Raw genomic sequence first — 72,089 nt, forward strand, 5'->3', positions numbered from 1 at the left:
CAAGACTGCATTTTTAAGGGAGCCAGCAGTTCAAACATCAACCAATGCCTTAGTATTTAAAATAAACCCCATACTTGAAATAAATTAACAAAATAGATCTAACTGCGCATGTTCTTTGTAAACTGAACTGTATATTTTTCACAAGTATACTTGTACTGCTTATTAAACATAAAAAAATATGACAAGAAAGAAAATTGGAAACAAAGTTGTCCATTAAAAGATTTAAACTGCACAAGTACTGTGTAAGAATGGAGAACAGGCTTGCAGAGGTTCAACTGCAAATACAAGTAATAGTGTAGATGTAATATACGAGTGTGCATTTACTTTAAAAAAAAAAACTTAATATGTTGCCCCATTATACATGTACTGCTGATTAAACATTATCTATCTATCTATCTATCTATCTATCTATCTATCTATATATATATATATATATATATATATATATATATTGTAGAAAGAGCGGCGTCGCCTTTAAGAAATGTAAAACTATACAACCCAGGAACCTTAGCTTTAATAGGGAAGGCGGGGTTTCTGGGTATAAAGGGAAGTGGAGCGGTACAGCAGGGGGTGATCATGGGGAGCACCGCCGGTGTGTACTGCTGAACAGGGCTCAGAGAATTGAAATTGCATTACGAGTTATTGAAAGGTAAAGCGAACGTTTGATTTCGTTTGAGTAAAGCTGGATATTGTTTTACTGTGGGCGTTTATCCTCTTTGTGAGGTAGTCCTTTGTTTTGTTAAAGTTTAATTGATTTTTATGAAATACCGGACAAGAGACGCTGTCTACCGGTGACGAATTTAAAACAATTCCGCAGTTTCCGTGACGGTTGGGGACCGTCACAACTGCCGTTTGTATATGGATGTATGTTTGTCTCGGGACTCAGAGGGAAGCGCGCATGAAGACGCAGCACAATTAGCGAACTGAAATAATAAGAACGGAGGCAACGGTCTGGAGTTTTGGACGTGGCTTTTATTGTACAGACAGGAACTACAGTTTCCACAGGTGGTGTAAACAAACAAGGATATTGTGTTTGAACTCTGGGACACCCCCGTGTTCCTGTGAAGCACTGGGACATTGGTTGCAGGGGTTCACCCCCACAACCAGGATACAATTCCATTTGCATTCTTGTGGATTATTACCAGTCTTGCAGCGATACTCCAGCTGTGGGTGTCCACGTTGTTCTTACCTATCACCTGTGTTCAAGGATACTCCAACAGGGGGAGGAGAATCTCTCTGTTCTTGTCTGTGTTTCAGCCAGTTCCAGCAGAGGGAGTCTGCGTTACCCTGACCTGTGTTACAGAGGCATTCCAGCAGAGGGTGTCTTTGTGTTCCTACCTGCGTTACGACAAGGCTCCAGCAGAGGGAGTCTGCGTTGACCTGACCTGTGTTACAGAGACATTCCGGCAGAGGGCGTTCCTTATTCTTACCTGTGTTGCAGCCAGACTCCAGCAGAGGGAGGCTGCATGATTCTTGCCTGTGTGGCCGAGAGACTCCAGCAGAGGGCACCGGTTCCATACTTACCTGTGTAGCAAGAATACTCCACAGGGAAAGGACTTGCAAAGGCCTCGGCCTGCTGGACTCGGTAGTTCTGAATCAGTTAGTGAGGGACGAAGAAGTGAGCCAGTTAGTGACCCGTACGGGGCTTTACTCAACACAGAGAAAGTGGTAACTTGTGTAAATATTGTAAATAAAGAATTACTTACCTGAACATTCCTTGTGTCTGTGCCAGTCGGTGGAAGCAAAAGGAGAGTCACACACGGGAGCACTCTCCTGGTTTGTTACACTTGGTGTCAGACGTGGGATTTTGACGACCGGAAAAATACTCCAGTCGGACCCACGAACAGCAACAAAATGGAAAGCACCGACGCACTGATGCGAGCACTACTGCATGCTACGGCAGTACAACAGGACAACAATACGAAGATGCAAGAACTACAACAGGCGGCTATCCAGGCCCAGCAGGAGACCAACCGGCTGCATGCACAACAGCTGGAGGTGACATGGCAGGAAATAGCCATGATAAAAGGGCGCTTGGACCAGTCCTCGACAACACCTTTTGTGTCTTCCATTCGACCCTCCCATGTCTTGCAGAAGATGACGCGGGAGGATGATGTGGAGGCCTTTTTGTTGGCGTTTGAACGTACGGGATGGCCAACTGAGAAATGGGCTGGAATTCTGGCCCCGTTTTTAGTAGGTGAAGCCCAGAAGGCATATCATGATCTGGGCCCACAGGAAGCTGAGAGTTACCCCCACTTAAAGGCTGAAATCCTGGCACGGGAAGGGGTGACCTCAGCTGTACGGGCACAGAAATATCATGCCTGGGGATATGCACCCGGGGTTCCACCCCGGTCGCAGATGTTGGACCTGATCCATTTAGCCACTAGATGGCTCAGACCGGAGGTAAATAATGCAGAGAAAGTTATAGAGGTTCTCGTGATGGATCGGTATCTACGGTCTTTACCGGCCCCACTAAGGAAGTGGGTCGGACAAGGAGACCCCAGTACCATAAATGCATTCTTCGACCTTGTGGAGCGGCAGTTAGCCGCGGAGGAGCTCTCTCGTCAGCCCCAGATCCTGGCAACAAGGAGCCCGAAACCACCAGCATGGGCATTAAGATCGGGTAAGCGACCGGCGATGCCGGAAAGGGGTGAAGAGCGGCCAGAGGTCGTGAAGGGACTGGGGACAATTGGGGGGTTGAGGCCCGAGGCGCCAGGGTATGGCTATCTCAAGTGTTTTAAGTGTAATCAGTTGGGCCACATTGCCAAGTATTGTAAAAATGAGGAAAAGATGGAGTGCAATGTGGTCAAGCATAGTGCAGCTGAAAGCCACTTTTGTGGAAATATTATTGTTCCACGTCACCCGGTGGGGACGTACCCTTATCTAGTGTGGGTCACAATTAATGGGAAAAAGGCGGAGGCTCTCGCCGATTCAGGTAGCGCAATTACTTTAGTCACGCTTGATTTGTTATCAGACCACGTGCTAGATTATGACTTTAAAACAGGGATTACTTGTATTCATGGGGATATTAAACACTACCCAACTGCTGTAGTCTCCATTGGAATAGGGACCCAGGTTGTAGACTTAAGGGTTGGAGTAGTTCCCCACCTTCCCCACCAAGTAATCCTTGGCAGAAACATACCAGGGTTTGACACCCTGGTGAAATTCAATAAGCCGAAGGTAACTATTGAGGACGGAAGTATGCCTCCTGAGAGCCCCCATGACATTTTCCCATTTACGGACCCAGATTTATTTGTTGAGAATTATTGTGTGAAAGAAGGAAAGTCCTGCTGACAACGGCGACAAGAACGAGATTTAAAAACACAAAGCCTGATGGGGTTATCGACAAAACGTAATAGCAAGGGGGTATACACTCAGTGCAGCGAGACAGACATTTTAGCAGAGACAGGGGAAGTGGTAATGGGAAATTCCAGGGAGGGGCCCTGGGAAGAGTGTCTTCAACTTCCCAGTGAAGACTTTGCTAGAGAACAGGAGCAGGACCCCACACTGGTGAATCTTCGGGAGAGGGTGGTATCCGTAAACGGTACTAGGGTAGAAAACGTTGTGATAAACCCACTTGAGCACTTTATCATAAAAAATGATCTACTGTATCGCTGCACACAACTTAATCAAGAGCCCTGTGGAAGGGTGAGGGTATTCACTGACACAGGAGACAGAAGATTTTATTTGGAAACACCGCACAGGTGCCCAGATTTATTTATTCTTCTTATTGCTTGTTTTGTTTACTTTAGCCCGCAGAGGGCGCTGTTGTCCGTGGTCTGGATACTGCCGACAGTAAACCAGGACCACGGGGTTACCAACACAGGTATCCCAGTCCGTGCACCTTCAAGTGCTCAAAAATAATAATGAAAACAGAAGGCGAAAGGAAAAGGGAAAATAAAACACAGTAATAAAACTACAAACAAAAGTGCTGCTTATGCAGTGCCCCCACTGCCGCTAAGCCGGTCAGCACGGGTCTCCGTCCTACACTGTGCTTATACACTGGGGTTGGCCAGGGTTCCCCGTATATCTATACACGTCCCCTCGGGTACGTAATTATTTCTTTTATTTTTTTTAAAATTATTTTTACAGAAGGCTGTCCCCTCAGTCGGGCTCGCCTGCTCCTTATTTCACGCTGGCCTCTTCCGCCAGCGACACTGTACTTTCCCCAACCCGGCCACCCGAGTGCATCACCAAACCAGTTCTTATGGGCCGAGCAGTCTCCCAAGGCCCGCCCCTCAGCCACTCAGAGAGAGGGAAAGCACACACACACTCTTCCCCACCTCTCCGTGTCATCGCCATGACCGACAGGCGGATCCCACGAGACTGCTGCCCTCTACCTGCAGTAATACGGATGTGCCAGACAGTCAGTCCAGATCTCCCCTGTTACAAGCCCATATAGCAGTTGCTGGTTCCACCTGCTTTTCAACCTCAGGTGTTGTATTTGGCACATTCACACTTGTTTGGGGGACATCTGGGGTCTGAAAAGACATTGCAACGGATATTAAGGAGGTTCTATTGGTTGGGTATTAGAAAGGCAGTGGACCGATATTGTAGGTCATGTCCAGAGTGTCAGCTGGCCAGCCCTAATCCAGGTTTACGAGCACCTTTGCAACCTCTACCTATTATCGAGGTGCCGTTTGAAAGGATAGCAATGGATTTAGTGGGGCCTTTAAATAAGTCAGCTCGAGGGCATGAATACATCTTGGTCATTTTAGACTATGCAACCAGGTATCCTGAAGCCATTCCTTTACGGAATACGGCGTCTAAAACAATTACAAAGGAATTAATACACTTGTTCTCTCGAGTAGGTATCCCGAAAGAAGTTTTGACGGACCAAGGCACCCCTTTTGTGAGTCAGTTGATGAAGGATTTCTGTACTACCTTGAAGGTTACCCCCATTAGAACGTCTGTGTACCATCCTCAAATGGATGGGCTTGCGGAGAGGTTTAATAAGACCCTGAAATCAATGCTAAAGAAAGTAGCTTCCAAGGACGGGAGGGACTGGGACCTCCTGTTACCTTATTTAATGTTTGCGGTTAGAGAGGTACCACAGTCCTCGACTGGGTTTTCACCCTTTGAATTATTGTATGGGAGACAGCCAAGGGGAATCTTGGATATAGCAAAGGAAACATGGGAAGCCCAAAGGTCCACAGGACGTAATGTGGTCGATTATATTTTACAGGTTCGTGAACGAATTGCAAAAATAACCCCCATAGTAAAAGCTCATATGGAGGAAGCGCAGGCATGAAAAGCGGGACAGTATAATAGAAGGGCGGTGCACTGTAAGTTTAGCCCAGGGGATAGGGTTATGGTGTTGGTGCCAACCCCAGAAAGTAAATTGTTTACTAAATGGCAGGGCCCATATGAGATAATAGCTCCAGTAGGAGAAGTTAATTATAAAGTAAGACAACCGGATAAGCGAAAGAAAGAACAAGTGTACCATATTAATCTCCTCAAACCATGGGTAGAACGGGAGGAGCTGGTAGCATTAGTGGCTTTGGGGAAAGATAGCGGGAATAGACTGGAAGGTAGGTCAGTTTACATAGGACCCTTACTTACACCCCAACAAATCCAGGAAGTGCAGCAATGCGTAGAGGCTAATCAGGATGTGTTCTCCCCAGTACCAGGACGGACGACAGTTCTCCAACATGAGGTCCACACACCTCCTGGGGTGTGTGTCCGGGTTAGGTCCTATAGGATCCCGGAGGCCCAACGGGACGAAGTCGTCCGAGAGGTCGAAGCAATGAGACGGATGGACGTGATCGAGGAGTCCTCGAGTCCGTGGAACAGCCCAATTGTGATGGTCGCCAAACCCAACGGAACTTGGCGTTTCTGTAATGATTTTCGTCAGCTCAACCAGGTATCGAAATTTGATTCTTATCCTATGCCTAGGGTGGATGAGCTAATTGAAAGACTGGGTACGGCGAAATACTTAACCACTTTAGACCTCACAAAGGGGTATTGGCAAATTCCCCTGAGCCCTAAGTCGAGGGAAAAGACAGCTTTTGCCACACCCCTGGGCTTGTTCCAATACAAAGTAATGCCGTTTGGATTGCATGGCGCACCCGCCACCTTCCAACGGCTTATGGATATTATATTAAGACCTCATGCGCAGTATGCCTCGGCTTACATTGATGACATAGTGATATTCACAGAGTCATGGGAGACACATCTAGAGAAAGTCAATGCGGTGTTACAATCCCTAAGAGAAGCGTCGCTGACTACAAACCCAGAGAAATGTTTTGTGGGTTTGCAGGAAGCTCAATACTTAGGGTTTGTAGTAGGGGGCGGTAAAGTCAAGCCCCAGATGAGTAAAGTAGAGGCCATCACTAAGTGGCCTATACCAAAGGATAAGAAACAAGTTAGAGCCTTCTTAGGTTTAGCCGGCTACTATCGGCGATTTGTGCTGGAATTCTCTTCTATTGCTTCACCCTTTACTGATTTAATAAAAAAATCAGCCCCGATTCGTGTTAAGTGGAACCCCGAGACAGATAAAGCCTTTAGGGCTATTAAGGAAATACTGTGTAACAGTCCAGTGTTAAAAGTACCCGATTTTTCCCAGCCCTTTGTGTTACAAACGGATGCATCCGAGGTAGGCTTAGGGGCAGTGTTGTCACAGGTCGTTGGTGGAGAGGAACATCCCATAGGATATCTTAGCCGAAAGCTGCTGCCGCGAGAAAGAAAGTATGCCGTGGTGAAGGAATGCTTGGCAGTGAAGTGGGCAGTGGAAGCTTTAAAATATTATCTATTAGGCAGGGAGTTTACCCTAGTTACAGATCACGCACCCCTAAAGTTTATGAAAGAAAACAAAGAGAAGAATGCTCGGGTAACTCGCTGGTTTTTAGCTTTACAGCCGTATAAGTTCAAAATTGAACACAGACGGGGGTCACAGAACGCGAATGCAGACGGGCTATCAAGAGTACATGGGGTTAGTTAGCTCGCTCAACCTTATAGGTTAGAGCTGGGGAAGAGGATATGTAGAAAGAGCGGCGTCGCCTTTAAGAAATGGCGACGCCATTTGAAAAACTATACAACCCAGAAACCTTAGCTTTAATAGGGAAGGCGGGGTTTCTGGGTATAAAGGGAAGTGGAGCGGTACAGCAGGGGGTGATCGTGGGGAGCACCGCCGGTGTGTACTGCTGAACAGGGCTCAGAGAATTGAAATTGCATTACGAGTTATTGGAAGGTAAAGCGAACGTTTGATTTCATTTGAGTAAAGCTGGATATTGTTTTACTGTGGGCGTTTATCCTCTTTGTGAGGTAGTCTTTTGTTTTGTTAAAGTTTAATTGATTTTTATGAAATACCGGACAAGAGACGCTGTCTACCGGTGACGAATTTAAAACAATTCTGCAGTTTCCGTGACGGTTGGGGACCGTCACAACTGCCGTTTGTATATGGATGTATGTTTGTCTCGGGACTCAGAGGGAAGCGCGCATGAAGACGCAGCACAATTAGCGAACTGAAATAATAAGAACGGAGGCAACGGTCTGGAGTTTTGGACGTGGCTTTTATTGTACAGACAGGAACTACAGTTTCCACAGGTGGTGTAAACAAACAAGGATATTGTATTTGAACTCTGGGACACCCCCGTGTTCCTGTGAAGCACTGGGACATTGGTTGCAGGGGTTCACCCCCACAACCAGGATACAATTCCATTTGCATTCTTGTGGATTATTACCAGTCTTGCAGCGATACTCCAGCTGTGGGTGTCCACGTTGTTCTTACCTATCACCTGTGTTCAAGGATACTCCAACAGGGGGAGGAGAATCTCTCTGTTCTTGTCTGTGTTTCAGCCAGTTCCAGCAGAGGGAGTCTGCGTTACCCTGACCTGTGTTACAGAGGCATTCCAGCAGAGGGTGTCTTTGTGTTCCTACCTGCGTTACGACAAGGCTCCAGCAGAGGGAGTCTGCGTTGTCCTGACCTGTGTTACAGAGACATTCCGGCAGAGGGCGTTCCTTCTTCTTACCTGTGTTGCAGCCAGACTCCAGCAGAGGGAGGCTGCATGATTCTTGCCTGTGTGGCCGAGAGACTCCAGCAGAGGGCACCAGTTCCATACTTACCTGTGTAGCAGGAATACTCCACAGGGAAAGGACTTGCAAAGGCCTCGGCCTGCTGGACTCGGTAGTTCTGAATCAGTTAGTGAGGGACGAAGAAGTGAGCCAGTTAGTGACCCGTACAGGGCTTTACTCAACACAGAGAAAGTGGTAACTTGTGTAAATATTGTAAATAAAGAATTACTTACCTGAACATTCCTTGTGTCTGTGCCAGTCGGTGGAAGCAAAAGGAGAGTCACACACGGGAGCACTCTCCTGGTTTGTTACAATATATATATATATATATATATATATATATATATATATATATATATATATATATATATATACACAGTACTGTGCAAAAGTTTTAGGCAGGTGTGAAAAAATGCTGTAAAGTAAGAATGCTTTCAAAAATAGACATGTTAATAGATTATATTTATCAATTAACTAAATGCAAAGTGAGTGAACAGAAGAAAAATCTAAATCAAATCCATATTTAGTGTGACCACCCTTTGCCTTCAAAACAGCATAAATTCTTCTAGGTACACTTGCACAAAGCCAGGGATTTTGTAGGCATATAGTCAGGTGTATGATTAAACAATTATACCAAACAGGTGCTAATGATCATCAATTCAATATGTAGGTTGAAACACAATCATTAACTGAAACAGAAACAGCTGTGTAGGAGGAATAAAACTGGGTGAGGAACAGCCAAACTCAGCTAACAAGGTGAGGTTGCTGAAGACAGTTTACTGTCAAAAGTCATACACCATGGCAAGACTGAGCACAGCAACAAGACACAAGGTAGTTATACTGCATCAGCAAGGTCTCTCCCAGGCAGAAATTTCAAGGCAGACAGGGGTTTCCAGATGTGCTGTCCAAGCTCTTTTGAAGAAGCACAAAGAAACGGGCAACGTTGAGGACCGGAGACGCAGTGGTTGGCCAAGGAAACTTACTGCAGCAGATAAAAGACACATCATGCTTACTTCCCTTCGCAATCGGAAGATGTCCAGCAGTGCCATCAGCTCAGAATTGGCAGAAAACAGTGGGATCCTGGTACACCCATCTACTGTCCGGAGAAGTCTGATCAGAAGTGGCCTTCATGGAAGACTTGCGGCCAAAAAGCCATACCTCCGACGTGGAAACAAGGCCAAGCGACTCAACTATGCACGAAAACACAGGAACTGGGGTGCAGAAAAATGGCAGCAGGTGCTCTGGACTGATGAGTCAAAATTTGAAATATTTGGCTGTAGCAGAAGGCAGTTTGTTCGGCGAAGGGCTGGAGAGCGGTACATGAATGAGTGTCTGCAGGCAACAGTGAAGCATGGTGGAGGTTCCTTGCAAGTTTTGGGCTGCATTTCTGCAAATGGAGTTGGGAATTTGGTCAGAATTAATGGTCTCCTCAATGCTGAGAAGTACAGGCAGATACTTATCCATCATGCAATACCATCAGGGAGGTATCTGATTGGCCCCAAATTTATTCTGCAGCATGACAACGGCCCCAAACATACAGCGAAAGTCATTAAGAACTATCTTCAGCGTAAAGAAGAACAAGGAGTCCTGGAAGTGATGGTATGGCCCCCACAGAGCCCTGATCTCAACATCATCGAGTCTGTCTGGGATTACATGAAGAGAGAGAAGCAACTGAGGCTGCCTAAATCCACAGAAGAACTGTGGTTAGTTCTCCAAGATGTTTGGGCCAACCTACTTGTCGAGTTCCTTCAAAAACTGTGTGCAAGTGTACCTAGAAGAATTGATGCTGTTTTGAAGACAAAGGGTGGTCACACCAAATATTGATTTGATGTAGATTTTTCTTCTGTTCACTCACTTTGCATTTTGTTAATTGATAAATATAAACTATTAACATGTCTATTTTTGAAAGCATTCTTACTTTACAGCATTTTTTCACACCTGCCTAAAACTTTTGCACAGTACTGTATATAACAAGAAAATGAAAGATTATTTAAAATATTGTATTCTTGTAAACAGTAACTGAAAAGAAAGCGCATTTAAATTATGGAAAAAAGTTGTCTATTGTATTTATTTTGTTGATGTTAAACTGTATGAAACTGTATTAAACTGCACAAGTGTTACGTAAGAAAGGGAAATAAAAGATTTGTAGTTCCTCTGTGGCAGCATTGTGTTTCACCTGCCAATTGTTATCTTTATTTCCTGTTGTATATAGTTATTTATAAAAGTTCTGTTCCCAACTTCCTTGTTTGTATTGTCGTTCTGTTGTCCTGCGTCCTCCCTGCTACATTCACCACTCGACACCCCAACACCATTCAATCTGAATTGAAGGCTGCAGTGCCAGTGTTCAGAAAGTGAAAAGACTGGAGCCCAGGACTCCTCCAGAGGAAGGTGAAAGGCATGAATGAGAGGCTGCTGAACTAGCCCGCTGTCTGTCCATTTGAAAGAGTCAGAGCAGCTTCCCTGCAGAGCTGTGGTGATACACTGTGCTCTGTGCCAGTCAGAAGGGTTTGTGAAACTATCTCAGCGATCCCCGCTGGTTAAATATTATCTACACCTGGTTACCCTCGTGCTGCAGACAGGCTGAAATATAAACAGATCATACTCTCGGTATCATACTCTGAACTTTACATTTAATACAGAGCTAACCAATGCCTTCCAAGCCACTTTGTTTTAGCTTTATTTAAAAATTACCAATTTTTGTTTTTCCTTGAATGCTTGTGAGACCGGAGTGATGTGGTATAAACTCTCTCTCATTGTAACTGCCATCAACATTGCTATGTTTTATATAATAATAAAGTGTGGATCTCTTTAAAGGACTCCTGCTTGTTTTATTGCAGTCCTTCCTCAATGTGTGAGTGTGTGGGTTGTTTCTCAATTATACCGGGTTCAAGCACTGTACAAGCAGCAAGACCACAATGTTATATCAATGGGACACCTTGTGATGTTTGTTTATCCAAACTGTGCTGTGTCCTGTTAGAATCGCAGGATAAGAGGATTTGGATCCCCTATTGAAAGTGAATGGCAGAGAGATTCCACTTGCAATACCTTTTAAACCCCTATCTGAGTCCTCTGTAGCTCACTCCTCATACAGCACAATAGCTACAGAGATGGTGTGAACAGGCTGGCTGGTGGTGACGTCAGACCTGGAAGAAGCTGCACACACAGACAGTACTGCAGGGTATGACTGCACGGCTTGCGTGTGTTTAATAAATAAAAAGGTTGAACAAAACACTCCACAGAAACAAATAGGCATGGCGGCCAAAACAAACACACACTAAACAAACACTGACCAAACCCTAAATAAAATAAGCTTGACACCAGCACGAGTAGCAATTGTTATTTTCGTTTCAGTTTCTCTTTTTCTCCCTGAACACACCAACCATGTTCAGCCAAAGCTGCGGGTTTGTATACATGTGACCATCTCCAAATTAGTAATAATTAATCAATCTGGAGAGTCACATTCTGCATGAGTTTAGCATGAATGGGGATGTTTAACCCCATCCATGCTGCAAAACAATTAACAATAAAAAACATGTTTTTTACATACAAAACAGTACATTTAAATAATAATAATACAACAAATACAAACCAACACAAAACATGAAATAAGCACAGGGGCGGGGAGTACCCAGTCACAGATGGGCAGCAGTAACACTGCATCACACAGACTGTGAAACCCCAGTTCCTCTAACCCCTGCCCAGCCCTGCAGAGTCTGTACTGTTACTATAACAGTCAGAACTTCCTCTCTAGCTCACTTCTCTACAGCACTAGTAATGGAGATGGACAGCATTTACACTGGGCTGCAGAAACCCTCGGAGGATGTCTACTCCACAGTAAACCAACCCCAGGGCAAGAGAGCAGGTGCACAACAAGGGGGTAAGTACCAGGGGTCACATTTAAACGTGTCCCACTTCACTTTACTATTGCTAAAAGTTTAGCCATTCACTGAAAGGTTTTTTTTTCAAGTAATAGAAGCTAAAGAAATACATATTGCTTCACATGTGCCTGACCCGACACACCACAAAGTACTGAACAGCAAGCAAGAACCACTCTGAATCATTGCAAAAATCACAACCACACGAGGGGCAGTAAAACACCAAAATTAGAACACGTGGAAATTCTTCCTCTACCTGTTGATTGAGTGTGTGTATCCTGAGCTGTGTTCTCTCTCCTCAGACCCCACCCTGCCTGTGAGTGCTGCTGGCAAAGCCTCTTCATACAGACAGCCTGCACTGGTTCTCCTCATCCTGTGCTGTCTCTTACTGGCTGCCATCATCTCCCTCGCTGTCTACCGTGAGTATTCAAACACTGCTGTGTTGTCTGTGTTGAACCCGGGTTTGGATGTGAGTGCTGTTGTAATATTTTGCCCTTTTAATTACCTCATCACATGGGAGTGGTACTGTGTAATTGCCTCTTCACATTGCAGTGGTACTGTGTAATTGCCTCTTCACATTGCAGTGGTACTGTGTAATTGCCTCTTCACATTGCAGTGGTACTGTGTAATTGCCTCTTCACACTGCAGTAGTACTGTGTAATTGCCTCACCACATTGCAGTGGTACTGTGTAATTGCCTCACCACATTGCAGTGGTACTGTGTAATTGCCTCTTCACACTGCAGTGGTACTGTGTAATTGCCTCATCACATTGCAGTGGTACTGTGTAATTGCCTCATCACATTGGAGTGGTACTGTGTAATTGCCTCTTCACATTGCAGTGGTACTGTGTAATTGCCTCTTCACATTGCAGTGGTACTGTGTAATTGCCTCTTCACATTGCAGTGGTACTGTGTAATTGCCTCACCACATTGCAGTGGTACTGTGTAATTGCCTCACCACATTGCAGTGGTACTGTGTAATTGCCTCACCACCTGCTCATGATAATCAGGCTACACAGAGGTATATCCCAATCGGTAATGGATAACATTTCTATTTCAGGGAACCAGGGTTATGATATATAAACTAACGTGCAGTACCATCCTAATAAGAACTGATAAAAAAAAAAAAAGCAGCATTTTTAATTCTGTGCATGCTACATTATATATATATATATATATATTATAGTCAAACCTGTATTTAGAGACCACTCAAGGGACAGTCTAATAGTGATCTCTTAACACAGTTGGTCTCTTAAAAGAGGGCCCATAACTTATTTTCTATTTGTCTCTGGCATGCTTTCCTGTATTTATGTGTGTCTTACATACACTGTAAAAGTCAGAAGATGTAATATGAACAAAATGAGGTATGTCATTGTGGCAAAGTGCCCCCCTGTGTATGTTATATGTTACGTGTTGTGTGTAAATGTTGGTGTATAAGCATTGGTACACGGGATAAAAGCGGGTCTGTGTTTCACGTGTGTGTAAATTGTGTATTTGTATTTAGGCACGGGGATGGCACATCACATCACGTGCAAGTAAAAAGTAATAATATGTGAGCACGGGGAATTGCACTTTAATTAATTCACGTGCAGTTGTACCGAGATTCCAATTGAATGATTGACTAGCAATCGAGTCTTGGTACAACTGCATAAAAGCTGCATGTTTTCACTCACTGGGGGTTGGTGTTCGGTGAGTGGAGAACGGGAGAGAGAGGAGAAAAGAAAGGAAAGGAAAGTAAAGTAATTGGTGTTTTCACTCACCGTGTTTGTCCGTTTGTCTGTTCACTGTATAGTCTGTTTTGTTTGTCTCTTTATTTTGGCGTATAGTGCCGTGTCCCGTGTTTTTGTGTTCAAACCTTTTATTTTCTGTTCTGTTCTGTTAATTATTAAATGCTGAGCGCGATCACGCGCTCAGCTTAACCAAAACTCCAAGTCTCTGTGTGTTAATTCCTGGTTCTGGTCTGACACCACCCACTCCGGCCGTCTTTGTGACAGTCATTTAATAACATTCATTTAGAACATGCATTTACAAAACAGATTATTTTGTGAAAGTAATGAATGATTGCCTGTCTGAGGTCACACAAAATATTTTAAATCCTTTGCAAATTTCAATGTCTGCCTTTCAGGCAGGTGTTGATTCATTGCGTCCTCAAACCAACGCCAGCATAAGCATAAGATCGTTGAGGCTGTGTGGTCCAGTGGTTAAAGAAAAGGGCTTGTAACCAAGAGGTCCCCAGTTCAAATCTCACCTCAGCCACTGCCTCATTGTGTGACCCTGAGCAAATCACTTAACCTCCTTGTGATCCGTCTTTCCGGTGAGACGTAATTGTAAGTGACTGCAGCTGATGGATAGTTAACACACTCTGTCTGTAAGTCACCTTGGATAAAGGCGTCTGCTAAATAAACTAATAATAATCGTTTTCGATTACCGCGCACATTGTTTTCATACTCTTATAAGTATGGCTTGAATTTTTCTGTGTTTATTTTCCTTTTAACGGGTTGCCTTTAAGTCTTAAGCCGCTACATCCTAATTATGAGAACATTCTGTTAAATTAGCGGGAAAGAACAACACAACACAAAACGGACACATTGGAAGCTACCTAGTTCCCAGGCAACTGCGAGAACGAAATGCAAGTTACAGTAGCATCTGGAAGTGATTAATGTCATTGCTTGCTCTTGTGTTCGAATATCATGATTGAAACAGAATCAGCAAGTCAATCAGGACGTCGAGGTAAAAAGAAGCGACTTTGTTTAGTAATTAACCGTTTAATTAACATATTGAATCGGCTCAAAACACGGTCACGTGAACAAAAATAAAACCCTGAATTTGTCAGCAGTTTTTCTGGCACTTACTGTCTTTACAAGTACCTTTTACGCCCCTCTTGTCCCGCCGGCGGAACACGGAACTGCACGTAAATATTATATTTCATAACTCATTTTTAATATTATTACAAAAGCAAAAGAGAAAAAAGCTGACTCGATATCAAAATCGTTGTTTTCCTACCGTCAAACAGCGAAGGAATTTTTCGAATCCGTCATTTCACCGCTGAGATATCCCATTCACAATGTGTCTAGTACCCCCATGCATTCAAAACAAAAGCAATCGACTAGCTTGCGTTTTGCTGCTGTGGTCTTACAACCTTCATGACGATGAAATCTCCCTGATCACGTTGTAGGGGAGGTCACAAGCGTTCCATTCATGCCTTTACTGTGTTTGTAACCCAATACATCACAGAGTAATTGATGTGCAAACAAACACGCCCACCTCTTGAATGAGAGAAGGGAAAAAAAAAAAAAAAGAAAAAAAAAAGAAAAACCTTTCAAAGGCAAATGCTTGTGGCAATGGCTAGCCTGTGAGGTGCCAGAAGATAACATCCCTTTTAGAACTTAGTATATCAATTGACATAAAGATTTACACAATGTTTATTTTTGGAGAGGTTTGGGGACCCTTGGGCTTAGCTTTGTAAAAACTCCTGTAGAATTTGATCCCTTTGTTCAAACAGTTCCAAATTTTTACCCAGTATATTAGACATGTTGGTGAAGCACTGGAAAAAAAATCTGGCTCTTTTCATATGCTACAAGTTGAAAAAATGACTATAGAACATAAAAAAATGAAAAGCGTTTGTTGTTTTTTTATGTATTTTTTCTGGATATCTCCTTCCAGTGTGGTACTGAGTAAGACTTTTATCACACCTGAGGTTTTAGTCTTGATGCCCAAGGGGTTACCTTGAATTCAAGCCCTGAACCATGCCTGTGCTGTCTATACTTTGGAAGATATTGTGATTTATTTAAGGGCACAGCCTCCCAGGAGGAAATTGTCTGTGAGGGGCTGGGGTTTTGAGAGGTTAATAACTTTAATTCTGTCATCTAGCGAGGACCTTTCGTTTCTCCACGTTCTCTCTTCCTTTACAAGAGAGCGCTGTTTTACTGATTACGGATAAAAGACCCTAAAATGGCTACCGTATTCCTTCGAATTTAGGATGTACCATTTAAAACCATCATTTTCTTAAACACTAGCCCTGTGTAAGGGTGCTTAATACAGGTTTGAGTCAGTTGCTGGGTAAGAGAATTGTGGTCGCGTAATACAGTTAAATAAAAGAACAGATATCACTGGGAGGAGTTTAAAGTGGTCACTTAGAGCAGGTGGTCGCTAAATAAAGGTGGTAGTATGAGCAGGTTTGTCTGTATAGAAGTACCCAAAAGTTATTTTTGGAACTTGAGTAACGGGTTAGCCAGTTAAAGAGTTCTTATTGGATTTACAAATATTCAGTATAAAGTTAATCTGGGTATCAATATTGTATTAGCAGTCATTCAACTAAACATCAAAAGTTATACAGGAGTGGAGAAATTTCTAAGTGCAACTAAATAGAAATAAAACCACACAAACACGCATAATAAATATGAAACTCAATGCAACTATGGTACACAAATCAAAATGAAATCAAACATAACAATCCAACACAGGGTCAAATCAAAATAACAACCTGCACACGAATCTCTATTGGAATACTCAAATCAAAAGTAAAATACAAATCAAACTCCAAACGTGCAATCTAACACGCTCGTTTCTCCTCAATCCTTTACAGGTAGCTAGTTTAGAGTATAGATCAGTGTTATATGTAATAACGTTGATTCTAAAATATATATTAAGCAAACCCAGTAGTTTAGAAATAACATTTATCTAGAAAACGTATTTAAGAGTTTAATATCTGTTATAAAGTCTGTTTAACAATACCCACAATAAATACACAGCGTCTGGTATATCACAGTTTAAAATACAAAGGGCAGTCGCACATAGTATACAAGGGGTGGTGTTTTATAGACTGTCTACTGTACAGACTAAAACCATTTAAAACCAAAGCATACAGTACAATTCAGTGCAACCCTGCAGCAGCTAGTAAGCGCTCCGCAGAGCGAGCAGTACTATAAAAAACAAACAAACTGACAGTAATACTCGTTTCGCAAGACAGGGCTACCGGTATCGGTAACCAAACAGCACTGGGGTGCGGTGCTGCGGCTCACAAGGCGATACTCCGCTGGATGCCGGCTTAGTTAGAGTAGCATTGTTTCAGCACGAACCAGAAAGGGATTGTGAAAGCCCCTAGCCCCTAGCCCCTAGCCCCTAGCCCCTAGCCCCTAGCCCCTAGCCCCTAGCCCCTAGCCCCTAGCCCCTAGCCCCTAGCCCCTAGCCCCTAGCCCCTAGCCCCTAGCCCCTAGCCCCTAGCCCCTAGCCCCTAGCCCCTAGCCCCTAGCCCCTAGCCCCTAGCCCCTAGCCCCTCTTTACTTTCTCCAGTTTTAAATGCATCGGGTCAAAGTTGATAGGCCGAGCTTCAGTAGGCTTCCTGCAGTTGAGCCAATAGCAGAGTAGTATTAGCGGTTGCCGAGGCAACAGGTACGCAGGTTAATAAAGCACAGGCACACAACACGGAAGCAGATTGCAAGGCTGGACCAGAGAAGGAGCAGCTTTGTAGAAATCTATGACGTCAGCACATTTAAAACGGCGATTCTACTGTAAAAAGCAAAATACATAGCCCCACCTAAACACACGCTACATCTTATATCTAAAAAAGCAAAGTATGCATGAACATGGAAACAACGTATTATTACTTTTTAAATATCAATTCATTATATTCAGTGCAGCAGAGTTATCAAAGAGGAAGTGAGAATTTGAGCACAGTTATTGATTTACATGACAGCAGCATTACCGCTTCTCAGACAGGTTTGTTTGGTACTTCTCGTTTACATAGATAACGTATCTACTTCATTGATAATCTATTGTGTCCAGATAATGATTTATAATACAGTTAGTTTTCCAGTTTATACAGCCTAGTACTTGTACCGCAGTTCAAAGGTCAAGTTCAAAGCTGGGTCATTTGACTCGGCACCTGACAATGGATTCTCACATCACCTGCCTGAAAAACAATGTTCTATCTATTGCACCATTGGATCTGAAATACAATGAAGAACACATATTGAAGGAGAGAAGGACAAGGTCCTTCAGTTTAGCAGCACACTTTTATGCTGTTTATATCTAATCAGATTTGAACTCCCTGCTTGAGAAATCGATTGCCATGTAAAAACATTTTTGCAATTTTTTATTTCAGATTTAAAATCTCCTAAAGAAGACCAAGAAAAATATATCGTCCAACTGAGGAATGTTTCTTTATTTTATGGTCAATTGGAGTCGAAGCACTACATCTTGACCAGTCAATACAGCAGACTCAATGAAACCCATTCAGAACTGCAGAGCAACTGCAGCAGACTCAATACATCACTATCTAAATGCAAACAAGAGAACGAGAAGCTGTCCCTGAAATCCTCAATCTTGGATAAATATTGTCCTCTCCCTTTGAATGGTGAGTTATTTTTATGTTTTTTTACATTTGTATTGAAACTTGGTTAAGACTTTCTTCAGCGATTGAGGGATTCATAATATGGGATATATGGAGTCTATCAGTCTGTATGTCCCATTAGATTTTTGCATTTCTCTAGAGCTGTGATCAAAAACCCAAATGTGACCACAATTTTACTTTTGTTAACTTTAATATATAGTATGACTAGATTTCCTTTTAGTTTCAGTATCTAGTGTTTTAAACAGTATATTCCAACTATTGGTTTAATTGTGTTAAACAATCACAGTCACCTCCCTCTAGCTGTAGCTCTGCTTCCCTCTACAGCAACACCTCCCTCTAGCTGTAGCTCTGCTTCCCTCTACAGCAACACCTCCCTCTAGCTGTAGCTCTGCTTCCCTCTGCAGCAACACCTCCCTCTAGCTGTAGCTCTGCTTCCCTCTGCAGCAACACCTCCCTCTAGCTGTAGCTCTGCTTCCCTCTGCAGCAACACCTCCCTCTAGCTGTAGCTCTGCTTCTCTCTGCAGCAACACCTCCCTCTAGCTGTAGCTCTGCTTCCCTCTGCAGCAACACCTCCCTCTAGCTGTAGCTCTGCTTCCCTCTGCAGCAACACCTCCCTCTAGCTGTAGCTCTGCTTCCCTCTGCAGCAACACCTCCCTCTAGCTGTAGCTCTGCTTCCCTCTGCAGCAACACCTCCCTCTAGCTGTAGCTCTGCTTCTCTCTGCAGCAACACCTCCCTCTAGCTGTAGCTCTGCTTCTCTCTGCAGCAACACCTCCCTCTAGCTGTAGCTCTGCTTCCCTCTGCAGCAACACCTCCCTCTAGCTGTAGCTCTGCTTCCCTCTGCAGCAACACCTCCCTCTAGCTGTAGCTCTGCTTCCCTCTGCAGCAACACCTCCCTCTAGCTGTAGCTCTGCTTCTCTCTGCAGCAACACCTCCCTCTAGCTGTAGCTCTGCTTTCCTCTGCAGCAACACCTCCCTCTAGCTGTAGCTCTGCTTCTCTCTGCAGCAACACCTCCCTCTAGCTGTAGCTCTGCTTCCCTCTGCAGCAACACCTCCCTCTAGCTGTGGCTCTGCTTCCCTCTGCAGCAACACCTCCCTCTAGCTGTGGCTCTGCTTCCCTCTGCAGCAACACCTCCCTCTAGCTGTAGCTCTGCTTCCCTCTGCAGCAACACCTCCCTCTAGCTGTAGCTCTGCTTCCCTCTGCAGCAACACCTCCCTCTAGCTGTAGCTCTGCTTCTCTCTGCAGCAACACCTCCCTCTAGTTGTAGCTCTGCTTCCCTCTGCAGCAACACCTCCCTCTAGCTGTAGCTCTGCTTCTCTCTGCAGCAACACCTCCCTCTAGCTGTAGCTCTGCTTCCCTCTACAGTGCAGGAAGCAGCAGTTTATCTGTAGTGTTGCATTTGAAATAATTGCATTACCTGATTTAACATTAGAAAAGAGGGGGGTGGGGAAATAATGTTAATAAAGCTACTAAGAGGTAAGAAAATGTAATATATTGATTAAGTCCAGTGCTGCTGTATTTCACAATTATTATACAATGAAACCTAACTAACATAGCACATTCTAATCTCTAGTACCTGTCTGTGTACAGTACTTTGGGGTAGGACTGTGCCTTATTTAACAATTTTGAAACTGGCGTACCCTGACCCTGGTGTTTCCTGTGTCTATCAACTAAACAGAAATTGAGAAAAAACAGTATAAATGGCTATGCTGTTTTGTGTAGTGAGCTGTAATGGAGCTTGAAGAGATCATTCATAATCCACTACTGCAGGAGATCAGCATGTCTGCCTACAGAGTGCCCCTCCACCTAGTGGCTAAACCTGCAATTACAGTGCAATTAGAGGTCTGCTTGGGCCTAAATTTAAAACCCGATCCGAGCCCGAACTAGAATATACAAACTACACATGACCCGAGCCCGAACTAGAATATACAAACAACACCTGACCCGACCTGAGCCCGATCTAGAATATACAAACTACACCTGACCCGACCCGAGCCCGAACTAGAATATACAAACTACACCTGATCCGACCCGAGCCTGAACTAGAATATACAAACTACAACTGGCCCGACCCGAGCCCGAACTAGAATATACAAACTACACCCAACCCGACCCGAGCCCGAACTAGAATATACAAACTACACCCGACCTGAACCCGAACTAGAATATACAAACTACACCCAACCCGCCAGATTTCCATTACACGAGAGTAGATGTTAAAACTTCATGCTGATTTGAACTCGGCTCTCGCCAAGATAAGCACCAACTAAGACGTAGCTTTACAGTAAACTAATGTGATCTATATGTGTCTCCATCCATTTACGTTTCCTTCCATATGATGATGTAGATATCCTTCTGTCTGGTGTTAATGGCTGAAGTGTAATGCTGGCTCCAGGGATCAGCTTATTTTGCCTCCCTGGCGCATCAACATACACAACGGCTGTGATGCTGGCTCCGGGGATCAACCACAGTGCGGCCTCCCCAGCGCATCAGCATGACAACCGTCTGGATTGAGCTAAGTAGGGTACATCTCTGGGGTCTTCAAGTGGGCACCTTCCATCCTCAGTGTTTCGTCGACCAGCCCACGACACCTCAAGAGGGCTCGACGGTGATTCTGGCGTCCCAGCATCACCCCCCTCCGTCCCCCACTCAACTCAGCCCAGCTTACTTACCTGTACATCAGCGTTTCTTTCTTTCTATTGTGCTTGAGATCCCCAGCCAGATTCTTTCCGTCTCAACCACAGCCAGTTGCTGCTCCTCTCTGCTGCTTCAGATAAGTTCTTCACTGTGCGACGCAACTCTTGGCCACTGAATCCGACGTCTCTGAGAAACCGGGTTGTAGAGTGTGCCACAAATCCTCGACAACCCACCTCAACTGGGTAAACCCTGACTCTCCATCCTTGCTGTTCCACTTCAGTGGCTAGTTGAGCATACCTCAGTTTCTTCCTCTCATACACCTCATCTACAACATCCTCCCATGGCACTGTTAACTCTACCAGGTGAACAAGGCATGCTGATCCAGACCACAAGACAATATCTGGTCGAAGGTTAGTGGTGGCAATCTCGGATGGAAAAATAAGCCGTTTACCAACATCTGCCAGCATTTAGCAGTCTCTAGCAGCTTCCAGTTGTCCTGGGCGAGGATTGGTTTTAACACCATTCTTGGTGGTTGCACTCCTGGGCGGAGGAATGTTGTCTTTTGTGTGTAATTTTTTGATGGAACAGGTGGCAACTTATTGGTCATGTTATGCTTGTCTTCCAATACTAAGGCCAAACATCGCAGCACCTGGTCATGGTGCCAAGTAAACCATCCTTGGCTAAGAGCCACCTTACATCCTGTCAAAATGTGCCTTAATGTTGCAGGTGATGAACACAAAGGACATGAGGGATCCTCTCCTACCCAGAGGTTTAGGTTCTGTGGTGATGGGAGAACATCATATGTTGACCTGATGAGGAAACTGATCCTGCTCTGTTCCATTGACCATAGGTCTTGCCAGCCAATCTTGCGTTGTTCCACACTCTCCCATCTCATACATTCTCCCTGCTTGGCCTGGGAAATGGCCTTTATACACCTCATCCTCTCCTCCTGCTTTTGCACCTCGTTGACTACCAGCTTCCTCCTTTGAGCTGGGGCTGCCTTGTGCCATGTAGGAGGAGCTGAACTGAGACCAAGACCCCCTCTTCCATGCTAAACTTGCCCCATGATATCACCAATTCGAAGGGCAGCCTTTGCATCTTCCACAGCTTTCTTTGCCACCCACTTTCTTCCAGTTTTCAACACAGGTGCTGCCTCCCTTATGCATTTGTCACGTGATTCTACTAATGTCATTTCCAGTCTGACCTTGGCGCACTTAAACTCCTCGGTTAGAGCGTAGACTGGTAGCTGCAGTATTCCCAACCATTTCCTGATGTATGAACTGATTAAAGCTTCCAGCTTCTCTACTGTTGTCAAAGAAACCTCGTACACAGTCAGTGGCCACAGCAACCTCGGCAGTAGACCAAACTGAAAGCACCAGTGTTTTAGTTTGCCTGGTAGAGCGCAGCTGTCTATGCTTTTCAACCCTTCCACTGCTTGTTGTCTAACTTCTCCCACACGAACTGTGTCCTTTAGATCCCCGTCGTACCATCTCCCAAGACTCTTCACTGGCTTCTCAGACACTGTTGGTATTGCCTCACCATAATGAAGAATGTTTTATCGACTACTTTGCCTTTAATTATAGAGATGCTCCTTGATTTAGAGGGCTTGAATTGCATTCGTGCCCATTCAATGTTATTGGTTAATTTGCCCAATAACCGATTAGTGCAGGCTACTGTTGTAGTCATGGTTCTCATGTCATCCAGGTATGCTCGAATTGGTGTGTGACAAGGAATGACCGAGGTTGAGACTCAGAGACAGTTTGAAGTTCAAAATAAAGCTTTTTAATAAACAAAAATACAAAATAAATAGGCACAAGGGCCAAACAAAAAGGTTTCAAAAACCCTGCTCTGCCACACACCTCCCTCCACGTACAAAGTACGGAGGCCGCAATCAGCCAAACTCCCCCCCCCCCCCTTTGAACCCAAGACCTCCCCCCAAGAGTCCCCTTATGTCCCTTGGGTGGGCTATTTCAGCGGGCGGTGGTGGGCGGGGTTGATGCCAGATCCCCCAAGCTTCCTTCAATAGCGGGGGCCCCGGACCTTCAAAGTACATGAATGCTGGTAGGGAACCTGGACCCTCCAGCAGGTGCAGCGATGGTGGCACCTCTAGTGGCGGAGGCAGGAACGGCGGCCCGTCTCCCTCTGGTGGCGGAGGCGGGAACGGCGGCACGTCTCCCTCTGGTGGCGGAGGCGGGAATGGCGGCCTGTCTCCCTCTGCTGGCGGAAGCGGGAACGGCAGCCCATCTCCCTCTGGTGGTGGAGGCGGGAACGGCGGCCCGTCTCCCTCTGGTGGCGGAGGCGGGAACGGCGGCCCATCTCCCTCTGGTGGCGGAGGCGGGAATGGCGGCCCGTCTCCCTCTGCTGGCGGAAGCGGGAACGGCGGCCCATCTCCCTCTGGTGGCGGAGGCGGGAATGGCGGCCCGTCTCCCTCTGCTGGCGGAAGCGGGAACGGCGGCCCATCTCCCTCTGGTGGCGGAGGCGGGAACGGCGGCCCGTCTCCCTCTGGTGGCGGAGGCGGGAACGGCGGCCCGTCTCCCTCTGGTGGCGGAGGCGGGAACAACAGCTTGTCTGTCTCTGCTGGCGGAGGCGGAAACAACAGCTCATCTCCCTCTGCTGGCGGAGGCGGAAACAACAGCTCATCTCCCTCTGCTGACGGAGGCGGGAACAGCAACTCTGGTCCTTCCGGCGGTGCTGGACCCTCTGGACCCCCTGGCGATGCGGGACCCCCTGGCCCCTCTGGCGACGCTGGACCCTCTGGACCCCCTGGCGGCGCAGACAGGCAGGCAACCCCAGGCGATGCGGACAGGCGGGCAACCCCAGGCGATGCGGACAGGCAGAAAACCCCAGGCGATGCGGACAGGCAGGCAACCCCAGGCGATGGAGGGAGAGACAGCTCCGGCTGTTCCCCCTCTGCTGGCGGTGGAGGGAGAGACAGTTCCGGCTGTTCCCCCTCTGCTGGCGGTGGAGGTGGGAACAGCCTGTATTCTTCCCCTGCGGGTCCCTTCAGCCCTGGGCCTATGGGCTTCCCCTTCTCGGGCCGTGGACGCACCGACTCCTCCCGCTCGGGCCGTGGACGCACCGACTCCTCCCACTCGGGCTCCTCCCCCTCGGGCTGTGGACGTTCGGGCTCCTCCCTCTCGGGCTGTGGACGTTCGGGCTCCTCCCTCTCGGGCTGTGGACGTTCGGGCTTCCCCTCTCTGGGCGACGGCAGCGGCTCCCCCTCTCTGGGCGACGGCAGCGGCCCCCATTCTGGCTCTCGGGACGGCGGCTCCTCCCCTTCTGGCTCTCGGGACGGCGGCTCCTCCCCATCTGGCTCTCGGGACGGCGGCTCCTCCCCTTCTGGCTCTCGGGACAGCGGCTCCTCCCCTTCTGGCTCTCGGGACGGCGGCTCCTCCCCTTCTGGCTCTCGGGACAGTGGCTCCTCCCCTTCTGGCTCTCGGGACAGTGGCTCCTCCCCTTCTGGCTCTCGGTACGACAGCTCACCCCTCTCTGGCTCTCGGGACGACAGCTCACCCCTCTCTGGCTCTCGGGAAGACAGCTCTACCTTCTTTGTTTGAATGACTGGGGCCTCTCCCATATCTACCGCCAGGTAGTTAACGACCATCAGGGCAAGCTCTGCGAAGGACGCCGGGTGATGCTGTTCCTCCCACTTTTACCACCTCCCCCCATCTCGACGCCACAGCGTATTGATAACTATGGGGAGGTCGTGGAAGAGGTCCGCCTCAGGGTGCATCAACCAGTCCCATATTTCCTGGGATGGTGGTGAAGGCGGTGATGTTGGAAGTGGTGGGGTGGCTGCCGAGGATGGGGTTTGCAGCTGCTCCTGGTCCGGATTGTGGGGGCATCCTGCCCAGTTGTGACCATCCGCCTCACAGCGCCCACACCAGTCAGCTGGTGGCCCATCTGGACAGGACCTCCACCGATGAGCACCAGGGAAAAAGGCTGGCTGGGTCCTCCAGCTTGGGTGGCTGTTGTTGCAGCAGCTTACATTTCTTCGGCTGCTGCATCTCCTGCCTTTGCCGCTGTCTGCTCTTCCTCCCCATTTTTTTTCAAAAAAAAACCTCACAAAATTCAAAAAACAAAACAAAAAAAAATACTGCCCTGAGCCTCCAGGTGGCGTTATCCCACTTCTTATACCAACTGTGACAAGGAATGACCGAGGTTGAGACTCAGAGACAGTTTGAAGTTCAAAATAAAGCTTTTTAATAAACAAAAATACAAAATAAATAGGCACAAGGGCCAAACAAAAAGGTTTCAAAAACACAAAACAATCAACACAAAACAAAACTTACAAAATAAAGCTTCCAGGCTGGGCATTGCCTTGACTGGTTTCAATAACACAGCACAAACAAAAACACTCTTCTTCTCCTTCCAGAACTCTCTCTCCAACTGGGAGGCTGAGGCCTCCTTTTATGCCAGGTGGCTAAGTCCATAATTGAATAATTAATTGACTGATTGCTCCCACCTGAAGCAATCAATCTGGGCAGGGAGGAGAATTTAACTCCTTCCAAATCCAGGAATGTCACATGGAGCTCCTTCCTCTCCTTTTTAGCTGATTGAATTTGTTGCCAGATCACATTGATGTGTTCTAAGCATCCTGGGAAACCTGGAATGCCCGCTTTTTGTATTGAAGTGTCAATGAAGCAGTTCTTTAATAGGTAAGTTGACAATCTCTGAGCAATAATGCTGAAGAAAATCTTGCCTTCTACGTTTAATAGGGAAATAGGACGAAACTGACTGATGCTTGTAGAATCTTTTTCTTTAGGTATAAAGACTCCACCTGCTCGGTGCCATGCTCTTGGTACAACCTGTTTTTCCCATGCCACTTTCATCAACTTCCACAGAATTCGTAGAACTCCTGAAGCACTCTTGTACACTCTGTACGGAACTCCATTAGGCCCTGGAGATGATGAAGCCCTTGCTTTTTTCACAGCTCGCTCTACTTCTTTCCACTTAGGTGCGCAGTCCTCCATTTGGTATTCTGGTGGATTGATAGGTGGGATGTCTGATGGAATTGACATAGGCTCCTGCCTTTTTGAATCTGTATGTGTTTCCTCCAAATATCTCACCAGCTCAACCTTAGATGCTTTTAGTGTGCCATTCTTCTCACTGGTGAATAACTTCTTTACAAATTTGAATGGGTCTTTATAAAAGTTAGTTCTCGCACGCTCCTTCTTTTTTGGAGCGTTTCCATAGGCGCTCAGCTCTGCGCAATGTTGCAAGCTTATCTTTTATGACCCTTTGTTAGAGATTGAGTCCCTCCTTCTGACTTTGTTCTGCTCTTCTCCATTGCTTCCTCAGCTGTCTCCTTTCTCTAACTAAGCATTCAATCTCCTGCTGCCGTCTAGACTTTCCAGGAATAGTTTGTACTTTTTCCTTCCTTTTTTCAACTCCAAACCTCTCACTTCCATATGCGTAGATGATGTCCCCAAATTTATCCAGCTTCTTTTCAACTGTTCCACTTAATCTTTCCAATGCAACGCAGAGATCTGTGTTTACTGTGTCCCATGCCGTTTTCTCACAAGCTCTTGGCCATTTAACTCCAGGCTTGTGCCCGTTCTTTTCTCTCTTATGCTGGTTTGTCTGACCGGGTTCACAAGGATCATTAGGTTCATCACTAACTGTGTCCATGCAAGTCCTCCTCACGTCTATGACAGGGGTGCTGATATCCTGCGAACTGTGGTTTGCATCCTGTCACTGGATTTCATTCGACTGACTTGACTGACTTCGTAAGAAGTAATGATCAATGCGAGGCCCTTGTCCCTTCTCCCTCAAGCATTTCATTCTCCCTTGATGAATCTTCAAACCCCTGACCGTTGTCGTCTTGCTCCAGCCGCAGACACAAACCTGGAGTTCCATGTCTTTACAAACTGCAGAATATACAAACTACACCCGACCCGACCCGAGCCCGAACTAGAATATACAAACTACACCCGACCCGACGTGAGCCCGAACCAGAATATACAAATTACACCTGATCCGATCCGAGCCCGAACTAGAATATACAAACTACACCGACCCGACCCCGACCTAGAATATGCAAACTACACACTGTCCCTTGAGACCTTTCCTCTCTCCAGTGCAGTGCTACTCAACTCTGACCCTCGACATCCATTCCAGTCCAGGTCTTTATTCCAAGCAGGTCCTCAGTTAGTGAACTACCTCTTCACAGGTTCAATCTGAGCAGATTCAACTGTTTTAGAACCTGCTTGGAGTAAAAACCAGGACTGGACTGGATCTCGTGAGCCAGAATTGAGTGCCACTGCTCTAGTGTAGCACAGGAATGTGTGAAACAAGCATTTGCATTTAGAGCACCGTGTGATTGGAGAGGTCTGCCAGAAAGCATAACTAATGAGCTCAGCAAAACAGACTTGAGATCATTAGAAACCTGTGCTGGTAATGTGTGTTGTAATTGTACATGATGATTCTGCAATAAGAAGGATTTGACACTTTTTAAAATGCAATTAGAAGTGCATTTGCAATGTGTAACATGAAGCTGTAACTGGATTATGTGTGAGGCTGCCAGCCCCCCTGAACCCCTACCCCCTGGGACCCCCTTGAGAATAAGATGCATCTCACAGGTTACATCCTGGAGAGCTAAAGGGATGAATACATTAATGCATGCATGTTCTTTCTCATTCTACAGACAACAACTGTAAGCTGTGTCCAGAGAAGTGGATGCAGTTCAATGGAAAGTGCTACTACTTCTCAACTGATAATATGAACTGGAACTCCAGCCGTGATAACTGCACATCAATGGGGGGGCACCTGGTGATTATAGAGAGCAAGGCAGAGCAGGTACAGAATAGCAATCAACTTCACAAAGATCCTAATGGAGCTGCACAGTCTGACATCACAGTGTGTAGGAACAATTCAGTAATTGATAATTCAGAGTTTATCTGGGTTGATTAGTTCTCTTATTAATAATATTTAATTGACGTGTTACAAAGAACGAGGATTTACTATGAACACACATTCACGCGCTAGACACAAGGAATGTTTAATAAATAGTAGTATTTTGTTAAGTACACAAATATTAAACAGAAATCAGAAAAGTCAGACTGTAAATCTCTTAGTCTCTAAGAACAAAACACAAGTCAAAAGCTTTCACTGCATTCATGCGGCTAGCAGGGCAATTGAAATATGACACCGCCTATCTCCTCACACACAGGGCAGCAACCTCATCAGCCCAAGCAAGCTGTGACATAGCTAGTAACTTGCTCACACACATACACGCCCACACACACACACACATAATGGAGTATAGATTAAAGATATGGCAAGTTTACTTTTAAAGAAATTCTTAATACAACAATATGAGGTAGATTACTTATAGTTACTTCATCAAGTTTCACTAAAAGTTATTATTATTATTATTATTATTATTATTATTATTTATTTTTTAGCAGACGCCCTTATCCAGGGCGACTTACAATTGTAAGCAAATACATTTCAAGTGTTACAATACAAGTAATACAATAAGAGCAAGAAATACAATAACTTTTGTTCAAGCAAAGTATAAGTGTGACAAACCACACTTCAATAATACAGCAGATAATAGTGATAGTTACATCAGGGTATGATTAAATAGTGATAGTTACATCAGGATATGATTAAGTACAAAGTACTACAGGTTAAACACTTGGCAGATTACAGTATTCTGAAGTACAGGATTAAATGCAGTAAAATAGGGGCAGATAAGAGCAAAATAAAGCACATTTACATGAAGGGTGATAGTGTCCCAGGATACAAACAGAGGAGTTCTACAGGTGCTCTTTGAAGAGGTGAGTCTTAAGGAGGCGCCGGAATGTGGTCAGGGACTGGGCAGTCCTGACATCTGTAGGAAGGTCATTCCACCACTGCGGAGCAAGGGTGGAGAAGGAGCGGGCTCTGGAGGCAGGGGAGTGTAGCGGAGGTAGAGCTAGTCTTCTAGTGCAGGCGGAGCGGAGAGGTCGAGTGGGGGTGTAGGGAGAGATGAGGGTCTGGAGGTAGCTGGGTGCAGTCTGGTCAAGGCATCTGTAGGCTAGTACAAGAGTCTTGAACTGGATGCGAGCGGTGATCGGGAGCCAGTGGAGCGAGCGGAGTAGTGGAGTAGCGTGGGCGAAGCGAGGCAGAGAGAACACCAGGCGGGCAGCAGAGTTCTGGATGAGCTGGAGCGGACGGGTGGCGGACGCAGGGAGGCCAGCCAGGAGGGAGTTGCAGTAGTCTAGGCGGGAGAGTACCAGGGCCTGGACCAGGAGCTGGGTAGCATAGTTGGTGAGGAAGGGTCGGATTCTTCGGATGTTGCTCAGGAAGAATCGGCAAGTGCGTGCCAGAGTGGAGATGTGCTGGGAATAAGAGAGGCAGGGGTCCAGGGTGACTCCAAGGTTCTTAGCTGAGGAAGAGGGTGAGAGTGTGGTAGATTCCAGAGGAACAGAGATAGAGAGATCAGAGGAGGGGGAGGAGGAGGGAAAGAAAAGGAGGTCAGATTTAGAGAGGTTGAATTTGAGGTGATGCGAGTGCATCCAGGAGGAAATAGCAGACAGACAGGTAGAGATACGGGAGGAGATGGTGGAGTCAGAGGTGGGGAAGGAGAGGAAAATCTGAGCATCATCAGCATAGAAATGGTATGAGAAACCATAGGGGGCCCAGGGAGCGGGTGTAGAGAGAGAACAGGAGAGGACCCTAGACTGACCCTTGGGGGACTCCAGTTAAGAGAGGGTGGGGTGTGGAGGTTGCTCCACGCCAGGTTACCTTGTAAGTGCGGTTGGAGAGGTAGGAGGAGAACCAGGCCAGAGCAGTGCCAGAGATCCCCAGGTCAGCAAGAGATGATAGTAGAATAGAGTGATCAACAGTGTCAAAGGCAGCAGAGAGGTCGAGGAGAATTAGGACAGAGGAGAGAGAGGCAGCTCGGGCACACTTAAGTGAGTTGGTGACAGACAGGAGGGCGGTTTCAGTGGAGTGGGCAGAGCGGAAGCCAGATTGGAGAGGGTCAAGCAGAGAGTGGTTGGACAGGAAAGCAGAGAGCTGGCGGTGTACAGTCCGCTCGAGGGTTATTTCACATGCAAAGTGTGCTTACTAAATTAATGACAGTTAATAACAGTTGGTTTGTCTGATAACAGATTTGTCTTTTGTCTGCTTCCTTTCGCCCAATGACTTGTTGTTGCAGTTGGGACTTGTTGACTTCTATATTTTATGTCTTCCTTGCACCAAACCGCTTGTGTTTGCAGTTTTATGGTTTCTTCACTGTCCTTGTCCAGGTGCCCCCCTCCTAACCCTGGTCATCTTCAGTTCAGTATTCCTGCCAGGAACCAAGGGGCCCTTTTCTTAAGACACAGCAGTTTGCTCTTTTTCTTAAGACACAGCAGTTTGCTGTTTTTCTTAAGACACAGCAGTTTCATTAATTAGTCCAGTTATATCATTAATACACATTCATGTATTGATATCATATTCAGGGAATCTGTCCCACAAGTGTTACAGGGATTGTTGCCAACTGGTCCAGCACAAATTACTGAAATTAATCTACCGTATTTATTTATATATGTGTAGTGCCACCTTATGGATATACCCGACCACGCCACCCCCTTTTAATATATAGGAGAGGGGGATTCCCAAAGTACAGTCTAATACGAATAATCCCCACACACAAGAACCGTTCAAATAAGAGAGGTCGGTACAGTTTAAAATCAAGATTTATTATAAAATGGGAAAAGCCCCAAATTTCATAGAGCACAGATAAAAAACAAAACAAAAGAACAATCTGTTATAATAGGTAATAAATCAACAAATCAATAATACTTAGTCATAAAAGTACAAACAAATAATATGCAATTATAAAGGTTCCAGCAGATAGTATGTAATTGTGGAGATCGGTGAAGGCAGCCCACCACCAAAAGACAGGAGGGCGATAGAGCCACCAAGTGAACAATCACAACAGATAAAAACAAAATCAGTGAAACAAACGCAAATGAAAAACAAAAAATAAACTGAAAACTACAAAATCATCAAAAGTGCAAAATTAAATCAAGAATAACACACAGTGCTCAACCAAATACCAAACAAATCACAAATAAAACACCTTGCAGTGACTCTATCGCTATCCTGAATCAAGAATAACACAACACACACACAGTGCTCAACCAAACAAATCAAAACTAAAACACCCTGCAGTGACTATCACTATCCTGAATCAAGAATAACACAACACACACACAGTGCTCAACCAAACACCAAACAAATCAAAACTAAAACACCCTGCAGTGACTCTATCGCTATCCCAGCAACAGGAAGTGCACCGCCTCCACAAAAATCCACAGACTATAAAGTATGCTATACGCAAATGGTGAATCAGCTGTGTGCAATATTATCTCAAATAACTATCAATTGGTTTGCAAGCGTTGCTAAAATTATATTTAAAAAAAATAACCCGTATTAACACTATCTAAGAAAAACAGTGGGGAGCGTTCTTTATCCTATGAAAAAAGAACAAAAGTTAGCATCTCCCCAAAGGCACGCTACTACCATTGTACAATAGAAATGCTTATAAAATCACAATACCTCAGGCGGGCTGTAACCTACACAGTACATAAACCCACCCTACACAAACCTTTAAACAATCAATCACATTACCTCAGGTAAGTCTGGATTCAAACATCTTTATCAAATACCGGAACTAAAATTAAAGACGTGATTAAAAATATTTCAAAATAACAACGAATCGCACAGGGTGACAGAGAGAGACACAGACACAGAGACAGAGACAGAGAGATAGAGAGACAGAGAGAAAGACACAGACACACAGACACAGACACAGACACAGACACAGACACACAGAGACACACAGAGACAGACACACAGACACACACACAGAGACACAGAGAGACACACACACACAGAGAGACGCGCACGCGCACACACACACACACACACACACACACACACACACACACACACACACACACACACACACACACACACACACACACAGAGAGAGAGAGAGAGAGAGAGAGAGAGAGAGAGAGAGAGAGAGAGAGAGAGAGAGAGAGAGAGACAGAGACAGGAAAGTGTGTGCTACTCTGAAATGACAAACGCTATGGCACTTTTAAAGGTAAGCTAATCATTTCTTAATCGCCCAATCAACAGCACCTGTTGATGGTGTTGATCAGCTACGCTAATTAAGCATCTAAATCAGGGTATTTTAGCAAATCAAGCCCTAATGTTCACTGAATATAATAAAATCAGCAGCACCCGCTACATATGGATAGGTGGAAGATCAACAAATTCCGTTGCTACTGTATGTATGTATATATAGAGGGAAAGAGATTTCAAAAACAGCAAACAGTTCTCTATCCAAGGAGAATCAGGATCTAACAGGGTACTCATCAATCACTAGAAATACTCCATGAAGAATATATACAGACAGGGTTAACACTGCTGAAGAGTCAAAGGTGTGTTTTGTGTTTAGGATTTCTTATCGAGCCAGACCGGCTGTAAGGAATACTGGATTGGACTGAATGATCAGGCTATAGAAGGACAGTGGCGATGGGTGGACAACACAACTCTAAATACTAATGAAACGTGAGTCATTCTCTTTCTGAAATCATTCAGGAAGGTCTACTGTAAAACAGTAAATGACCTACCTTGCAGATAGTATAGCCTAAAGTTTACATAAACTGTAAATAAACTAATTGCAGTCAGTATGCTATCTCTGAGGCTTAAAGTAGTGAAAATGTCTTGCTCACAAACATGTCATGTTTTACAGTATTTTAATGATGTACTCTGTATTAATCCTGCTGGGGCTTTCCCCTCAAAGCGATTTATAGGCTTGTTTATTAATACAGTGAAATGAGGTCCATATATGTTTTAGGTCCGCCACTGTTTAGCTCATTAAAATAGCCCCCTTCGGTTATTACACCCAAGGATGTGCTTCATATCATCTCATTATCTCATGCCACACTCAGCCTTTTAATGCACAAACTGCAATGCAAAGACCATACGCGACTTCAACTTTAAAAAGTGAAATGGTCAGTCCTCCTAAAGCGTGCCTGTCTCGTGAGGATTGTTCAGTGTAAACTGCTGGGGTTACATTCTGAACTCATTTGTTGTCCCTTATTGGGCTTGTAAAGCACTTAATCCTAGGAAAAGTGATGAAGAAAACGATACCTGGAACTGGAGTCCAATTCATGTGTGTTTCATGCAAAAGGATTTTAAACTTTACATTTTCATGCAATTAGTAACCGATATAACGATATTGCATTTTTAAAGCAAGCTTTAATCACACTTTGTGTTCATTTAATATTTCAGATACTGGGGCAAAAGGGAGGATGGTGTAGAACCCGACAATTATACTGGAGAAGATCCACTGGGGGAAGACTGTGTTCATTTTGCTAAGTATAAAAATTTCACACCCGGCTGGTACGATGCTTCCTGTACTCTGGGTTCATATCAAAGGATTTGTGAAACAGTGGCAGCGATTATAAAACCACGATATCTGTAATCCCTCCCTCCCTCAAAACAACTGTAACATCTAATGCTTTTAATCATTTTAATATTCTTATAATAATAATTGACTTGAACTGTTTCTTGCTGAGAACTGAACTTTTTGATGGATGTAATGTCTGAGCGCTTTCAAGAGAGGTAGCACCTGTTCTTGTAAAATAAAGGAGTTACTGACTGCTTGCCCAGTCCAGTTAATCCTGAACATATTCAAGGTAATGTTGATCTAATAGGCATCTTGGTTATCCTTTAGTTATTTTTTTTTATTTTCACGCAGTGTTTTTATATGTATTAAATTAGAATTGACTTTATGATTTTTATTTCTATAAACATCTGCTTGATTTATTATTGGTTTAAGTTTGATCTGATTTGATTGCACTCGCTGACGCTTGTGTTTCCTTTTTTTCGGTTGTTTCGGTTCTGCGTTTCCCCCTCCCCGAGTGCATTGATTGGCCAGCAAGAATGACTTCTGTCTCCAGCCCTAGTTGTCATAGCGAACCAAAGCCAAGTGATGTCATTGGCTGGTTTACAACCTGCTCCTCCAGTGGTCTGTCCTTTCTAATTTCACCACGGCGTTTAAATAATAATAATAATAATAATAATAATAATAATAATAATAATAATAATAATAATAATAATAATAATAATAAACTTTATTTTGTATAACGCCCTTAAAATCAATCATCTCAGAGCGCTTCACAATTAATAGTACAGCAATAAATAAACAGATTATACATAAAAAAGCACAAGGAAATAAAACAATCATAACAATCATAAAAACGCCTTTCTAAAAAAGGAAGTCTTTAAATTAGCTTTAAAACACTCAAAGAAGCCGAGTCCCTGATCTCTAGTGGAATAGAGTCCCATGATTTGGGGCATAGCAACAGAAGGCGCAGGCGAGCAGAAGGGATACACAACAGTGTGAGATCAGCAGAGCGGAGGTTGCGAGTGGGAGGGTAAAAAGATAAAAGATCTGACAGATAAGTCAGAGCTAGCCCATGAAGAGACTCATATGCCAGCATTAAAATTTTAAAATAAATTCTAAACCTGATAGGCAGCCAGTGCAAGGCCTCCAAGACAGGAGTGATGTGAGCTCTTGTCCTGTGATTGCTGTAAAGTGGAGTGGAAAGGGGCCCCCTTGACCCGAGGTAAACTACCAGACCGGACCAGACCAGACCAGAGCAGAGGTTTTAATAGCGTGACACTTTGGTGTTCTTAAGGAGAAGCACAGTTACTACCGACCGGAATAAGAGACCTGTTGGAAGGTGTTCAGAGGGTGTTTGGTGCGGTGAGTTTTTCGAGTGACACGTTTTGGACGTTATGTAAATTATATTTCATATTTGCTATTCGCTTTTAGCTATGTAAAGAAAATCTCTGCTTGTACTGGGTCGAGAGTTTACCTCTGTTACAGTTTTAGTGCATTGTAATTTGTGATTGGTGTGTATGCTGCTGCTTATTGTTTTACTGTATTGTATGTATTTGTATTAAGATATTTGGGTTTGTCTCTGATTTTTTTAAAGGGGAAACTGGGTTGCATAACTTGCTGTATTGTATTAAATTATTATTATTATTTTTTTATCCTCCCCGGATGTGCAGATACTGTAGTTGTGGGTAATTAGTATTGATTTTGCTTGTCTGTAGTGGTTATAGATTTGTTTATTTGCACAGAAGGTATTTGGAGTTTTCACTGCTGTTTGAAATTGTTTGTATATTTATGTTATTTCTATTTAATAATATGTTTCTTTTGCTTTATGACTGCGCTTTTGGGATTTGATATGACTGTAAATTGACTGCAATTTAAGATTTAAGGCAAAATCTAGCAATAGCCTGGTGAGAACCATTTGTGTTAATGTGCTCTCGTATGTATTTTATCCTTGTGTGTGTAATAAACTTGCTGAACGTGATACCTGCCTTGTTTCTCTTCATCTCTCATTACCTTCCACTGCCTCTCTCCTGAATCAAAGAACCTTGTTTTAATTGAAATTCGTTTTTATTGGTGGTGTTGTGCGCCCCTCCTTGATTAGCGAGCAGGGGGTTACAGCTAAGCCCTCTTACCACTCTTTTTGGCTGGTGAATCTCAAACTATTTCTGGGGGTGCAATTCCCTCAGTGGTGTAATCAGCTATAACAATATCTATGCTCTTTCTGTAGTACTAGCCTTATGATTTGAGGGGTGTTACATTCATATTAGAGAAATGTGAATCCAGAGAGATAATTGAAAGGAGCGCAACCTGCTGCTGCTGCTTCTCAGACAATTCATCACTTTCGTGAGATAGTGCCTGAGAAGGATGCAAATAAGAGAGAAAGTAAGGGAGATAAAAAGGTGGGTTAGCGAGCAAGACTGAGACTTGGAGGATAAAACACAGAGCCAGCTGATCTTCCCCGAAGCGACCTACTGTTGCAGGACAGACGCCTGTCGCCTGTGCTCCCTCTAGAATCTGGGTAATATCCATGTTCAGTGTTATAGTGGCTGCTTATATAATTGAATGCATTTCTATAGAGACTCATAATAAAGTGTTGTGATTCAGACGCACCTTCGTTGTTGTGCTTTCCTCCTTCTCCTACATCTTCAGCACCTATTCTGACATCATTAAAAGGTACAGGCACCCTTGCCGCCCCACAATCTTGCACAACTGAATGCAAAAGGCTGATTTTTCAAAACTAGTCTAACATTAAACAGTTTCTAAAGCAAGTCCAAGTCCTGTTTAAGTTAGACTTGGCAACCTTCAAGCCCTGGTCATTATAAGGTATGAGTCCTCATTATTAACTAAAGATAATTACTTTCAAAACCACAATGTAATTAATGGTATTGCTGATCAAACAAACCAGCAGCAGTGTCCAGTGACATCCTGACTTAATGAACAGTGTGGCTCTGAGTGAAAGGACGAAGGCCGATTCTCTCACACTTAGATCCGGAGTAATGTCTTGGCTTCGCCCTTGCACTCATGTCTGTATATTAAATCATTCATATATTTAATGATACATTTGTAGATTCACAATCTCAAAAAGACAAATCTGCTGCTATATGTAATGAATTAGGACCCCCTTTCTATTTCGTAACAAGGGCTGTGTATTGCAAAAAGACATCCCATCTAGTTCAACACTGCTTGCTGTTGCCTACATGTTGTTAATGTTACAGTATGTGTGTTTACTGCAATTGTAGTATAAATCTATAAAGTTTATGCATGTTTTATATGTGTGGTAAAAAAAACAGTAAATGCTACACAACTGTAGACAATCACAAAAAAATAATAAGTGTGTGATACTGTGTTTATTTAAAAAAAAAAAAATCTGAAAACCTGCTGACCACTAACCTTGCAAAATATAATTGAACAAACTTTGATGACTCCCCAGCTTTGAGAAATCAGCCTGTTTGCAGAGAGGGAGGCGTGTGGGCGCCAGTCTGTGAAACTGCAACACAGTGGATAACGTGAGGACTTAAGTTTTCAAAACATTTTTATCTTCCCTTTTTGCTATTTTATGTATTGTGTCAAGCATGTGGACTATGGGCTTGGTTTTTAGTAAATGTTCACTCTATTTCAAGAGTATAAATCTGCTTTGTAAATGTCTCTCTTTCCCCCGTGAATGTGTTTTTGCAGAGCTTTATTTACAGATAGTTCATCAAGAATGAGTTTCCAAGCTTTAAAATCAGTCCCAATGTTTGTATATATTTGAGTGTTAAGGACATTTAAATACTTCTTAAATATGAAAAAGATATCCTGCAAAGTAAACCATTGCATCAATGAGATCTGAAATAAATCACCCCTCCATGCCACTGTACAGAAGAGTGTTTCTCTCCTGTGTTTAGAAGGGAGTTTGTCTCAAATGACCCTGGCCAGTCTCCTGGTGCCTCTTAACCCTGTATCTGCTGCTGTCCCCCTGGGACACCTTTGGAAATGAGCTCCTGAAACTCAAGCAGCCTCAGGGTTTGGGTTCCCGGTTCGTTGTTGTTGTTTCCTGGTGAGACCGCTACTAGGCCAGGGGCTGGGAGATTATTATAGGCTGGACTTAATATTTTGCACTGTCAATATTTTAATTGTGTATTTAATAAAGTATATACCTTTTTACCAAGTACTGCATTGTGTGTGGTTGTGTATGGTGGGTCGGTGCTGGGTTACACTGGGATCCTTGGAGCAGTGGTCGGGTGGACATCCCGACGTTGTGGCCATGGGGCCACTGTTCTGAAGGTAGAAGAATCCGGGGCAGCTTACAGATACGATTTTGTCACGGAGGTCATGAATTTGAAATGGATATAAAACGCATTTGGTTTGGCATTTCCTTTAAAAAATGCAGTACGTCATGTAGTGGAAATACAAATATGCGAGTATGTGTTTGGTTGTGTATGCACACAGCATTTACGTGTAGCTATGTAGGTCAGCTAATGAGATTTGTATTTTGTAGCTGAGCGAGCATGTAAATAAACACAGATCGTATGTTACTGTAAATCCCGGTTGTGATCTTCACATACATACACTGCTTGTCTGCTTGACTCAGTCTCTTCTAGTTTCAATAACACTGATGAAGGCACTAGCCTTGCAACACTACATACTGTGATTGTGGAAAAATAAAATCAAAGCATCCCGGGTAGATTACTCTCAGGGGTTATTTTTTTTGTGCGACACCCACAATCAAACCTGACCTAGAGAATCACAGAACACAGCTGTGTAGCGAGTATGAAGGCAGAATCTCAAAGCGTTTTTAGCCATCTTAAGTCACAAGTCAAAGTGGCTGCACAGTTTCCACAACACTGGAAATATGAAGTTGCAGCTGCAATGGATTATGAGATATTAGCTGTAGTAGGTGCAGAGATGATGGGTTCACTAACTCATACTATAATTAGGGCTTCTGATTTTCGGTTTTAACCGATAGAAAAAAAAAAGAAACCGGTGGATAGCCAATAAACACCGGAAAAACTGTGCAAATGGTTAATCAATTCACGTTAACTTTACCCTTTTCCCATTAAAAAATAAAACCTATTACAAAAATAATAATAAATGCATTTCTCAGTGCTGCTGGGCAATGTCCCGCCTTCCTGACTTGTATCTATCATTGATTCGTTCTGAATACTTTAAACCCATCCCAACTACTGAGTGACAGCACATTCCTACATTTCTATTGGAGACTCAGCGTAAGAGATTTAAAACGAGATTACAATCAGGAGGGAGGCTTGTTAGCAGGATTTAAAGCTGTATTATAGTTAAGATACGGAGGATTTAAAACAGAATTGTGGCGAAATGTACAAAAATGCGTACACACAAAAACCCCTGAAGAATGTGCTCGTGACCAGAGGGATTTTGTTGTGGAAGACAGAAAAGGAAAGAAGGTACAACTTAAGTGTGCAAGTACTGTCGAGTCAATACTATACATATTTTGACAGAAAAAACAAAAAAACAAAATGCTCAAGCACTTTGGAAAGTAACCAAAAACACTAATTTCATACAATATAACAAAAAACAAAAGCCCCCCTCCAAAATAAAGATTTACATAAAAATTGAAAATAGCTAAAAATAAGCATAAAAAAATATGATTAATGAAACCCGAAGCCCTAGCTATAATACAGGCTCCCCTTACAGGGATGCTTCAAAAGATACTAAATCACAGAGGTGTACAGCTGATAGAAATGAAACTCAGCCCCAGGAAAAAAAACAACGTTGCAGTTGTTTTTTAAAAAAAAAAAGAAGTATCAGTGCTGAATTTGACAATTTTGCTGTTTTTTTGTAGCTTCCTCTTTACAGAAATAACTTCTGACACGGGTTGTTGATTTTGGGGAACTGTGTTCATTACCGTATAATTAAGAATACAGGAAGACTACATCGCCACTGAGATTCAAATAGCTGCTCTAGATCTTGTAGGTTCTTCCTGGGTTCACTTCATGCTGGTCTCCCTCCATTCTGCTACAATCTTACAACAATCTAACAAGATGTCCGGTGAAGTTCTCTACTCCAGTGTCAAGTTCACTCGGAAACCAGATGACCAAGCAGGTGCTAAACTGTGTGCAGGTGAGCATTGTCTCTGTAAACTTGGTGCTTTATTACATGAAGAATTGGCTCCCTTTAAAATTGTTGCGTACATTTTTCTGTGCTTTGCTGACACACTTGACTGGGTCTCAGACTCCGCTGTGTAACTCTCTTTGCCAGTTTGCAGTGGTAAAGAGCTGCTTTGCTGTAACCAGACTCGGGTTTCTAGTGTTAAATTTAGAAATACCAATAGAGCCGATACCTTTTATTGGACTAACTAAACAATAATTAATCACAAGCTTTCAAGACCTCAGCGTTGTCTTCTTCAGGTGTAAGTAGGATAGAGAGATTGATGTTTTTCCTAGTATCACATCTCCTTCTCTTTGTCCATCATCTCTAGACTAATAAGGCTAACATTTCATCTATCAATGAAATACCTAATGAAACTTCATTTTTTCAATGTTTTTCTGCTCAACAAAGTTAAACAGTTTGCTGGAATGAAGATACAAGTTTTCTGTTTCTGGTTTATGTATTGAACTGCACTGGGAGACATGGTCTCAGTTTAATTGATTTAATAAAAGATACGAGAAAATAATATGTATACTATAAAGAGTATGTGTGTGTGAATGTGTGCGTGTGTGAATGTGTGTGTGTGCGTGTTTCTGTGTGTGTTTCTGTGTGTGTGTGTGTATGTGTTTGTGTGCGTGTGCGTGTGTGTGTGAACTGCTGCTGTTAATGAGATGGCATCCTCTTAAGCCCCATTCACACTGGCATGCTCTACCCAGGTCAGAACCTACCCGGGTCAGGACCCGGTGTCATGCGGGTCGGCTACGCGATTTCACACGGCTTTTGATAAAGCAGGATCCACCTGGGTGACAGAAGCAAACACACAACGCATGTATCAATGCCCCGGGAGCAGCTTGTTACAGACATTTCCATCCAAGCTTCTCTGGATTGAACTGTGAGTGTTGATTAGAGCAAATGTTTCTACATCCCTGTTGCAATCTGGCTCATGGTGTGTCTCAATCAATAGAAATATGGCTCATCAGAATAAACAGAAATGTTCCTTGCAGTAGAAACCTTCATGCAGGCGTGGCTGTTTGTTATTTCGTTGGCTTACGAATGACCGTCATGCATTTTTATCTCGCTCGGGTCAAAGCGTGTCATCCCACATCCTGAGGTGGGTCGCTGGGACCCGGGTACAACCTAGGTACATGGTTTCACAGGATTGTGACCCGGGTAGCCAGAATCCGAGTAGGAGTGCCAGTGTGAAAGGGGCTTAAAAAAGAAACACCACACAGAACAATCCACTGTGAGCAGAGTGTTGCAGGATGATTACACTCTGGTGTACCATCTGGACTCTGTGATTCTGAGAGCTCTACTGAGGCCAGAGGGGTGCTTTATGTTACGACTGAAACATAAACTGGATCGATACAACAAGACCCTTTAGAGGGCCCCTTTAAAGCAAGTGCAGAGGCAATGGCAATTTTCCAGAGATGAATGCAGTTTCTGTAACTGTACAAAATGAGTCAGAAACTGAACTTCTCCTTCTACAGATTTCACAAGCAACCTCAAGTTGTTAGTTTCTCCTTGTGAACATTGTAATGATTACAGGCTGGATGAAAGGCATTTAGATGATGTGCATTATTGTAAGATGCCCCTCTTTTCTTTCTTTCTGCTTCGGTTTCTGTTTTGAAACTGCCTGCACACTCTAAAGCAGGACCAGCTATTGAGTAACAGCTTGGATTTTTGGGTTTCATTTTTAAATATGTATCTTTAAGGAACAGTTTTTTTGTGATTTTGTTTTTGCACACCAAGAATTTTGGTGAAAGAATTGTCTTAGTTTCTATCAGCATTTCACACACACACACACACACACACACACACAAGGGCAATGGGACATCCAGGGGAACGGGACAATGAGGCTCTATGAGATCAAATCACAAATAGCCCTCTTATTATAATCCACTCATTAGACATGTATCCTCTCTCGGTGGTGTTGTGTCAAGAGTACACACTGTCAAAAGATCTGCACTTCCACTGATAAATAACTCAACCTACACTTGGGAGTGGCACTTTCATTCTATTACAGGAAAATTAACATTATTATTAATGTATTTGTTTAACATGACACTTCTGTGCTGTGAGATACTGTACACTACGCCACTGTACTCTCTCACACTCCCTCAAGCTGGTACAGTGTGGTCTGCACTCAGAGAGAAGTGTGACAGTTTACTGTAAACGATGCACAAGGGCATTAGGGTGAAGAAAACCACACGCTGCACAGTAAAGGATGCAACAGCCTAAGTCCACAGTGCTGCAGAGAGAGAGAGAGAGAAAGAGAGAGAGAGAGAGCGAGAGCTCTGCAGGAAGTGCACTGGACTGTGCAGAGCTGTCATACACAGCATACGAATCACACAACTATTCTGGCTCTTCAGTTTTATTCATTACAAATTATAGGCTTGAAATATTTTCTTCCCCTTCATGTAAACTTTCTTCTCATTCTTCTGTAGATCAGCTAGTTTTACAGGCTTCTTTATTTTCACTTTCTCTAAGAGAATGGATTTTCAGTCCTTGGTTAGCTCTCCTTTAAAGGCTGGGCAGTAATAATTTAAAGCCAGTAAGCGGTAAGGGAATGGATTTGATAAAGCCTTGTTTAGCGCTGCTTTAAGGTGAACTTGATTTTAAAGCATTGTTAATAAGAGCCTACTATCTGATGCTATGCTAGTGAAATGGTCAGATCAGATGTTCACTTCTCCTGTGTTTTGTTTGTCTTCACTCCCAGGAAGGGAAGACGATATCACCTATGCTACAGTGAAGTTTGCAGAAGCTCCAAGCTCCCAGCAGCAGCAGCAGACAGACCCCAGCCGCACAGCGGGTGAGCCCATGAATAGCACTGCTGTCAGTGTCATCATGTTACATTACATTCTCCCTTACCTTTTCATGATGTCTGGAATCATTCAGAGTGCGTCTTATTGTCAGTACTCAGCCATGGTTTATTCCCTTTAGTCTGGGTGTTAAGGTGCTTTGACCTGAATTCAGGGCCAGCTCTTCAGTTCTAGCTGCCAGGTTCCCTTTACCCGCACAGACTGGATTAGCAGAGTGTCTGTATTGTCGAGAGTGCAATCTAGTGAACACATACTGTGAATCAAGTTTTCTTTTAAGCCAACAGCAGAACAGCCTTGCTGTATTTATCCACACACCCTGTTGAAACACCTGTTAACTAGCTCCTGAGTTGCAGCTTTGTGAACAGGGCTCGCAGTGCTGGACTGTTTTAAAGAGCTCCTCAAGTTTGACATTGAGCTTGACATTGACAGCAGCTCCTAGCCTCTAATTATTATTATTATAATTATTATTTATTCCTTAGCAGACGCTCTTATCCAGGACGACTTACAATTGTTACAAGATATCACATTATTTTTTTACATACAATTACCCATTTATACAGTTGGGTTTCTACTGGAGCAATCTAGGTAAAGTACCTTGCTTAAGGATGCAGGAGCAGTGTCCCCCACCTGGGATTGAACCCACAACCGGTCAAGAGTCCAGAGCCCTAACCGCTACTCCACATTGCTGCCCTATACTGAAGTGTATCCTTGACTGATTGTTTGAAGTTATAAATCTAGAAAGTTTCTTTAGTATACTGTGTACTGTATCCAGAGCTGTGTTCTCTCTCCTCAGACCCCACCCCTCCTGTGAGTGCTGCTGGCAAAGTCCTCCTCATCCTGTGCTGTCTCTTACTGGCTTCCATCATCTCCCTCACTGTCTATCGTGAGTATTCACACGCTGCTGTTTGTTAGCAGGGTTTCAAATCGCTATCAAACTTGTATTCACATAAATGGACTTGTGCAAAGAGAATTCAGATAACAGTTTCCCATGACCAGTATATGAAGCATGGACAGCGAATATCACTGCATTTCAGAGTCAGATTTACTGAACTGATTAATCAGCTTTAAACATGTACAGAACAAGCTGGTTGAGTGCATTCCACTGAACAAAACTGTAATTCACGTTTGTCTGTTTGCTTGTTTGTTTTTCTTAGATTTCAGAACTAAAGAAGACCCTGAGAAATACACCAGCCTGTCCTCAAATTATTCATCATTACAGAATCAGCTCCAGGACTTGAGCAGTGACTACAGCAACCTCAACAAGAATTATTCTGAGCTGCAGAGTAACTATAGCAAGCTCTCTGGATCTCACTCTAATCTGCAGAGTAACTATAGCAGGCTCAATGAAACTCATTATGAGCTGCAGAGTAACTATAGCAAGCTCTCTGGATCTCACTCTAATCTGCAGAGTAACTATAGCAGGCTCAATGAAACTCATTATGAGCTGCAGAGTAACTATAGCAAGCTCTCTGGATCTCACTCTAATCTGCAGAGTAACTATAGCAGGCTCAATGAAACTCATTCTGAGCTGCAGAGTAACTATAGCAGGCTCTTACAAAATCAGAGCCAGCTAGTAGATGAGAAAAACACACTCCAAAAAGAAAATTCAGAATTGAAAAAGAACAATACTGAGCTTTCTGTCAAATCATCAATCTTGGATAAATACTGTCCTCTCAAAGAAGGCTCTTCAAAGGGTGAGTTGTGAATTCTATACAATCCCATCATGAGAAAGAGAGAGAGAGAGAGAATGCTTTGCAGGAAGTGCATTGGACTGTGCAGAGTTGTCATACACAGTATACGAATCACACAACACAGAGATTGAATTTTGAAAATCAACACATTCTACACCATAAAACAGCAGCAATGATAAAACACAGACGGCAGCAACAGTGATAGAATTACATGATCTTTTTAAAAATTTAAAATTAAATTGCCATCTTCACCCACCCCACACACTCCCTCCTCAATGCACCCACATCTTGAACCATACTGTAATAAAATAAATCAGCTTTTATTCTGGTTGCAACCAGGACTCTAAAAACACACAAAGCATCTATACCAGTGCAGGACATTCTGTTCTTGTGGGATTTCAAAATGGTTAGCTTCGCTTGACCTTGAAGAAAGTTGACCAGGGCACACCGATAGCGGCATATGTAAGAATACGTAATACTAAAAATGAACAGCGCTTTAGTAAAAAGCACCCCGAGGTTCGTCAGCAGGCCGGAGTCGAGGGCAGTCTGTGAAACACTGTTTCCACGGCGGGGCAGAAGGGGCACCGCTCCCTCAACCCGGCTCAGCTAGCGGTTCGTGGCCATGATGCCATGCAGGACGTGCCACTGCAGGTCCCCGGAGTGCTTAGGCAAGGGCAGCTTGTACAGCACCCTCCAGGACAGCAGTGGCAAAGAAAGATGAGAAAGATGCAAAGGCTGCCCTTCAAATCGGTGATATCATGGGGCAAGTTCAGCATGGAAGAGTGGGCCTTGGTCTCAGTTCAGCTCCTCCTACATGGCACAATGCAGCCCCAGCTCAACGGAGGAATCTGGTAGTCAACAAGGTGCAAAAGCAGGAGGAGAGGATGAGGTGCGTAAAGGCCATTTCCCAGGCCAAGCAGGGAGAATGGATGAGATGGGAGAGTGTGGAACAATGCAAGATCGGCTGGCAAGACTTATGGACAATGGAACAGAGCAGGATCAGTTTCCTCATCAGATCAACATATGATGTTCTCCCATCACCACAGAACCTAAACCTCTGCGTGGGTGAGGATCCCTCATGTCATTTGTGTTCATCACCTGCAACATTAAGGCACATTTTGGCAGGATGTAAGGTGGGTCTTAGCCAAGGACGGTTTACTTGGCGCCATGACCAGGTGCTGCGATGTTTGCCCTTACAATTGGAAGACAAGCGTAACATGACCAATAAGTTGCAACCAGTTCCATCAAAGCATTACACAATATTGTGACAATATTCCTCCTTCCAGGAGAGCAACAGCCAAGAAAAGGTGTAAAAGCCAAGCCTCGCCCAGGACAACTGGAAGCTGCTAAATGCTGGCAGATGTTGGTAAATGGCTTATTTTTCCACCCGAGATTGCCACCACTAACCTTCAACCAGACATTGTCTTGTGGTCTGGATCAGCACGCCTTGTTCATCTGGTAGAGTTAACAGTGCCATGGGAGGATGCTGTGGATGAGGCGTATGAGAGGAAGAAACTGCGGTATGCTCAACTAGCCACTGAAGCAGAACAGCAAGGATGGAGAGTTTGGGTTTACCCAGCAGAGGTGGGTTGTCGAGGATTTGTGGCGCACTGTACAACCTGATTTCTCAGAGATGTCAGGTTCGGTGGCCAAGAGTTGTGTCGCACAGTGAAGAACTTATTTGAAGCAGCAGAAAGGAGCAGCAACTGACTGTGGTTGAGACGGAAAGATTCTAGCTGGGGATCTCAAGCGCAATAGAAAGAAAGCAACACTGATGTACGGCTAAGTAAGCTGGGCTGAGTTGAGTGGGGGACGGAGGGTGGTGATGCTGGGATGCCAGAATCACTGTCAAGCCCTCTTGAGGTGTCGTGGGCTAGTCGACGAAACACCGAGGACGGAAGGTGCCCACTTGAAGATCCCAGAGATGTACCCTACTTAGCTCAATCCAGACGGTTGTCATGCTGATGCGCTGGGGAGACCGCACTGTGGTTGCTGGGGAGGCAAAATAAGCTGATCCCTGGAGCCAGCATTACACATAAGCCATCAACACCAGGCAGAAAGATATCTGCATCATCATATGGAAAGAAACACAAATGGATGGAGATGCAGATGGATCACATTAGTTTACTGTAAAGCTACATCTTAGTTGGCGCTTATCTTTGCGAGAGCCGAGTTCAAATCAGCATGAAGTTTTAACATCTACTCTCATGTAATGTTAATCAGGCAGGGGCAGTTTGTACAGCACCTTCCAGGACGGCAACGCAGACTCACTCAATGGTAGGTGTCAGTCAGGTCTCTTAACTTGGGGTAATGGCATGCTTTGACAACTGTGCTGTACAGCTGCCTCTTCACTGCAGAATGGAATTGCAGGTCTGACTCTCTGTCCAGTGATAACAGCATCCCGGACTGCTCACCCCCCTCCTCCTCCTCCTCCTCCAGCACCGCAGGGGAGAGCAGCACCGAGGGTGAAACTGGTTCATGCTCCAGGGCCTGTCTCTCTGAGTGGCACTGCACCACGAACTTCGACACAGCAGGGCTTAAGGGAGGCTTTGCTCTCTCCCAGAACCCTCTCCATGAATCGTACTGAGAGCAGGCCCAGTGCTGCAGTCAGCTCAGCCCCGCTCTTCCATCGCCACTCAGTCCAGTCTATCAGGTGACGCAGGGTGGTGACTCTGGCCTCTAAAAACACTGAAAAAAGCTGTTTGTAATTAAAATAAACGCCACATTTAAAAATGTCATTAAAAAAGAGGCTCTTTGAAAACACAATTAGTGCATTCTGTCCTTAAAACCTTTACTAACCTCCAGGCATTCAATATCTTCTTATAAAATCTTTCCAACCCTGTCTAAACTGAGCTCTCCAGCCCACCTCAGGAGAGACAGAGCTAGGCCTTTCCAGTTCAGTTTGGGGGAGTACAGCAGACTCTGCAGTCTGAAAGCAGCTAACTGGGAGGAGATGTCTATCAGCCCATGCCCCCCTTCATCTCAGGGCAGGTACAGCACCACTGGCTTCAACCAATGGTTTCTATTCCAAAAGAAATTGACCAGTTTCTTCTGGACCTGCTCCAGCAGCCCTGGGGGAGGGTTCAGACACACCAGTCTGTGCCACAGGATGGATGCCACCAAGTTATTAATCACAAGGACCCTCCTCCTGAAGGGCAGGCGGTTCAGCAGCCATTACCAGCTCTGTAATCTCCCTACCACCTTCACCAACACCCTCTCCCAGTTCTGCTGCATGTAAGCCTCTGTACGCAAGTATGCCTTCAGCACTTTCAGTCCAGCTCTGTTCCAATCCAGAACCCGAGGCAGAAAGGGAGGGGCTCTTCCCAGCCAGCTCCCTGCCAGGAGGCCAAGCTAGCAGGACACTCCCTCAGCCGGTGTAGCAGCGGTTCAATAGATCTCGAATAGAGCATCCCCGACAGAGAGCAGCCCTGTCTGTTCCCTCTCTCCACTGGGAAAGGCTGGCTTAAACTGCTATTAATCTTAAAAGCTAAAAATATCTGGGCTCCCGAGTGGCGCATCCAGTAAAAGGGGCAGCAGTGTGGAGTAGTGGTTAGGGCTCTGGACTCTTGACCGGAGGGTTGTGGGTTCATCCCCAGTGGGGGACACTGCTGTTGTACCCTTGAGCAAGGTACTTTACCTAGATTGCTCCAGTAAAAAAAAAAAAACAACTGTATAAATGGGTAATTGTATGTAAAAATAATGTATAATGTGATATCTTGTAACAATTGTAAGTCGCCCTGGATAAGGGCTAAGAAATGAATAATAATAATAATAATAATAATAAAAGCACTCGCTAGAGTGCAGGATGCGCTCTATAGCCTGGACGTCGCCGGTTCAAGTCCAGGCTGTTCCACAGCCGACCGTGGACGGGAGCTCCCAGGGGGCGGCGCTCAATTGGCCGAGCGTCGCCCGGGGGGAGGGAGGGTTAGGTCGGCCAGGGTGTCCTCAGCTCACTGCGCAGCAGCGACCCCTGTAGTCTGGCCGGGCGCCTGCGGGCTTGCCTGTAAGCTGCCCAGAGCTGCGTTGTCCTCCGACGCGGTAGCTCTGAGGCGGCTGCACGGTGAGTTCGCAGTGTGTAAAGAAGCGGGCGGCTGACGGCACACGCTTCGGAAGACAGCGTGTGTTCATCTTCGCCCATCCCGAGTCAGCGCAGGGGTGGTAGTGGTGAGCTGAGCCTAAAAAATAATTGGGCATTTCAAATTGGGGAGAAAATAATAAAAACTAATTGGCAACGTTTAAATTAAAAAAAAAATATATATATATCAGAGTATACAATTTTGATGCAAGAGATAAAAACAGGACCAAAAGCAAACACCTCCAGTGTGTGGAATAAATGGCCATGGTCCACCCTGTCGAAAGCTTTCTCCTGATCAAGTGACACCAGCCTAAAATCTAGATTAAAAAAAATTAGAAACATTAAAAAGGTCTCTGATTTAAAACAAATGATCAAATATAGAGTGCCCCGGCACACGGTACATCTGGTCTCTGTGCACCATGGCGCTCAAGCATTCTCTAAGATGGCTGGCCAGGGTTTTGGAGAGGATTTTGTAATCACAGCACAACAGCGACACAGGGCACCAGTTCTTCAGCTCAGATAGACCTCCTTTTTTGGGTAACAAAAGTCAGTACTGCCCTGCGCAGCTCAGAGGTAGCTCTCCTTCTGCCACACACTCCTTCAGCACCTGTGCAGATCACTTCTAAGACATTTCCAAAAATGCTTATTAAACTCAGCCGGAAGTCCGTCCAGCCCAGGTGCTGTGCTGTTGGAGAGCTGTGTGACGGCGGTCGTGAGCCCCCCAAATAACAGGCGTGTCCAGGCCGCAGCGCTCCCCCACACTCAGGCTAGGGAGACCCTCCAATAGCCACTCCGTCTACTCCTGGTCGCACTTCTCAGCCTGATACAGCTCGGAGTAAAAGTCCACTGCGGCCCTACGAAGCTCCGCAGGGCTGGAGACCTCTCTCCCCCGGGCAGCCTCAGTAACAGCATCTGCTTGTGTTCAGATACCTTCTCCAAGCCAAAGAAGGCTGTGGGGGCGTCCATGTCTCTTAGTTCAATGAATCTTGCTCTCACCAGCGACCCCTTGATCAGGAGAGGTTTCTTCTCTTTAAGGCTGCAATATATTCCCTCCGTGCTTTGGCCACTCAGCGCTCTATCAATCTCTAAAATCTCAATCTCTAACTGGCTGACTGCTGCATTCATTTGTCCAGTGACGTTCTGGGAGTATTGCTGGAAGAAAATCTTAATTTGAGTTTTCCCCACGGATTGGGGATTGGGTTCATCATGATTTCTGTCTAAATAAAAATCTAAAGTACAATTAAAATGTTCTGGATCACACTTTCCTAAAATCTGATTAATACTTTTAAAAAATACAATCTGTTCTCTGCCCAAATTAGGAGCATAAATACTACAAAGATCAATAAAACCCCCATTTAATTTCATTTCAACATTTAAAGCCTCCCTTGCACGACCTCCTCCACAGACACAATCTCTGCTCCCAGCCCCGGTGAAAATAAAACTACCACCCCAGCACTAACGTTGGAGCCGTGACTTAAAATCACCTTCCCCTTCCACTCTGACAGCCAGTGTGCTTCATTACTGCTGTCAGAGTGAGTCTCTTGCAGTAAAATACAATTTGCCTTTTTTGACTTAATAAAATCAAATAACTGGGCTCTCTTACTAACATCACAGAAGCCACTTTCATTAAAAGAGCTTAAAGTAAACTTCTCCATGGAGGATGACGCATAAAACACGACAATAAATAACAGAACACAAGGGTAAAAGCTACACAAGTGACTTGATCCATTTAAAAGCTTTTTGATTCGCCGATCATTTTTCTAGCAGTGCTCACAAACTTTTTCAAACTAAATCTCTTTTTTCTATCAGACTCAACTATTGTCGCTTTTATTAAACTACATTAGCCATTGTACCAGTGTATAGTGAGGGAATAGCAGAGCGGAGGTTGGAGACCCGAGCTGACCGGTTTAGCGGTGGTGGGGGACGCTGCATGAGTGTCTTTTGTTTGTAGTTTTTATTACTGTGTTTTATTTTCCCTTTTTCTTTCACCTTTTGTTTTCATTTTTATTTCTTAGCATCTGCGCGTGCTGCCTGATACAAGTGCAACCTCTTTACCATCGTTGGTATTGGGGATAGAAGAACCAGTGCCACCTGGTGGTTAATAATGGAAAGAAAAAAATAATAAAATTAAATTAAAAACTTCTGTCTCTCATGTCAGTGAATTCCCACACCCTAACACAGGGACAAATAAAGCCCCCCCCCCACCATTTACTCATCTGTTCCAATACTATTTGGAGTGGAGGGGAGATGTAGTATCCTTGTGATAAAATCATGCTAATGCTAATTCTGAGAATCTAGCCCTGTGTTGTAGGTGCAGCCCCCTTCTTCAGATCTCCAGGCGTTTAACATGCACTGATTCTTTCTCTCATTGTGCAGAGCGGGTTTGTAAAGCCTGTCCAGAGAAGTGGGTGGAGTCCAATGGAAAGTGCTACTACTTCTCAACTGATACAATGAACTGGAACTCCAGCCAGGCTAGCTGTGTGTCAGTGGAAGCAGTCCTGGTGATTATAGAGAGCGAGGAGGAGCAGGTACAGTATTGCAAACATTCAAGTTTAAAAATAAAACAAACTGGCAGGAAAAATTGCTTGTCATGTATTTGTTAATTTCCTTTCCTTTACGTACAGTAAGTGTCTCTCTTTCTTTAAAAATACACCCATCTTTGCCTCATGATGTTACAGCTCCATTGTAACTAATAGTAAACTGTTGTTTTCTGCTCAGAAATTCTTATTAAAGAAGGCTAAAACGGATTCTTACTGGATTGGCCTGACGGACGCTGTTAATGAAGGAGTCTGGCTCTGGGTGGACGGCACTCCTCTCAATGACAAGGCAAAGTAAGAGCTTCAATCTCATTCTGAAATCACTGCTGAGGATTAAAAGGATACAGCAGCAAACAACCTAGTCATTTTCTACTGACATCGTGTGACACTGACTGGCATTGCTCCTCATCTCTTTCAGATTCTGGGCCACAAGGACACATGATAAAGGTAAAGAGCCTGATGACTATAAGGGAGACGACCCCGCTGGTGAAGATTGTGCACAACTACAACCAAAGAGGAATTCCAGAGAGACCTGGTTTGATTCTTCATGCAAAAAGCAATATAAAAGGATTTGTGAAACTAAGGCATTGATAGTTTAGAAAGAGGATATGACAGGTTGACCGAGTGACGACGTCCCCAGAGCAGAAAGCTGACACAGACACACACAGGCAGGTACTCGGGTGAAAGCGCTGGTGCGCGCGTATTTATTTAAAAATAAAATTAAACAAAAAAAAACACAGCAAAATAAATATTTAAAACAAAACGAATCACGAACACATAAAAACAAAACGATACCTAGGTCAGGCTGGGCAGTCGCCTTCACTGATCCTGTAGTACTCGAGTTTTATTTTAACTTTCGTTTTTCTCCCGTCTCACTCTCGTTCCTCCTCTCAAACACCCACCCTGAACACAGAAACAGACAGGTTCATATACTCGAGGCCATCTCCGAATCAACACCCAATTAATTAATTTGGAGACGGACACATTCTGCACGAGAGTTTTAGTTTGCATGGCCGACAGTCAATTTGTCAATAATCACTGACTGCTGACCACGCATTCTCATGAGCTGTCTGTCAGAGATGAGCTGCTAACACCGCCTGTGCCAGACCACATTCAAACCAATAATAAACAAGACACTCGTCTTTTAAATAAACACAAAATCCCTTTTGCCAGCACATTCACTCGTGCTACATAAACACAACCCAATACATGATTTCCAGGCAGGGCTTTGCCCCGCCCCCTCTAACAATGTTCAGGGCTTCTCCTCTGCCCTGCCACACAGGACAATCAGGAAAAAAGAAACTAACGTCACTGAAGCACAAAGAGAGACGAGAAAGAATAGAAGAAACTCAGTTCAGATAGACAAGCATGCAGGTCATCCCCCAACATTACCAGATTAACCGTTTGATTCCACATTATGAGAAAGCAGAGATAACAATGAGCTGATGGTGGTTTGTACTGAATGAAGTCTGGCCGTGAGAACAGAATTGCATTGTTTGTTCAGAAATAAAGCTGAAACATTAAGAATCTCACAATATGAAAAAGCAGCTGAGATATAAATCTGATCTCAGGTAGTTTAGCAACGTGAACAGAAAGGTCAGTGTTTATTTAAAACCACTGCACACATGCACCCAGGAGACTCCCGAACCCTGATCTCCTGTGAAAAAAAAACAAACAAGAAGTTATCATGTTCACCATGCAGAGTGGGACAGACAGAAAGACCCAATCAGTGCAGAAAGCTCCACATCTTGAATGAGGACCCCAACAACAAGATTGGGAATCAAAGGCTTAATCGTAATGACGGGGAGATTCAACCTGATTCCTCACAGGGAGGGGCCAGCCCTACCTAACTGATAGAAGCACACCCCCACAAACAGTCTGAATCAGCACACTGATGAAGGCACCAGACTGTGCAGAGTTTATGGTTGTGTGAAGTAAATGAAGTCAGAGAAGAAAACTAAAAGATGATAACTTATGAAATTAAGATATTTCACCAAGTGGAGTCTTTCTCAAAGTCATTAAGTTTTGCTTAATTGTATAACCGAGTCTTTGGAGTTTTGCTCCCTCTAGTGGTTCACAAGAGGGATGACTAGTTAGTCACACAGGATCCAGACATTTCGAAACTGTATCCGAGGGCTCTGTTCTGAGCTACAGTAGAGCAACCCACTGAAACAACTACTTCAGCAGATCAGTATTATCATTTTATATCCCTGTAATGCACTGATACTCATTATAAAAGTTCACCCTGGTAAATGTACAGGCATTTTGCAGTTTCCTGTGCTTTAGCAGGCTTGTGCTGGTTAGCCATTGTTTTTACAACACTTTACAATGCATATCTGTGCTTCACCTGCTCGCCTTTGCTTTACCATGATTGTGCTGTGCTTTTACCCTGGTATACCACACACTTTTACAAGGGAGACAATGATCATTTTTATAGATCTTGAATATTGTGGCTCAGTCCATTCTGTCTACAGCTCCCATCATCCCTCACTGGTACTGCTGGGGCAGAACATGATGGGAGCTGTAGGCACTGTACTGAATATGCAGCCTTCTGTCTTTCCCCATATTTAAGGTTGTTACCTCACAAGCCTGTATTATAAAATGTGCATTATAGGGTTTTTATCAATGTAAACAAATGAGGAGAGCTCCTGTTCCTCTTCCCTTTGTTTCCATTTGTGTTTTTCTTCCCTGAGCTGAAGCAGAGCTCCCTGTATATACAGCGTTCCTATCATACCCCCCTGCTGCTGCAGGGAGCAGCAGGTGAATGGCTGGCTGTCTGTTTAGTTCACAAGCCAGAAAGCTTGCATTGTTACTGATAAAGCAGAGTGCACACACAAAAGGCCAAACTCTGGAAGAATGTGATAAATATTCAGCCAGATTGTAGAGTCAAATTGAACAATATTATGAGATGCAGGTTTCAGTGTAATGTCTTACTAGTACAATATTCTTCAGCAGGTTGATTAACAATTGCTTTGTATATTATATGAGTTTATTATTATTACCGATAGTTTTTTTTTAATTCTATTTGTATTTGTATTGAACTCTGTAGACCCCTCTGCACTGTATTTGTTAGAGATTCTGGGGGGACTATTCAAGTTTGTATATTATTTGAGTTAATTAATAAACATTTTTTATTGTGAAATATTTTTTTATTCTAACTATTAACATTGCTGATCTAGAGTTATAAAGCCAAGAGAACCTCACTCAACACTGGAGAGCTGCATAGAGGTCTATAGGAAAGAGAACTCCACTCAACACTGTAGAGGGCTCTAATAGTACAGGAGAGATCATTCCACTTAGTCTATTTTTTAACACACACCTGTATTTGCAGATTATAGATGATGTAATCATGTGTTTAACAAAATCCCCTGCAGTTAGCTGTGCTGTGTGATCTCCAATGGGTGCTGTTCCTGCAGTCAGCCTGGCTGTGCTGTGTGCTCTCCAATGGGTGCTGTTCCTGCAGTCAGCCTGGCTGTGCTGTGTGCTCTCCAATGGGTGCTGTTCCTGCAGTCAGCCTGGCTGTGCTGTGTGCTCTCCAATGGGTGCTGTTCCTGCAGTCAGCCTGGCTGTGCTGTGTGCTCTCCAATGGGAGCTGTCCCTGCTGAAAATCCCAGCCACTGCTGGCGAGCAGCTCAGAGTTGGGAATCGAAATAAATATTACTGGGCACCCAGCTGGTACATACAATCCCAGAGAGGGTTTACAGCAGATAGAGTGAGTGGAGTACAGTGCTACAGACAACAAACAGTTCAAACCAGAACTCCACAGTATTACATTTAAATGAACCAGTTTAACCAGCTCCTTAACCAGCACCTAGTCTCCTGAACCAGCATGACCAGCTGCAAACCAGTAAGACGCACCAGCTCTGACCACACCTGCTGTGGCTGCGAGTGGGTCGCTTACAGCTCTCCTCATGAGTGAATAACCACAGCATTCTAACGCTCATGGAGCATTCTGTTTATTTAGTCTGGGGTGACGTGGACCAAAGACCTGGATGTTTCCACCCCAGTAGTGTTACAGCACTAAAGAACTGAACATTAAACATACAGGCAAAGACTAATCACACACACACACACACACACTCACACAGAGTCAGAACACCATATAACATTAAATAAGACTACGTGCACAAACAGATACACTAGGGTACCCACAATACATTAAACACGAAGACAGACAGTATAAACATTGCAGTAGACACACACACAGACAGACTGTCACACACTCACCTTGTGATTCAGTGCTTCCTGGGTCACCTGTTTCAGCTTCTATTTCACTTCCTGTGAGCCAGACAATCCCACCAGCCTCTGCAACTGATTTGCCGGAAGCCCCATCTTCTCTCCAGACTGGGATGTCAACCAATCAGCAAACAGGTAAAACTTAAAACTCATAACAGACAAATGTTTGGGCTCGTGCTTTCTTCAGTGCTACTGAGGCAAACTATACGAAACAAAGTCAACCAGACAATTCAGACACGCTTGAGGGTTAGTCTCACTTGAGTGTGGTTGCTCACATTGAGAACGCACCCTTAGAGGTTCTGTGAAACACTGATTAAACCAATGATGGTACCAGCTGAAATATACATCAGCTGACTTAGTTTTACCAAAGAATACTACAATCCACCATTACATGGCATGAGAACTCCATTGACAATACAGTGCAATATCAAAGACCAACACTAGATGGCACTAGAATGCCATTCACAATTCAGTACAACCCAGCCAAAAATACTCAACCACAGATACTTGGGCAAAACCGAGACATTTATCTACATGCTAAAAATACTAAATGAAACTTAATAAGTTAAATGTAAAAAGCTTACTGACTAGATGCCTATTAAGATGTCTTTAATTGAACACACTGGAAATACTGTAGTTGAAACATCGGTCACTGAATTTATTATGTCTATTTTATTTATTTCTGAATTTGATTGAAATATTACAATCCAGCAGTATCCAGTTTAAGCCATTCTGTATAATTATTCATATAGCCACCCCTCACCTGTTGCAGGGACTCTGGGGTGGTGATGGCCTGGCCTTTGCTCCAGATTTTTCTCCTCCACCAGACAGGCTTCCTGCCGGCACAGGAAGTGAGGTCAGCGCTGCTGAGCGACACTTCCTCCACTTAACATGGTCAGCTCCAGGACTGCGCGAGGCATGGAACACTCACTTTAACAAATCTGTTACTTTAAAAAGCTTTCCATCTCCTAACTTCAACATAGTGAATTACTTCCCTGTTTAATATCCTAGAATGTGTGTCCTCAATGGTTCTGTATTGCTGTTTCCACTTTGATCATTATTTACAAGGGTTACTAAACTAAAGCCCTTTTCTTTTTTAACCACTGCTTCTGAAAAGACTTCTAATACAAGCTGAATTCATTTCACAACGAGGGAGTGCGTGGTTTTAGAAGTGACCACCAGAGGGTGTGCACCTGCAAGTTCTGCCCCCTTGCAATCGTGACAACTGTGAATTAGTAAACACAAAATCTACAAACACAAAACATAGTATAGCCTATTGTGTAAACTCAATCTGTGGAGAATGGTAGATATCTGTGTGTGAATGTGACAGCGTGAGAGTCAGTTGACGCAGGCAGTAGGTAAAAGGACAAACACTTGCGGGTTTGGGACAGGTTGCAGGTCTTATTAAAGCGGGTCGGGTCGCGGATAAGAAGACGGTGTTGCAGTGGGTTGCGGGTCGGGTCCTGTAGTAGCGATTCCGGGTCGTAAGAATCGGACCCGGACCGGACTCTATATCGGGGTCCCCAGCAAAGCTCAGCCTCTTTGCACAAGGCATTCATTGTTTAAACATGAAGCCAGTGGTTCATGCCCAGCTCTTTGACTCTCCATTCCACTATATATTTTGCTCCTCCACTTTTTTTGCTCAGTGTACAGCTATGGCCAAAGGTTTTGCATCACTCTTTAGAATGAACAAACTTTACTTCAAAAAATCAAATGAAACCTGCTGAATAATGTTACGTTAACATATTGAATTATATACCACTTGGTAGTTTTCCATATACTTAAACTGACAAATTGAAAAATGCGACATTTTGAAATCTAACATGACACACTGTGCAACTATTATGGATTCCGGTACAGTTTTACAATATCATTTTGCATTTAATTACATGATGTTAAATAAAATATCTAAATTATGTTCATATAGTTTTGTTTTTTAATTCTCTCTCAATTAAAACATTCTAGGTGATGCTAACTTTTTTTTCCAGAGCTGTATACACACTATTCTATGTTTTGTTATGATTTTGCCTTTAACAGTTTAAAATGAAATAACAAATTGAAAAGGCATTCAGAGGATGCCAGAAGGGCCACATTGATAGAAAACTAAATAAACGCACCCGACACAAACATTTTCTAGCCGTAACCTTCAATAACAATCTTTAACTGCAATACAGACAGTGGCACCACAACAGTAGCAACTATGGGGCAGCTATAATGGGATGAGGCTGCTATTGGTAGAATGGGATCACAGTTTGCTAACTATACCCATATGATCTTCAGTAGCAATAAAGACACACAGACAAACAGTGGCACTACAGCTGCAATGCAATCATTCTGTAATATAGTAGGGGACAATGGTAGCACAATTACAGGGAAGCTGCAATGATAATGCTGAATGTGCTAATAGGAGCTAAGAAAATGTATTGTAAATAGTTGGCTAGCTGCTTTAAAGAGTAAAGAAGCAAGCAGGTCTCAGCAGTGAGGTTAAATTGGTGTCAGGTGTTCTTCTGCCTCATGCAGCACAAACCAGCAGTGTGGTTACACCCTTTTGCACCCCTGTGTGATGCTGATCTGTGCTTTGCTTTTTGCAAAGGCTGGCTATGTTAAGTTGTGCAGAATAGGACGTTTTTATTTAGCCCCCTGAGCTTTTGCACGTCCTCAATCCACAGAGTATCATAATTTCAGAGAAACAGCGTTTTGGTCAGAGCTGTGTTAGTTTACGATTTTCACACCCATTTTAATATAGCTGAGCATTGCTGAATGGGGAAGTGAAACCCTTTACTTCCCAGCTGTTTCAAACACTGTGCCTATCCGCTATCTAGTACAGATACATGTGCCATTCTATACATTTAATCCATTCTCATACCACTCTTTATTAATGTGTCGTGACCAAGGCTTTACATGAACTCACCCTCCTGAGCACAACACTGTCCCAGGCCTCTTCTTGTTTTTGTTGTTTTGCTTTCCAGACTTCCTTAGTTTCAAGTTTCAAGTTTCAATGTGACTTGGACACCTTATTGGGTCTACCCTGGAATCCAATTTAGATTTGAATTAAACACTAAAACTATGTCAGGGATGAGTCTACTGACTGTGGTTGTGGTTTGTTTAGGAGTTCATACACAGCCAGGTGAGACGAATCAGAGATTTATTTTGGATTGGATTCTCTGATGAGGTCACAGAGGGAGAGTTCTCTGGGTAGACAACACACCTCTGAGTACAGCGTGAGAACATGACACTCTATACTGTAATGCACTGCATTCAAACCTGGTGACACGCATTGTTTTGTGGCACAGTGCAGAGCAATAAAATCCTGATGCACAATCTACACTGTATGTATACATTGTTTTTATTTATTCATTTAAATGTTAAACACACAGTGATAATCTGCAGCTCACCCTGGTTCACCACACAGTCATGAGGATTCTTCACCGTCACCTCCAGGCTTGTAGAAGAAAGCACCAAACAAAAGAAGAACCAAGGGCAGGCTCTCCAGACCCTTTTTAAAGGCAGGACACCAGGGTTAATTGATGATCAATTCTTCAATTGACACCTGGCCACCTGCTGCACATTCCTTTCCATTAGGTAGGAAGGGGAGTTTACCCTCCCGACACTGCCATATCCAAAGCTAAACATTTATGTGCAAGTTAAACAAACCCATATTCTTTACAGGGGCAGGCCTGCCACATTGATTTAAATGTTTCAATGTGAATTCCTGTGCCACCTCGTTCTGAACTGAAGGCTCCAGTCCCAGTGTTCAGAAAGTGAAAAGACTGGAACCCAGGCCTCCTCCAGAGGAAGGTGAAAGGCATGAATGAGAGGCTGCTGAACTAGCCCGCTGTCTGTCCATTTGAAAGAGTCAGAGGCACTGGTCCCAGTTCACTTGCTGTATGGTATATCAGGTACTAAAAAGACAATGAGCCAGACAACGCAATGTGTTCTCTTAATGGTAAATGGCATTCTAAAGCAGACTGTGCTGTCATCGATTACAGAGCAGCTTCCCTGTAGAGCTGGGGTGATACACTGTGCTCTGTGCCAGTAAGAAGGGTTTGTGAAACTATCTCAGCGTTCCCCGCTGGTTAAATATTCTCTACACCTGGTTACCCTCGTGCTGCAGACAGGCTGCCACTGAAATACAAACAGACTCACACATTCACAGCCCTGCTTGGAGCAGCTCAGCATCGCTAGACCCCAAACAGGACTGAAAACACCCTGATTCTGAATATCAAACCTACAGTGCAGCCCCCGCCGCGGCTATCAATACACAACCAGAGCTACAGATCACCACGCCGTTCATCCACCGAATACACAGGGACTAATGGAACTGAGGCATATGAAGAGAAACAGCAACTCCACACACCCCCAGATTGTGATCATCTCAATAAATTGTGCTAAAGAATGTCCTGACCAAGTTTCATTACTGTTAGAGAGGTGTTCCCACCCCCACCCCAATACAGTTATTTCCACTCTCAGCTGCTGTTCACATGAACAATCACAGACCCGACGCTGCGCTTTACGGGAACAGTTCTGTGATCGTCCTTTTGCGTGCTGGGATGATTTGAACTTTCACATTTCATATTTTACTACACCAAAAAGCTGAAAAAAGGCAGAGCAATTTTATGTATTTTTTAAGACTTTTAAAAACTTTAAAAGAGCCCTAAAGTTGCACAATATATACCACAGTATGAATTACTCTATTATTACGATCTATAATTTGCTCAAAACAACGTGGTGCAGCAGTTTCTTAGAAAAATTGTATCGTGTAAAATAAATAAAGTACTTTCTTCAGCTGGTGGTAAACACAATTAGAGAATTATATTGCTTAAAATACAAATATATTTACTAATACAGGCTATTAGTTAAGAGCAGAGATGAGTGGTTTATTTTTGGCACGGGATAAATAAAATAGTGTATAGCAACACCATTAAAATGTACTTTCTGCTAAAAACGTATGCTATTTGATTTAAAGTAAGCTTCCAATTAATGACTATTACACGTGGAGTTTGTACAAAACATATATTTGTTCACTTTCACTTACCTTCACTGCTGTGTATTTATGTTTTGTGTGCTGTATTCGCTCTTGTCTCCCCTGTCTGTGTGCTGTTATTACCGCTGTATTGTGTTCCTCCCCTCGTCTGTATTACCTGTAGTTGCGGGTTCGCTCTGTCCCTGTGACTCTGCGAGCTACCCTGCACGGATGTGCGCCCTGGTCCCTGTCATTGGCTGTTAGTTGTGTGTGCCCATTGGTCCTGGTGTGCGGCTGAGGACCAATGAGATAGCTTTCGCTTTGGCACTCGATTAGCATAAAGGGGCAGAGCTATGTTATAAAAGGGGGCGTTGCACGCTTATTGTGGTTTTCCACGGCAAGCAACTACAGCGTTAGATTCTGTAGGCTGCTGAGAGATAGCATCATAAATAAAGCTTTGAACCTGGAAGTAGGGTGTTGTGTCCTTCTCTTCTGTCTACTGCGTTTAAGTGCTATATTAACTTAAACATAACTACTTTGAGAAAGAGTAAACTATCCTCCTGCAGATTTTAATTGAGATATTGAAACTGCTACACGCTATTGACAGCTTCCTTCAAACCCATTACCAAAATACAGTATCGGTGGGGGGGTGCGTTAGCGGGACATACCAGTCCTTCCACGGGGCCCATGACGGCCCTGTACACCTGCAAGTTCTGCCTCTGCAATCGTGACAACTGTGAATTTGTAAACAGAACATCTAGAAACACAAAACCTAGTTTCAGAGGGGACAGCAATAACAGCTGCACACCCCCTTGTGGTCATTTATCCTTACAAGGTACACAGCCAGACACACACACACGTCCTATTCTAAACTCCAGAGGGGAATGGATCAGCACAATCATGAACACTGGGGATGAAGCTCATACTTCTGCATTCGAGGTGTTCTTCAAACTATGTGAAACAAACTCCTCCTAGTGACTGATGAGTTAATAACAGTGACATCGTCATAAGATCATAAAACATGTACTTACCTCGACTGCAGAGATTGCTCTTTAGTTGAATGGTAAGACGCTGTGACGGAGTACACCCCGCCCCTGTATTATTATTTGTATATATGTATGTTTTGTGTTGTTATTATTATTATTGTATTTGTATGCGGGCGGACGAAGCCGTCCCTCTTTTATTATTTACTGTTTGAGACCCGACGAGAGACCCGGTCTTGTAATATGTAGTTGTGGGGATGGGGTTAAAACCCCTTCCCTAGAACTTGCGTGGGAATGTGGCTGGAGCCTTAATAAGGTAATTTATTAATACGTAATTAAGGCTCCAGCCACGAATATAAAAGACCCACTCTCGGCTCAGAGGGGGTTGGATGTTCAGAGGAGGAGCGAGAGCGAAAATTAAAAAAACAAAACATATACAGGATCAGTGAAGGCATTTGCCCAGCCTGACCTGTATTGGGTGTTCATTTTGTGTTCGTGATTTGTTTTATTTAAAATATTTATGTTGCTCTGTGAGCACAGTGTCTTTATTTGTAACGCCACTCAGGCGCACTGATTTATTTGGTACAGTAGAATGGCGCTGTTGTCCGTGGACTGGATACTGACAACAGTAACCAGAACCACGGTGTTTACCAATACAGGTATAGGCACAACAAGTGCTCGTAAATAATAATGAAAACCAAAGGCGAAAGAAAAAGGGAAAATAAAACACAGTAATAAAACTACAAACAAAAAGTGCTGCTTACACAGTGCCCCCACTGCTACTAAGCCGGTCAAAACGAGCCTCCGTCCTACGCTCAATTACCCTCTATACGCTGGGATGGCCGGAGTTCCCCGTACAACTAAGCACGTCCCCTCGGGTACGTGGGGATTTCTGTTATTTGTTTCCTCTTTTTTATTTTAAGGCCGGCTGTTTTTCTCAGCCAGTTTTGCCTCGTTTTGTTTTAAAACTGACGTCTTTCGTCAGTGTCACTGGGTATTCCCCAAACACGGCCACCCGAGCGCCCAACCAAACCAGATCTTATGGGCTGAGCAGTCTCCCAAGGCCCGCCCCTCAGCCACTCAGAGAGAAGGAAAGCACACACATCCTCTTCCCCACCTCTCCGTGTCATCGCCATGACTGACAGGTGGATCCCACGAGACTGCTGCCCTCTACCTGCAGTAATACGGATGTGCCAAATAGTCAGTCCAGATCTCCCCTGTTACAGGGCCCCTTGGTTCCTGGCAGACATACCGAACTATGTGACCTACTGATTAGAGGACTGGCGCCTGAACTGGATTAGGCTGAGCGGACAGTTGAATTATGTACAGATAATTCACACGTGCAACAACAATCATTTTGATGCAAGGAACACATAAACTAGCGATGTCCCAGTGGAAAAGGACATTAAAAAAATCAAAGGATTGTGAGTTTTTAAAAAAAGGAAAGATACACAAATGATCTCATGAAAGTAGCTAAACAAGGTGCTGTCATTCTGCTAAGCAAAGTTGCCACTCTGGGACTCTGGTTGAAAACGGACCTAAGAAGAGGAAGCAAGCTGCAAGCGAGTCACTACCACAAGCAACGAGACTGAGGCCCGGCTGGAGGACTGCCATAAAACTTAGAGAGTGTTATCAGACAAGAAGTCTGGGTCTGCTGTATACCTAAAACCACAGCATCGAAAAGAAACTGTGCCCTGCTAACTGCATAGCCAAAAGATTCAGCGAAGAGGACAGAGCGGACGGGACGCTGTTGTGGATCCTATACCGAGGACTGAAGACTTTGTTGTAGCTGTTTGTTGATTCTATCGAGAATTGAAAGCTTTGTTGCCGAGTTTGATCCAATGTGGGATTGAAGACATCGTTGCTGAGAGGAGAGTTTTTGTACTGGACACTTCAACAGATTGAGTTTCAAACCAGCAGACCTGTCTAAGCTTCAAGGAACTGTTGAGTATAATTCAATTTTTCATTTTCCTTTCATGGAACTAAATTAATTAATTGTAACACGTTCACATAGAATTGAACTGTTAATTGTATAGTTTACACACTTTGTGTGTGAAATAACATTTAGTGAAACTTGATGAAGTAACTATAAGTAATCTACCTCATATTGTTGTATGAAGAATTTCTTTAAAAGTAAACTTACCATATACTTAATCTATATACCATTAACAAGTTAATGTGATATATTCTAAGATTGTCTGCATCATCTCAGTTCCAGACTTGATTGTATGTGGGCGTGTGTGAGACAGCAAGCTACCAGTCACAGCTTGCTGGAGAGCTGCAGTTTGTGTGTGAGGAGACAGGCGGTGTCATATTTCAGTTGCCTGCTAGCCAGCATGAGTGCAGAGAGTTTTTTTTAATTGTGTTTGTGCTTAGAGACTAAGAGATTTACTTTATGACTTTTATGATTTCTGTTTATTATTTGTGTACTTAATAAAATACTACTATTGATTAAACATTCCTTGTGTCTGCGCGTGAATGTGTGTTCATAGTAAATCCTCGATCTTTGTAACATGCCAATTAGTTAGCAGTGTGGAGTAGTGGTTAGGGCTCTGGACTCTTGACTGGAGGGTCGTGGGTTCCGTCCCAGGTGGGGAAACTGCTGCTGTATCCTTGAGCAAGGTACTTTACCTAGATTACTCCAGTAAAAACCCAACTGTATAAATGGGTAATTGTATGTAAAAATAATGTAACAATTTTAAGTCGCCCTGGATAAGGGCATCTGCTAAGAAATAAATAATAATAATAAAAAAAACTAATCAACCCAGATAAACATTAAATGATCAATTATTGAATTGTTCCTACACCCTCTACTCCCATCTCATCCTCCACATCCTCTATTCTCTCCTTCCCTCTCTGACTCCTCCTCTCTCCTCTTTTCTCCACTCATCCTCCTCCTTCTCCCCCTCCCCGATGCTCTCTCTATACCCTCTCCCCCACTCTCTCTCTCTCACCAGATTTGTGCATCACTCCCCCTAAGAAGGCGTGTCTGAGATGTGTGTTCCAGGTGTTTCTGTAGCGACACAACACCTAGAAAGAAGAAACAAAAACAAAAACGAAGCCTAATGTAAGAGGAATGGCATCTATACACTAAGGTTTAAACACTTGAAGCAATCTGACATGGCTTGACAACGATTTCTTTGTGCTGGACAAGTTTGGATATTTCAGTATCAAAGAAAAAGAAAAAAGAGGAAAGTAAAGCAGACATCCATAAGTCATGTTAGCTTCAAGGACGGAGGAAGCTTGTGTGCCTGCCTGCAGCTAAAACTACCTGGAACCTTTAAATGAGTTATCAGGGCAGGCAGTCTTTCAGTCGATACAATTAGAGGGCCTAACCCATAGGGCAGAGAGGGCACATGAACCTCGCCCTCACCCCCTTTCTTTGAATACGGTTGGGGGGGGGGGGGGGGCAAACTATATATTTTGCCCCTCCACTTTTTTTGCTCAGTGTACAGCTATGGCCAAAAGATTTGCATCACTCTCTAGAATGAACACACTTTACTTCAAAAAATCAAATGAAACCTGTTGAATAATGTTACGTTAACATATTGAATTACATACCACTTGGTAGTTTTCCATATACTTAAAAAACTGACAAATTGAAAAATGCAACATTTTGAAATCTAACATGACACACTGTGCAACTATTATGGATTCCGGTACAGTTTTACAATATCTTTGTGCAGTTTCTTTAATTACATTATTTTAAATAAAATATCTAAATTATGTTCATATAGTTTTGTTTTTTAATTCTGTCTCAATTAAAACATTCTCGGTGATGCTAAACTGGCCAGAGCTGTATACACACCAGAGCTGTATACACACTATTCTATGTTTTGTTATGATTTTGCCTTTAACGGTTTAAAATGAAATAACAAATTGAAAAGGCATTCAGAGGATGCCAGAAGGGCCACATTGATAGAAAACTAAATAAATGCACCCGACAGAAACATTTTCTAGCCGCAACTGTTAATAACAATCTTTAACTGCAATACAGACAGTGGCACCACAACAGTGGCTCTGTATTATACTGAAGAGCAATGCTAACAAGTACAGAGCAGCTACAATGGGATGAGGCTGCTATTGGTAGAATGCAGCACAAACCAGCAGTGTAGTTGCCCCCTTTTTTGCACCCATGTGTGATGCTGAACTATGCTTTGCTTTTTGCAAAGTCTGGCTATGTTAAGTTGTGCACGGCAAGGAGTTTTTATTTAGCCCCCCTGAGCTTTTGCACGTCCTCAATCCACAGAGTAACATCATTTCAGAGAAACAGCGTCTTGGTCAGAAATGTGTTAGTTTAGGGTTTTCACACCCATTTTAATATAGCTGAGCAATGCTGAATGGGGAAGTGAAAACCTTTACTTCCCAGCAGTTTCAAACCCTGTGCCTATCCACTATCTAGTATGTATTTTCAGGGGGGGAAATGCATGAGTAATCTCGATAAATACTGTACAATCTTTAATGGTAATGGGCTGGGCATTAAAAAAGAGCCTTCCATTTTAAACTGCAATGTTACTTTGAACTCCTGTACAACCATGCGTGTGTTCTACAAGGTTCTTCATCAGCTCAGCGAGAATTCGGCAGAAACATATTGAACAGAAGACGAGGGCAAAGCAGGTACCTGCAGCTGAAGGTAGCGACCCCGGTGCCAGTCCCAAAAGACAACAATGCCAGGGTGCCAAATGCAATGGGAACAAGACTCTTGATAGCTGTGCCCAAGGCAGTGTGTGGAAAGTGCACTGCATATGTGGAGAAGCGCAACATCTGTGTGGATTGTGCAAACACTTAGGCCTCTTTGAGAACATGTTGGGTTGTTGCGATTGTATATGAAACCCATCTCTTTTCAAATGTTTTTTTTTCATCCAACCTTCATCCACCAAATAAACAGGGACTAATGGAACTGAGGCATATGATGAGAAACAGCAACTCCACACACCCCCAGATTGTGATCATCTCAATAACTTGTGCTAAAGAATGTCCTGACCAAGTTTCATTACTCTTAGATTGGTTGTTCACATATTCATTCTGATTACCATAGTGTGGCACAATAAAATCAGTGTGTGCCTTAATATGCTCACTATTTCATGCGATAATGAATACAATTGCACAGAAAATACGGAAAACATGAAATCATGAACTAATTGCAATGATAATGTTTAATGCCCTTTTGTAAATGAGGCCCTATGTATAGAGATGGGCAGCATTTACACAGTGCCACACAGACTGAAGTGTGAAACACCAGTTATTTCAGCTCCTGACCAGCCCTGCAGAGAACTTCCTCCATATCTCACTAGTTTAAAATAAGCTGACAAAAAATGAAGCTTTGTAACATCTAGTACTTTTAACAATTTTAGTATTTTTATATACTACTAATAACCATGTTAATTGCCTAACTTTCTTCTGAGAACTGAACTTTGTATACTGAACTTTCAAGAGAGGTAGCATCTGTTCTTTGTATAATAAAGTCGTTACTGACTGCCTGCCAAGTCAAGATAGACCAAAGCTAGGGCTTTGACTCGATTAAAATTTTTGATTGGTTAATATATGGGCATTAATTGATTAATCCGACCACATTTGCGTTTCCCGTTACAATTTACAGCTACCTACTTGGCTTCCTGTACATCTCCTAGCAAAACCTGAGACACCAAAGAGATGAAGTCCTTCTGAATCTTGCTCTAGGTACCTGAGAATACTGCGGCTATTGACAAGTGATTGCTTAACATGCTGTCGTAGAAAGTATCAGAAAGTAATTCCAAATAATACCTCTATTTGAGGAATTGGTGCCTTCATCGTGCCCTCTGAATGCTAGTTCTTGCTTGAAGCACTCAGTATTCAGTAAAGGGGTCGTCCCAAATGATCATCAATTACAGCAAGCGTACACAGCGTGCCCAATGTGGCAGCCATTAGGTCACAGGTCAAAGTGAAGGGTATGTTTAGATTTTGCTGCAGAGTTTCCACAACACTGGAAATATGAAGTTGGAGCTGCAATGGTTTATGAGATATTAGCTGTAGTAGGTGCAGTGACGACGGGTTCACTAACTCATACTATAATACAGACTCCACTTACAGGGATGCTTCAAAAGATATTAAATCACAGAGGGGTACAGCTCATAAAATTGAATCCTTCTTGAGAAAAACAAGTGCTGTTTTTTGTAGCTTCCTCTTTACAGAATGAAAAAGGATGTGTTGTTGATTTTGAGTTGGTCAGTATACAGGAAGACTACATAGCCACTGAGTTTTAAATAGCAGCTCTAGATCTTGTAGGTTCTTCCTGTGTTAGATTCATGCTGGTCACCCTCCATTCTGCTACAATCTCACAACAATATAACAAGATGTCTGGTGCAGATGTCTACGCTAATGTCAAGTTCACTCAGAAACCAGGTGACCAAGTAGCTGCTAAACTGTGTGCAGGTGAGCATTGTCTCTGTAATCTTGTTGCTTTATTACATGAAGAACGGGCTCCCTTTAAAATTGTTGTGTACATTTTTCTGTGCTTTGCTGACACACTTGACTGGGTCTCAGACTCCGCTGTGTAACTCTCTTTGCCAGTTTGCAGTGGTAAAGAGCTGCTTTGCTGTAACCAGACTCGGGTTTCTAATGTTGGGGAGGTGGGAAGGAGATTTCTGCTCATCCATAACTATTACACACTCAATAGTGCTACATTTAGAAATCTCTAAAGAAACTTAATAAATTCAGTGACACATGTTTTGACTAGATTATTTTTCTCAATTTCTTTAATGTTTTTCTGCTCAACAAAGTTAAACAGTTTGCTGGAATGAAGATAAAAGTTTTCTGTTTCTGGTTTATGTATTGAACTGCACTGGGAGAAATGGTCTCAGTTTAATTGATTTTAATAAATATGCACATCAATAATATTTATTTAGGGGGTGTTAATGATGGATAGGGCTGACTACAGCAAACAAACATAAATCAGAACTCATCCTCCAATAGTTTACATTTTGAATTACTTTTAAAATACTTGTGTGTGTGTGCGCGCATGTGTATGTGTGTGTGTGTGTGTCTTTGTGCTTGTGCATTTGTGTGTGGGGGTGTCTGTGTGTGTGTCCTTGTGTGTGAACTGCTGCTCTGTTAATGAGATGGCATCCTCTCAGAAAGAAACACCACACAGAACAATCCACTGTGAGCAGAGTGTTGCAGGGGGGTTACACTCTGGTGAACCATCTGGACTCTGTGATTAGAAATGATTCTGAGAGCTCTACTGGAGACAGAGGGGTGCTTTAATGTTATGACTAAGGTTATGATTTTGTTATGGTCACGAAGGTCAGGGAAATTGTGAAAATCGAATAAAGTCTGTGAAATCTTGGAAATGATGTTAAAACAGACTTGATTAGGCGCTTCCTTTATAAAATGCAGTATGTCATGCAATGAAAATACAAATGTGCGAGTGTGTGCTGCATATGGACGCAGCGATTATGTGTAGTTGTGTAGGTCAGCGAATGAGATAGCTGAGCGAGCAAGCATGTAAATGGGAGACAGCTAAAATACAAAAAAAAAAAAAAATGCATCGGAGAACAGAATTTGATCAACATACAGACTTAGGCCCTGTCCACACTATGGCTTTAAACCGTATTAGTTGCATTTAAGCCGGCTTTTAAAAGTGCTAAATATGGTTTGCATCCACACTACGTAGCATTTAATACAGTACTCGAGAACCGGACTCGAGACCACGTCAGGAGGTAGTCTTGAGTCCGGTTCTAATTACATCACATCAGGTAGTGCGGTTTATCAGAAGTAGTGTTCTGCGGTATTTCGGTATATCGAAATATCATGATACAAAAATTATATGATACCTAATATCGGGTTAAAAAAAAAAATCGATATATCGTTTTTTTTTCGATCCCGTCTTTTTTTTTGGTGATATATCGTGTTTTTCGGTCTGGCTATTTTTTTTTTTGAGACTTCAAAACAACACTTTAATTGTGTGCTTTAAAAACGATATGAACTTTTTTGCATATACCGGAAGAAACTAACTTTCCTGCGCTGCGCGTTCTCGGAAAATTTAATTACAGTACTGCCCAAGTATCAACATGGCGGACGCGGGAGAACAGCTGGTTTCTAAAGCCAATTCCACTGTAGTGTGGAACTATTTTGGTTATCCATTAAATGAAAGCGGCAATCCAGTTGAAGGTGGACATCCAAAATGTAGGAGGTGTTTGAAAGAAGTAAAAAACAAAGGAGGAAACACCACCAATTTATTTAAGCATTTATCAGATCGCCACCCCAATCTCTTTGTTGAAGTGAAGCGACAGCATGTTAGTTACAGTGAAAATAGTTCTACTTTTACTGTAGTTCTTTTGTTTTACATATTATTGAGATTCTGTGAATTACATCTCGCCTTAAAAATGTAAATAATGCACCCAATTAGTATTTATATGTGTGTGTGTGTGTGTGTGTGTGTGTGTGTAAGAAGTTGAAATAGTACATACTATAAAAAAGCACTGTGTAAAGAGAACATAGGAACGCTCTAAAAGCGGATCAAAATGCCGTTCGTTAGTTCACCAAGATGCAAAAATATATTATTTTGCAGACGTGTCATTAAAGCGACTCCATGTTAAAAATTGTTAACACTTTATATATTCCTTGGATTTTGTCGTAAAACATTTTTTTGTGTGTGTAAAACAATTAGCTTTCATGCTGGAAACGGACGTCTGATTGTTGCAAGTTCAGCACAAAAACATACAGTACACAGGCTGCATAGTCCCCCCGTCCCCCCCCCCCCCCCCATATATAGTTCAAGGCGTGCATACGCGATTCAGCAGGTAAACGATGTGCTCTAATCTATAGTTGTAAAAGTCTTTTGTCTAATTTATTTTCTTAGCAAAATTAACATCCACGCTCGCATGATGGTCTGAATAAAATTGCGTAACATTTCCTATGTTTATAGTGCACTGCAATGTTGTTTTGAAGGAGACGTTTGGCTTGAATAAGATGAAACATAATATTATGTTCTAATAGTTATCAGTGTTTTCAGTACTACAGTATCAGAAGTTCTTTGCCAGAAATGCTTTTTTCATCAGCTCAACTTATTTTATAAAATTAATTTGAAGTAATGATTCTCTCTCTCATATATATATATATATATATATATATATATATATATATATATATATTGAAACACAATATATACAGAAAATAATGTCTCTTATACTAAGCTTTCTTTATAGTTGTATTTAATAGTCGGTGGCAATGACTTTGATTACACTATTTTCTGTATTTCTTATATAAAAAGAGAACTTGTTTCAACAGAAAATAAAATTAAAAAGCAAGCATTCCACCATGCTGTAGCATTAAGTGTGTTTTAGCCTCTACCACACTTTGTACTTGCGAACATTTTTATTTGACAGCCATTTAACATGTAATGGACATAAAATTCAAAGAATCGTGATAATATCGAATATCGTGATCTTATGCAGGGTATCGTATCGAGGTAGCCTAAATCAGGTATCGCAGAACACTAATCAGAAGTGTGGATGCTGTAATACCGAACTACATTTTTTTGTGTATCCTCCAATATCCCAAAATGCTTTGTGGTATGTTTGGCGAAATACTCAGTGCAGGCGCCGGAAGGATTTGCTATCAGTGTACACTCCGCACTAGGTATTCATTTTTATGTTTCAAAAAATCTGTCAGGACATCTCTGTTAAACTAGTGGGGAAAATAACAAAAACACAACGTTAAATTAGGCGACTGCAAAAATGAAATACGAGTTAAAAGTAGGAACGGGATGAACAAATTACGTAATTTGTCAGCTCTGTTTGAAATAAAATGAAGAGGACCAGAATTAGGCTCAGGCAAGATATGAAGGTAAAAACAAATATTGTTTTGTAATTAACAGCTTTTTCTGAGTTTAATTATAAAACAGAATCAGCTCAGTTTGTTTAAAGGGACTTCACCTTAATAAAAATAAAACCTGAAAACTTCAAGCCCTACTTGTGTGTGTTCAGATTTACTTTTTCCACAATACTTGTTATTTCATTTATGCAATATGGACCTCTGTTAATATGGGGCATAACACATTATTTTAAAATAAAATACAGTGCATGGTGGGATACTATCATCTTAATTTCCACGGTTCGTTGCGCTGCTGGGAATTGTAACTGAACTATTCTAATGGTGTGTGGACGCATTAAGCCCGACTAAACATGAAACGGTACTTCAGTGTGGACGCATTGAACTGGATTAATTAAAGAGGTTTCGAGTACGGTTCTCGAGATCGGTTATGAAGTGTGGACAATTTACAACATGCTGTTTCAGAATCGTGGAAAACGAGACCCGACTCCGACCAGAAATTGAACTATGCACTATTGTACTCGAACGTAACATTTAAACTTGTCAGTCAAGCCTGTATATTATTGCTGTAGTTCTACTATTTAAAACCTCTTGTGTATGTTGATGTAGCTAAAACTACATTATTTGGTGACTTTTCCGTGATTTATTTCAGTTTATTTTTGTTTTTTTGCTGCACCTCGCCCGTGAAATGCACTAAAGATTACAGTGGCAAGTTAGGACTAGGCATTGGATTTTTATTTTTTGTTTAGTTCTGTTTTTTTGCGATTTTTATTATTATTTTGCAAAATCGTTTATTTTTCGGTTATTCAGAATAAACACCACTCAAAACCACCTGGAAGTTGGTTATTTATTCCCGGTTCCTTATTTGCGATGTAGTTCACAAAGCAGCGTGTCCTTGTTCTGTGTGTTTGAACTCACTTGCACATCTTCCTCAATTAATATATTGCGACTATTTTAAAAATAATCGCTCCTTCTTTAAAAAAAAAAAAAAAGAAACACGAAAATATTAATAACAAATCTGTATAGCATAGCGGTACCCTATATTCAGGGCCGTGTTAAGCCAATGGGCTACATGGGCTGAAGCCCAGGGCCCCGCCTCCTAGGGGGGCCCCCGCCGTCCCTGTAAAGCAGTGGTCCTCAAAGTGGTGCCCGCTGGCAAATTCAGTGCTGCTCGCTTATGCTGTGCTTGTACGTACTCGACGCTTTTTTTTTTTTTCCCTGAAGGACCTCTGCGATACGATCATCCAAGTGAATATCTGCATTTTCTCTGCGGTAGCCCAATCATAAATTAGCTGGGTGGGACATTAACTGTGTCTGTTTCAGTTGCAGGTACTGACAGTAAGTTTAACCAATAGGAGAGTCAAATATCTGACAAGTTTACGCAGTTGTCCAATCATAATTAAGCAGAGGCCGTTCACGGTATTCTGCATGAAAATTGAAGGCGAGTGAGTAGCCAATGGGAAAGTGAAAGATCCGACAGCTGTCCAATCATTCGTGAGCAGAGGCGGGCTGTTAATATGCCGGGTAAACACTGAATTTCGCCGACTGTTATTGAGAAAAATAATACATTTCAGTATTTAGAATTGAATTTTCTCTATAT

General features: G+C 43.3%; 2 protein-coding genes across 3 annotated transcripts; both read left to right on the forward strand.

The window, feature by feature from the left end:
- The first annotated feature begins 11,775 nt into the window (after positions 1–11,775).
- LOC117969606 (C-type lectin domain family 4 member E-like) lies at positions 11,776–35,254 on the forward strand. Of its 2 annotated transcripts, XM_058993554.1 has the most exons (6): positions 11,776–11,890; positions 12,191–12,307; positions 17,992–18,243; positions 27,523–27,674; positions 32,320–32,432; positions 33,159–35,254. In XM_058993554.1, exons 1-6 carry the CDS (start codon positions 11,788–11,790, stop codon positions 33,349–33,351), a joined length of 930 nt encoding a protein of 309 aa, XP_058849537.1. In that variant the 5' UTR covers positions 11,776–11,787; the 3' UTR covers positions 33,352–35,254. The 2 variants fall into 2 exon arrangements, with proteins under 2 accessions (XP_058849537.1, XP_058849538.1); XM_058993555.1 differs by lacking the exons at positions 11,776–11,890; positions 12,191–12,307 and adding an exon at positions 17,326–17,606.
- A 3,924-nt stretch (positions 35,255–39,178) lies between these two features.
- LOC117963661 (asialoglycoprotein receptor 1-like) lies at positions 39,179–53,639 on the forward strand. The gene is made up of 7 exons (XM_034904581.2): positions 39,179–39,348; positions 42,092–42,184; positions 42,988–43,077; positions 43,349–43,888; positions 50,337–50,488; positions 50,679–50,791; positions 50,916–53,639. The coding sequence occupies exons 1-7, from the start codon at positions 39,222–39,224 to the stop codon at positions 51,094–51,096; spliced, it is 1,296 nt and encodes a 431-aa protein (XP_034760472.2). The 5' UTR covers positions 39,179–39,221; the 3' UTR covers positions 51,097–53,639.
- Positions 53,640–72,089: the final 18,450 nt, after the last annotated feature.

This window comes from Acipenser ruthenus, chromosome 20 (assembly GCF_902713425.1).
Source record: "Acipenser ruthenus chromosome 20, fAciRut3.2 maternal haplotype, whole genome shotgun sequence".
NCBI lineage: Eukaryota > Metazoa > Chordata > Actinopteri > Acipenseriformes > Acipenseridae > Acipenser > Acipenser ruthenus.

Excerpts from the sequence above, each read along its gene's own strand:
- LOC117969606 (XM_058993554.1), top strand. The coding sequence starts at position 11,788 with ATGGAGATGGACAGCATTTACACTGGGCTGCAGAAACCCTCGGAGGAT. Across the intron at positions 27,675-32,319 it reads TAGAGAGCAAGGCAGAGCAG|GATTTCTTATCGAGCCAGAC; the intron begins GTACAGAATAGC and ends TTTTGTGTTTAG. Across the intron at positions 32,433-33,158 it reads ACTCTAAATACTAATGAAAC|ATACTGGGGCAAAAGGGAGG; the intron begins GTGAGTCATTCT and ends TTAATATTTCAG.
- LOC117963661 (XM_034904581.2), top strand. The coding sequence starts at position 39,222 with ATGCTGGTCTCCCTCCATTCTGCTACAATCTTACAACAATCTAACAAG. Across the intron at positions 42,185-42,987 it reads AGACCCCAGCCGCACAGCGG|ACCCCACCCCTCCTGTGAGT; the intron begins GTGAGCCCATGA and ends CTCTCTCCTCAG. Across the intron at positions 43,889-50,336 it reads CAAAGAAGGCTCTTCAAAGG|AGCGGGTTTGTAAAGCCTGT; the intron begins GTGAGTTGTGAA and ends CTCATTGTGCAG.